We start from the raw sequence: 72,089 nt of genomic DNA, 5'->3' as shown, positions 1-72,089 counted from the left end.
CTTTTCCTTGGCCAGCTTGGAAGATCTTAAAGAGAGTTTGTGGTCAAGTGACGGCTGGAATCACCACTTTTTATAAAGCAGAACTTGACAAAAGAATTAATTTATCCAGGCCAGGCTGAAATTTAGGGAGGGCTGAGCACTTTTTCTGTAGAGATGGTGGGGAGCTAAACACTGTTTGAATCAGAACAGTCACAGCCCAAGACCATGACAGCCTGAGACAGCACAGACAGGGCACTGTGGTATTAGGAAGAACTGTGATGGGTCATAATCCACTCTGGAGTTTGTAAGTGTGAGTAGTGGGCAATCGGCGCAGATAATGAAGGCAATAATAGTGAGTTTGGTTGGACAACATTTTCCATCCTCATGGTGAAGAGCATGCTGGGGGAAGAGCTCAGACTGAGTGAGCCCTGTTGCCCGTGTAACCTCTGCCACAGCCATGCAAAACCAGGCTGCTGTTTCCACCCAGGAAGGGCTCAGGGATGAGGTGGTAGCAGCTGTGGCTGGAGAGGAAGTGGGACTGTCACTATCAGTTGGTCTGGGAATGACATTATTCAATCCCCAGGATTCTGCATGCAGGAACCCAGTTCCAGCCCACCCCATCCTCTCTTCCCTCTGTGTGGCAAACTGGGCCACCTCTGCCTTTCTCTTCTTATCCCAGGAGAAGAAAACAGGGTTTTTCTACACAGGTGAGAAGCCTCAAGCTGAACGTTTACTCATGGGTGGAAAGAGGGCACCAAAGAGCAGTGCTGGTGTGCAGTCTTCAGCTCAAGGACAGTGCCTACATGTTTTAGGATCAAACAGCTCTTTAGACTCACACTGTGCACATACATGTCCCAGCGATGTCCCCAGCCCACGTCACATCAGGATCTTGCTGTGCATGGAGCTGCAATGGGCCCTGGGATGGAGACCTGAGGACACATAGTGTTTCTGCCAGGAGACAGCACTGGCTGATGGCTAGAGAAGGGAGAGATAGGGAGCTGGAGTTTGAGGATGTTTGTAATGAGTGCCCCTCTGGTACTCATACAGAAGAGGAGACTATCAAAAGTGTTGGTCTTAAGGTAACACCAAACTACACAATTTTCTCCAAAATTCTTCTTCAAACCCTATTTTGTCTAGTGAAAATAATTGCTAGACATGTTACTGGTGAATAATGCCAGTGGAATTTGTACCACGTAATGGTGAGTACCTGAAGAACACAATGTAACATCTCTGGTATTGAAATTTTGCGGAAATCCTTGACTTTACCCTCTCTGTGCTTACTTCACCATGATAAAACCAAAGACAATACTCTTCCTCTTTGTCTTGCCTGGGAAATTTTTATTTGCATTCTAAGCTCAGGAAAGTAGTGAAAAGAGCAAAAGAAAAAGAAGAAAAATCAAAATAAGCAAACAGAATTAGATTTTTTTTTCCTTAAAAACTTTGAACATTTTAAAACCCAAACATTTTTCACAAAAAAAAAAGAAAAAAAAAAGAATAAGCTCACATCTGTTACTTATAAAATTCCATTTTATTTATTTTTTTTTTACTGGCTCCCACTCAGATGACAAAAAAGCAAATTAGACACAAGAATTACATGTTGTACCAGTAAGTGCTAGAGTCCCTGAAAGAATATAGCAGTGATTACCTTTTTTCTAAAGATTTGGCAAGGGAGGTATGATTGGAAGAGGGATAGAAGGAGCAGAGGTAGCTTGAGAACAAAGAGAAGGGTGATTAATAGAATACAACTCTCTTTATCTTCCCTGTTTCAAGATACCAAAAATATTCAGGTGAGTAACGAAAAAGGCAAGTATGTGTTACATCCCTGATGAGAGCCTCAGTCAAATGAAACAAACTTCCAGATAAATCCATTTTCTTCTTCAGATTAATATATTCAAAAAAGCACAAGCTTGTCAGCTTGGGCACTAGACTTATTTTTAAACATTTATCTAGTCAGCATGCCAAGCTCCTTGATATGCTCACAAGCAAAATTCTTAAGCCCAGTGCTTTATAGCTGCAGAAGGGCACTGCTGCCTTCCTTGGGAAGCGCATTATTTCGGCTGAGTCTGCACACAGGAGCTGTGTCTCTTCCTCCACTCAGGCACAAGAGCACAAACACAGCCATTCCCCCCTGCCCCATATCGTGGCTGCCATTATACCAACATAAAGACCCCATACCGATGTTGTTATTCTTCACCAGGAAAAGGAATGAATGGCAAGCACCTTCCTGCCACTGTAAGTGCATTGATACCAGGAGCTGTAGATGAAGTTAAAAGACCCCCCTTGTGCTTCCCCCTCTCCAGGTCTCTCACACAACTGACACAGTTATATTTGTACAAAATCTAGCAATAGAGCAAGCTTTCATGGACCAGGAGTCTTTGCTCTTTTTTAATCCACTTAGACTAACAGCAGTGTACTGCTAATTCACATGGTGAAGGGCAAAGGGCTTTTTGCAAAGAACAACTTTTCCTTGTAGCAAAAATAGATGAACCCACTTTCCTCCAAAGAATTGATTACTGGATGCCTTTGTGGATTTTGTACAGCAATCTGCTCATGTGAACTAGGTGTAGCTTGGTTGATGCAGAGGCTTAACCCCCCTTCCTCCAACCAAATGTGGGAAAGGAAGAAATTGATGCATAAGTTGAGGATTGCAAAAAACAATGCAATATCTCTATTTATTTTTTTACACATAACATGTTTGGCTTTACATGTAATACCAAACATTTAAAAATAATAGCAATAAAGAGCCTTCTGATGTTTTCCTAAAATGCCTGTAATGCTAAGAATCTCAGTCTCCATTAATTTGGCAACACATATTAATGGAAAACAAATTCATAAATTTGTTAAGAGCTAATTTCATCCTGTTAACCCTGCTGCTAGTTCAAAGAGCCTTGGTCCATAAAGAAGTTTCTTATGAAATGGACAACTAAATTTTATGGATTTATTAAATATTAAAGGATTATGTACACTTTAGTGCACTTTACATACATACTTGTTTAGATTGGGTTTTAAGCCACTCAGGATTTTCAATAGAAATCAAGCATTCCAGAATCCAGGCTATTGCTGCTGCCTCAGTTGAGATAAGCTGCTAAAGGAATTTTTAGATATTACATGGTCTCCTATGCACTACTTACCATTCAATTACATCAGTACTGTCTGATCCAATGCAATAAAGATAGGCACTGTGATAATTCTAAGAAAACAGAAATATATATATATATACACACACATATACATACATACACACATATTAGCAGGCACCACCAGAGCAGAAATGATTGTAAACTGGAATGCAGGCATGTGAAGGCAATTTGTACCCATGTTTGTTCAATATTTTAAAATCTCCTTTAAATATTCAGAATTTTCTTTCTGGAAATTTTCCTGAAGTGGTGGGAGATCCCTCAGCAATTAAATGAATATGCAAATATTTTGAAATTTCTAACACTAGTTATACCTATAAAAGCTCAGTGATATTCACATAGTTAAGGTTAGATTTGTGCTTCAGTGCTTTGCTGAAAGAACCAAGCAGATTTTTGCCTGCTCTCTTAGCAAAGAAGTTACATCAATGCTAACAAAAAGACTTTCTGTATGAACTGGTTATTAGTCATGTTCTGTCGGTATGTCAGCTTTGCTTCCTCCTTGCCTGACAGAACATCTACTAAATCTCTATTCACCTGTAGACTAAAGCAAGTAGAATAAACCAGGACTGGATGGTTTTATATACCACTTTTATATAAAGCATTACCAGAAAAATTCAGTCTGCAACAAGTAAACCCCAACCTTGTGGATTAGTAGAGATTAAAACTATAGAAAGTTATTTTCTTCCACTATGCAGTCACGTTTGAAGGTAGCCTTACATCTGCACTCACTTGCACTTACCATTCTTTAAAAATTTTCCACTGAAAATTGAGATTTCATTTTCTCAACAGTAAAATGTCAGCAGCAGCTAAAGCGAGGCTTTTCTTGCAGGTTTGTGACAGATGAAAATTGCAGAGCCCTCCTCTTCCTCTTCCCTTCTTTGGGGTCAGTTTCTTATGCTGTGATAAATGGCACCTAGATCCAGGCAGATCCTGCCGTAGCACCAGCACGGCTTCCTTAGGCATAGCACTGTGCTCCCTGTACCAGCACGTGGCCGGAGCCTGGGGGAGCGTGGAGCACACACCTCCTGAAATGCAGCGAGGCTATGGGCATAAGCCATCCTTTGTGTGCGTGTCAGATCTGGAAAATAAAAACTGATTTTTGTTTCAATAAGGCACAGAGCCAACAGCATCTCCAATTAGTTAATTGTGATGTTTGTCATTTCTGCTCATAATAATTTCAGACTAATGTATCTGGGAAGTTGCAGTGATGTTATTTCACTTACTAACACACAACTTTTCAGCTCTCATCCTGCAAATTGTATCACACAGTTAGTGCTCCATAGAAAGAAGGCTCCTCTTTAGTGAACCAGATGGCAAGTTTAGGGCTTTTTTAAATCAAAAACTCACCAGAGCAAACAGACTCGGTGATGTTGCATACAGAGACTGCTGAGCACATGAAACAAAGACCCAGTTCCTGCTCACACAAATACACAAGCTGATCACTTGGGTTTTGTGAGGAGGGATTAAATCCTGGTGGCTGTGCCTTGCCTGTGGGACAGTGGTGCTCCATGTTACTGCACCTCAGAGAGGTCACTCTGGCTCCCTGCTAGTCCACAGAAACCCTCTCCTCCCTCCAGACTGGGCAGGGGGCAAAGCACAGGGATCACATTCCCATATTTCACCCCAACACAGAGTCAAGACGTAGCTGAGCCAGACAGCAGAACCCAGGAGCTAAGCAGTACTCAGGGTCAGACTGCATAAACACAGTCAGTATTAAATCTGTATTATTGCTTTCACTGCAGTGCCTTGGGTCTCTGAGAACCTTACTGTGCCAGGCACTGTATGAGTCCAGAACAAACTTACCCCAATATAGAATTTGAATAAGGACAGTATTGAACCGTGACAGATTTAGAACACAGCCTTTAAAGATATCATTAAAAATGTTTTAAACCTCTGTTTTTTTGGAACAACACCATCCCCCACCCCTTTAGAGAGGGACTAAATAAATGTTTACAGAAAGGTGTTTATGACTCTACATTAAATAATAGTTTTAGATGGAACTGTTGACAGAGTCTGAGTGCTAGCAATGCTTCTCAGAATCTCGATGCATCTGGGAATTTATTTCCTTTTACAGCCTATGATAAAAAAAGGGAATAGCTTATCCATGTTTTAAAATCTCACATCCAGGGCCAATGAAAATGATCTGTAATTCCTGAAAACAGGAATTTCTACTGGAAACAGGAACAGAACCTCTACTGTAGATTTTTCAGGAGGAAAAACATTATAAAAATCATCTCCATATGTCGCACAAAATCCTTTTTCTGTTTACAGCTCATTGTTTCAGAAGCTGGGATTTTAAACTATCGCTGTCTTTTCATTTCTCTATTCCCCTTGTTTGTCTTTGTATCTTAAAATGTGTATTTGCTTGAGAAAAGTCTTCTTAATTTTGACCCACTGGTGGCCCAGCTAAGCGCTGAGCTAATATTGACTAATATTTCAAAATAAATTGCTCCCTCTAGTGAGATCACGGCAGTACTGATGTCTAGCAGATGTGCCTGAAAACTGCTTGACCGTGTTTCTCTGTACCACTCGATTAAGAGCTGGGTCATTATGGACTTGATTCTGTGCTTCTTACACAAAACTCCAGGTGATCCCAAGAGGAGACTTGCCTGAGCAAGGAGTGCATGATAAGGCCTTCTGCATTTAAGATAATATTATTTACAAAGGCTTATGCCTCCTACACTATTAAAGTCTTCCCTTAACACACCAATTAACTAGCAGACCTTTCGAGGAGCACACTAGCTTGCCGAATGCTAAAACCTTTGCTATGAATAAGTTTCATACAAATAATACAGTTATCACTATCTTCTTCATTTCTTTCAGCTCCAAGTTGCTTGAAAAAAACCCAAACAAACACCCAATTTAATGTAGACCTCACTTCAAACACGATCTGGATGCTTCAATTTGTTGCCCTGCATCTAGCAGCTTTTAATGTAAAAAAAGAATCATTAATATGGCATATTTTGTGGCATCTTCAAAAGTCTCCTGAGGAAAAAAGAAGATATTTAAAGGAAACAGCATTATCATTCTTTTCATACTCTTTTAGCCTGTTGTCATGATAGTATAGGAAATAAAGTATTTCATAAGGAAAATGTTGCCCTTTCTCACTTTGATAAATTGGGAAACATTTGGGAATAAATCCCAGAGAGGCCAAGGCCAGGGTGCTGGTCTGGATGCTGGGATGCTTCTCTGCTAATTTGTGGGAGGCATTCATTAGCAGCATCACCCTGAACCTGGTCTGCAGTGGCCACGAGTGCTGCAGACAGCAGCCACCCCCCTGAGCATCCATGCCACACGGTCTGGGGAAGTATGTGGCACCTGAGGAGGCTCAGTGTCCCCTCCCAGGACACGCGGACAGCAGCTCCCCGAGCAAACCCACGCTCGCAGGGAAGCAAAACCAGAACTGGTGTCTTGTTGGGAGCCATGGTGCTCTCTGCTCCCTTCTGCCTGCTGGCAGCACGGGGAGCAGCTATGGCGGAGGCCTGGAGGCCGCGCTGCCGGGGCAGCCCTGGGGGCCCTGCGCACAGGGCGCCCAGCGGCACGGCCCACCCGGTGCGGAGAGCAGCAGCGCTGTGAAGCCCTGCTGGCTGCTGCAGGGTGATTTCATTAGCGGCACAGCCTGATTTCGTTAGCGGGGTGATTGGATTAGCTTCCGATGAGTGGCTGTAGGGAGAGCAGCGGCCACCCACCCCTGCCCTCCCGGGTGCCCCAGCGGTGCGGGGGGCTCGACCCGCCCAAGGTTTGGGCGCTGCCCAGGCAGTGTGCGCTGCAGATCATGCGGGATGCTGCCAGGGCCTTTCCTTCTCCCTTCCCTGGCCCTGCCTGCCATGTGGAGACACAAACTCTTGGCAGGCTCCTGGATACCTAAGAGAGATCTATCTCTCCCACAGTGGTGACCTGAGGAGAGCCAGGGACCGGAGATGAAGCCAGAACCCCCCAGGTGCTGGAGGGGTGCAGCTGCCGGGAATGCCAGGCCACAGAACCCCCCCCAGCTGTGCCCCAGTGGCAGGACCTCTCCCGCACTCTCAGGAGAGGCTTTATACTTCAAAACAGTGATCCAGCAGCTCAGCTGGTGTGAGATGAGAGTCTGGAAGAGGCCTCAGCCCCCTCAGACAGCATAAGAGCAAGGCCACCCCGCCACGGAGGTAGGTGTGAGGGGAGGCAGCAGACATGCCTGAAGAACACCTGATGTTCAAACCCTTGTGCCTGCCAGGGTGAGCATTTTCCCACCACTTGGTGCAAGCTTTTGTTCTCCATAGCCCATGGGAAGCCAGCCATGAGAAGGAGCTCATCCCTCTGGCAGCTTCTCCTTCCAGCCTGCCTGCCTGGCTGGCTGGGGGACAGGGGCTTGCACTGCTTGTGCCAGGTGCTGCCCTGTGGTGCTGAGAGAACAGGTGCCTGATGCCTTGCTGCCGTCCTGCCTGGGACAACATTCCTGAACTCTCTCTGGCTCTCCAGCCTCCCTTTGTAATGCTGCAAAAGTGTTGCTGAAATGCTGAGGCTACAGATGCTATCATGACTGTAAACCTGGGTTCATTTTCTATAAGCAAAGCTTAACTGACTGTAGCAATTCTCCTGAGTTCTGGGCAGAGCCATGTCTGCAAGAGAGCAGCCGCTACAGGCAGTGGTGTATGAGTCCTGCTTCTGTAAATGAAGAAATGACTTAAAGGCAGGTGTTCAGGCCTCTTAAACAAATATTTCCTAACTTCTTTTCAGTGAGGAATAAAAGAACATACGACTCCCCAAAGCAATGGATTAAAAAAAACAAACATAAGCCTGTTTTGGAAATGCTAAGGGCATTGTTGTGGGCTACTGGCAGAATTGTGAGGGGACACTGCCTGGCTTTGCCATTCCCAGCCACACCTCAGGCAGCCAGAGCTTGTTTGGGTCCTGCCATGACCCCTCAGCATTTTGTTGAGCATGGGCACCCCGCACAATCACAGGTGTGTTTCCACAGTCCCTCAAACACAAGTGTTTGTACGTCCAAAAAGAAAGACAAGTTTGCAAGAAGATGAAATATCTTCTTAATGTCTCAGTTGCTATCAGTAGAAAAATGCTAAAATCAGAATGATATTAGGGAGTTTATGGGCATTTATGATTGTTGCAAATTACACATGCCTGGTTTTGCTAGGAAGCTTTTTTTTAGTTGCAAACAACGGCTGGAGGTAAAATAGTCATCATGCCAGAATCCAGCACACCTTTTGTATACAGATGTGTATGCAAGCTCATTGTGGCTGTCTTGTGTTCTGAGTGTTTGGCCTTTTGATTCATCATGGCAGTGCCCACTGCTTTTTGAAACATAACTTGCATTTTCACTCATTTCTAATGATGAGTGGCATTTCTCAGAGGTTGGTAGTGGGAGCAGTGCTGTTTAACATCTTTGTCAGCAACATGGACAGTGGGATTGAGTGCACTCTCAGGCAGTTTGCCAGTAACACTAAGCTGTGTGCTGTGCTTAACACGCTGGAGGGAAGGGATGCCATGCAGTGGGACCTTGAAAGGCTTGAGAGGTGGTTGTGGGTGAACATCATAAAGTTCAGCAAGGACAAGTGCCACGGTCCTGCACCTGGGTCAGGGCAATCCCAAGCACAAACACAGGCTGAACAGAGAATGGATCAAGAGTGGCCCTGAGGAGATGGACTTGGGGATGTTGGTGGATGAGAAGCTAAACATGACCAAGGAATGTGCATTTGCAGCCCAGAAAGCCAAACTGTGTTCTGGGCTGCATCCAAAGCAGTGTGGCCAGCAGGGAGAGGGAAGGGGTTCTCCCCTTCTACTCTGCTCTCAGGAGACCCCACCAGGAACACTGTGTTCAGCTCTGGGCCCCCTGTATAAGAAGGGCATGTTGAACCAAAACTGGTGTAGGGTCACAAAGATGTCAGAGGACGGGAGCTCCTCTCCTGTAAAGACAGATTGAAAGAGTTGGGGTTTTCAGCTTGCAGAAGGCTCTGGAGAGATCTTACAGCAGCCTTCCAGTAGGGATGCTCTCAGGGGAGCCTACAAGAGAGATGGAGAGGAACACTATGCAAGGGTATGTAGGGATAGGACAAGGGGGAATAGCTTTAAGTAGAAGGAGGGTAGTTTTGAATTGGATGTTAGGAAGAAATTATTGCAAGGGTGGTGAGGCACTGGCACAGGCTGCCTAGAGAAGCTGTGAGTGTCCCATCCCTGCAAGTGTTTTAGGACCTTTGAGCAACCTGGCCTAGTGGAAGGTCTCTGCCTGCAGCAAGGGGTTTGAACTAGATGATCTTTAAGGCCCCTTTGAACCCAGGCCGTGTTATGATTAAAACATAGCATAGAATTAAATAAAATTAAAAAGTGGCATATAAGCTTATTATACACGTTGGATTTTTTTTTATATACCTATAAATTTTAGCCTTTATGATTACCATTTATTCTAGGTTAAGTAGTTTTATGCAATGTTACTTAGAAGCTCTTGTGTGCCTAGTGACTGGTTTCTAAGACCAGATTGGGGCTGTTTTGTTTATTTTTTTTAAGATTTATTATAAATAGTTAAGGAGGTGTTTGTGCGAGCTTTAGCACGCTGTGTTAAAGCCAGTGTACTTAAATGTAATGGCCACCAACTGCCACTAGAGGCTGCTCTTAATACACTGTGAAGAAATAAAAATAGGGAGAAATTCACTACACGTCCTCTATCTCCCATAAAGTAGGCTTTTTTCTTTCTTTAACAAGAGGAAAAGAAATTCATCACCATGATGCATCTTCATGATTATCCTATTTATTTCCTTTTATATCTTCCTATTTATATCTTGCTAAAGATTTGTTTAACCATAAAATCACTCTAGCTATTACAATCCAATGCAAGGACAAACCATATTTCCCAGACCACCAATTCTCATTGTTTTTCTAGTGAACACAGCAAATAGATCAATTTTTTTGTATTGCATTTTAAGAAATATTTGAGCAATAACTCCTAAAATTATAGTCAAAAATTTATGTTTTGCTTTAACATATGTTTTTGGGATAATATATTTCCCATAGTAAAAACTTAATGATACTTCACTGATATGTTTTCTGACGCTTGCTTTTTCTCCTGTCCCTAATCTTCCCCATCTGATTTGTTTTGGACAGATTGCATTAATCTCTTATGCAAGGAGTCCCAACTAAAGAATAAAAATACCTTCAATATTTTGCAAAGGACTCCTAAATATTTTCTGCAGAACTGTTAGCCCCTAAGCCAAGAGTGTCTAAATAAACAAAACACAAGCTCTGTGTGTCTCACTAGGACACGCATGTCAACTCGCTGTGGTAACCTTAACTGCCTCTCTGTTTCCCTATCCTGCATGTTTCCATGTTTCCATGTTCACCTTGGCAGCCTGGCAGGCACCCCAAAAATGTCTTTTTCCTGAGTAAACCCAGCCATCCATTAGAGCGGAATGAGCAGTTTTGGCTAAATGAGTTGTTCTCCAGTCATTCAAAATTCAAAGATGGCCAAACCCTTCTTACTCTGCCCGTTTTTTTCCTAGCTGTGCATCTGCAGCTTGAGTAGGGGACATGAGGCGGGGTCTGTCCGGGGTGCAGCACAGAAGGCACCATTTTGGTGTGTTAGTGTGGCACCTTGCTTGCATGAATACCATCCTTTGGCCTAGCCCTGGCTTTCTGACGGGGCCAGGCTAGTGCCAGCTAAGGTGTGCCCTTTGGTGTTGTACCTGATTTCCCCCTCCTACAATCTGATTTTAGCCATGGCTGACCTTGCCCTTGGTTGTGGCATTTCAGTGTTAATCATGTGTTGGCTCTGCTGCTGGCTGTTCTTTTTTGTAACACTTGTTGACTGACTCTTTGTTCATTAAAACCAGCCCCAGCTTGCATCAGCCCTTCTCAAATTGTTCAATTGTGTGCTTCTGTTTTGTGGCTAAGGTGATATCTGAGGGGGTAGTTTGCTCTGGTTAACCACCTAGTTTGCACTGGTTGTCTTTCCTGCCTGGAGCTCCTCTTTCCTCTGTTGCAGTTGGGCCAGCAGCTGAACAACATGTCTGTGGAGCCAACAGAGGGGCACTGAGTGGAGGAGCACATTTTTGTTTGCTTTTCTCCTGAACTAAGGAGAAGGAGCGTGTTTCTATACAGCTTGAAGGAAGCTTTGTTTTCTGCTGAAGAAATGAAAACCTGAAGTCTTGTCTCATCTGACATAGAAATATTCCCTTGCACAGGACTGAGCATTTTGGCTTGGAGTCCTTGAGGTGGTAGGGTAAAATAAGGGCTTCATTTGCAAGAGCATTGGAGGAGGGGAATGGCTCTTACATGCAGTGGTTGGAGATCCTGTGTGGGAAGTGGACTTCATGAATTATTGTTTCTGCTGGAGAGAATTTTAAACCACATGTCTACCCCTTCAGGCTATTACTCAGACCACTGTACTATGGAATGGTGCTCCTCTACATTTCTAATTACTTAGGACCAACTGATACAGATCTGAGCTTATTAGCAGCCTCTGTTGAAGGTATCCATCTTTATTTAAAGTAATGATAAAAATACTCTGTAATGAAATACTAGTAAAAATGCCTGTGTTCTCAGGTGCTCATGTGAAGCAGCAAACTAGGAAGTTACTAATTACTCTTGATTCTGGCTATTCTTTAAGGGAAAATTTGAAGACCAGGCCCACTCATGTGGAAGAGTTCATGTGCATTTCTTTGGAGGAGGCAGAACTGAGCCTTGATCTGTTTGCTTTCTTTGCAAGTGCTCCAGCCCAAGAAAAAGTGGGGCTGATTACTTTTCATCAGGGTTTATGTAACTTTGGGTCCATAGTGTTTTCTCCAGCTGAATTTGCTTAAGGAACCTGGGTGGGCCATAATTTCAGTTTGCTGAAAGTGACTATTTGCTAAAATAAATGAATCCAATCAGTTTTTGGCTGCCCACCAGACACCTGGAAAATCTTCCTCTTAGGTTGCCACAGTAACTCTTTTGGCTTATGAGAACTTGACCTACAGTTTAACGCCTTTTTTGGCATGAGGTACCTCAACTTTTGCTCTGGCTAATAGCTGTGTTAGCAGCCCTCCAAAATGCATCTGCAGTTTTTTGGTTTCAGGATTCCTCTTTGAGAAAGACATAAAAACCAGCCCTAAGTTGCAGAGCTGCTACAGATGTGAGCTCTGTAGCTCAGGAGTTTGTAGTCCCTGGTTTTAGAGGCTTTCTTGCTGACCTGTGGTGTAAAAATGCATTTGACAGTAGGCAAAACAGAATGGGAGCTCTGGAATGGCAGAATCTCATCACCCACATCTGGCCTTGCACTCCTTGGAAGAAATCATATCAGTGACCAGTCCCTCTGTTCACTGCCAACAGTTAAAGAAAATATTGGCAAGGATATTTAGAAATCAGCTGGCCATCTCATCCATCTCCAAAGGAAAATGAACCTTGATGATTTAAGCTGGGTGAAGGTTGTGTGGTGGATATAGCACTTATAACTGCAACGTCTATTTCACATTAACTTTTGTTTTTTACCAAAATACTGACCATGTACGTCCAGCCTTCCTTTTGAAGAGTTAGACTCCAGTCCTCTCTCATCCCTGGATATCTTCCTTTGCCTGGCTACCTGGTTTTTGGTACCATCCATGCATATTGTTTCAGCATTATTAAACCACCAGCAAGCAGATGTCAGGTTGGTAGCAGTCTCTGGATATCAGTTTGTGAAGGTTAGAGGGTTGATATGGAAAGGTTTTCTGCAAGTGATGGATTACTGAAACTAGTGAGTGCTACTTACTAATGGTATTTTTTAGATTTTAGGTGTTGTTACAAGCACATTGCTGCAGCAACAGAAGTCATGTCATTTTCTTTCACACTACACTGTGGTCATATTTTCCAGGATTTGCTCTTTCCTCATGACTCTTTGGAATGGACACTGGGAAGCCAGAAACTCTCAGACTTACCTGAACCATATATGTTTCAGATGCTTTATAAATATATCTGTAGGGTTTTTTTCTTTTTTTTCCAAAGCACGTATTGGAAAAATTCAGGTATCTGGGCAGCCTTGTGAACCACTGTAGTCCCTGTGAGCTAGAGAATATTTCCTTAGTCTCATATACCTATCTTACTGTACCAGTTTTCCACATACAGGCATACATTCAACTGTCATAGGTGTTGATGTGAAGTCAAAATACCTCCAGGACAACCAACTTCTAATGGAATACTGGATTCTGTGTAAACACTTGGGAAAGCAAACTCAACCTTGTTTGACTAATTTTCGTAACTGGATACATAAAACACAAGACAAAGCTTTAATCTGGCAGTATGGTATAGTTGTTGTTAGCAACAGGATAAGTTCCTATCCTTCAGACCCAGCACAGGCTGGCTTTTTCCCTCACCTTGAGTCCCAAAAGCTGCTGGAAGATGCCATCACACAAAATGCTAAGAAATGATACTGGTTATTGTGGGAAGACTAGAGGGATACTTCTCAGTCACATTCTATTTCAACAGACATACCATGTGCTTAAGGTGGGGGTCTTTTTTATGTCTGCATACTCCCAGTGATCTTAACTGCTGGTTTAGAAACTGGCTGAGTTGGGGAGTTGTAGACGCCTCAGTGTTCCCATTGGTACTATTCATTTTTTTTGCTCTATGCAGTAATACAATGTCTTCAGTTGTTCCTTTACCTGAATTATCAAGATAAAGCATTTTCATGTTCCTATCAGGCTTACAGACTCCTGGGGCCCATGGGCTCAGGCTCTATAGGACGCACAGCTGTAGCTGATATGAGACAGATTTGCAGAGCTGGTGTAAGGCAACACTGCAGAAGTGGTAAGTGGCCCCTCTTTAACTCCACCACATTGCACTTCGATTACTCAAGATGTTTCTCTGCCTCACTGCCTGCAATAACTTTTGGTGTGGTACAATAGGAACAGCAGAGTCTCAAAAAGCTGTGTGGATCTAAGGGGCCAGCTGGTTCTGCACTCCCTCACTCAGCTTTATCAGCAGAAATTCCTTCCTTGCTGATCGAATGACCGAGGGAAAATTATCTCTTTTTAAAACAGTTCACATTTCTTTGGATTCAGTTTCAAATTGGCATTCTTAAGCTTATCACAGACCATTTATAAATGCACCAGTTCCTGACTGAAAGATTTAGCATGTACCAGATTTGTTATCCATTTCGGACAAACAGTCTGAAAGAGGCACATGCCATGCAGTACATTCTCCATGAGCCATTTAAAGGTAGCAAGAGCGCAGCATAATCTAGAGAACATTATTTAAAATTGACAGAAACTTTGCCCTTTCCTAAAAACAGCTGCCTTCTGGGGCTTTTGGACTTTCTTCCATCTTCCTTGACCCGCTTAAGATCAGTGTAGAAATCTAGCTAACCTTTCTGTAACATCAAAAGTATTCAAACACTAGTTAAAACTTTCTGTAATCCAGTGTGTCTCAGGCACAAAAGCTACTGAATGGAATGAGAATCAAATGACAGGTGGCAACTGCTTGGTTCACATTTTAAATCTCCTTCTCCATTCACCCAGGACCATGAGCTCAGTAGTTGTTCAGGCTTGTCCTTGGCTTCTCTTTCTCTCTGTGCTTCAGTGATATGTTTCTGTTCTCTCTAACATTTTTTATTCTTTCTACCACTTGATGCACAATATGCACAATATGTGTCTTGTCTGAAACAGCGTGTGACTTGGATGCAGGCTGCTTTTGCTGTAGCTTTCCAGCATCACAGAAAATCTTCATTACTTCCTATGTTTTCCTTGATGAAAGCCTACTACTGTAGATGACAAAGTTGGCCAGCCTGGTCCCACTTGGTGGTAGTAGAGGCTATATGTAACAAGGGAAAAAATATCTTAAAGTAACTTCTTAATCTTGTACCAATCCCGTAATAGTCATACTTCTCTTTCTACAGTAGCCTGTGGCAGAAATGTATGAATAATAAAATCAGCTCTTTTTGCCAAAATTTCATTAAATCATCTCTGAAAGGGAAAATGACTGAGCTGTGTGCTTGGATATCTTTATATTGGTTTTGCAATGTTCCACATCATGGCCAGCTGAAATTAAAAACCTTCAATCAAAACATACTGTACACAGAAAAATTTTCAGAGACAATCGTACTGTTGATAGTCACAGTGATACAATGCACCAATGGCATTACTGTGTGATGCCACCAAACCTGTTTGTGACCTTGACACCAACAGAGTTTTTGTTTGGCTTCCACTCCTTCAGTTCATCAAAAGCATAAAATAGTGAAGGTGAGTTGTTGTATGTTGTACTGAGCTGGCAGCTGCCCAAGGACAATCTGCTCCCTCTCTGCTGCTGGTAGTTTTGGGTGTGTGCAGCTGCTTCACTTTCACTGTTCTCTGTGTGTGAATCTGAGCAACAAGAAAAAACTGGAAGAAATTGCCTGGCCCTTTGCCACCTCCTCACCTTGAAGAGCAGCTGGTGTCCCTAGCAAGTTGTAACCACTCTTAGTCAAAATCCTGCCATGTTTTGTTTGCAGGAGGCAAATGACTGACATTTTCTTTTGACAGGTCTTGTGTTTTAACCCCAGCTGGCATCTCAGCCTCACACAGCCACTCGCTCACTCCTTCTTGGTGGGATGGGGAAGAGAATTGAGCAAATAAAACCAAGAAAACTAATGTGTTGAGATGAAGATAGTTTAATAATTAAAAAGCTAATTAAAACAAAAGCTGTGGATGCAAGTAAAGCAAAGCAAGGAATTCCTTCACCACTTCCCATGAGCTGGCAGGTGTTCAGCCATCTCTATGAAAGCAGAACTCCATCACACATAATGGCTACTTGGGAGCACAAACACCATCACTCTGAATGTCCGTCCCTTCCTTGTTCTCCCCTCCATCTCTGTATGCTGGGCACGAATATGCTGTGGTATGGAATATCCTGTGGGTGAGTTGGGATTAGCTGTCTCAGCTGTGTCCCCTCCCACTTCATGCACATTCAGTCTCCTTGTTGGTGGGGTGGTGTGAGAGGTAGAAAAGGCCCTGACACTGTGAGCACTGCTCAGCAGTAATGAAAACATCTCTGTTTTATCAACACTGTTTCCAGTACAAATGAAAAACATAGCCCACACTATGCCTACTGTGAAGAAAATTAACTCTATCTCAGCCAAAACCAGCTCAACAGGACAACTGACTTTGTCACCACATTTGTCTGGGCTTGTCACAGCTATTTGGGTGTCTAGAGAGAGGCATAAAACCATACCAGCCTTGAGTGAAATGTGGAAGTGGAGTAAAGTGTTTCCATCTGGGACTATATAAGTTGTTCTGGAGTCCTCTGTGCTGTTCCAAGGCCCAGAGGCAAGCACGTAGCCTGTACCGAAACTTCTGTACCTTACAGTCATCTCCCCTTCCCTTTCAATAGGGATTCCCTAGAATTGCAGAATCAAGGTAAGCAAAGTGCTTTTCCATGCTTCTGTCCTCTGATCCAACTGCAGAGTTTCCTGACAGCTGTGCATGAAATCTCCCTGGGCTACCTACTATGAGGTGCTCTGTGATCCTGCTCCCAGGACATCTGGACAGACATTGGCTCTAGCTGGTTGTGGTCTCTGCTCTGGAGACCAGGGAGAAGGCAAGGAGGTGCTCACATTTGCTGCTTGTCCAGTGTTAGGACACAGCACATGGAAATATGGGAGCTCCAAAGCCCCTCAGCTTCCAGCTTGGGAGAGAAAGACAGAGTAGCCCTGATGCTTTCTCCAGCATCACAAGGGCAGAGGGACTTGGGATTGAGAATTCTTTCTTTGCTGTCTGTAGTCCTGCAATAGACTCAGCTGCAGCAGTGTGATTCATCTGATCCCTCTGGGTGCATTTCCCATTTTTTCTGTGTTTTCTCAGAGGAGTTAATAGATTTCTCCCCCCTCAGAAGTCACTGAAGCTATTATGTACAGCACAGCTGAACTATGTAACAGCTGTTCTTCTATAACCCATAAAGTTTCATCATTTCATTAGAAAGAGACTGAGATTTCATGTAGATTTTTAAATTTTATTTTTCTATAAGAAAACAAACAGTAAGTAAAGCACGTCTTGTTTGCAATATCGGCTGCCACAAGTTTTTTTTTTTAAAAGATTTAGAAATAAGACAAAAGTAACCAAGACAACCCTTACCCTAAGCTACAGAATCCCAAGTAATAACATTGAAAAAGAAGCTGATAGTATTGATCCCTTGCGTAGTAATAGTTAAACTTCAAAAATCAGTTGAGAGGAAAGCTTAACTGGCCTTTCTGTAGCACCAGAAAGCAAACCTAAATTCCAGACGTAGAAATTTTACAGCTATGAATATAGGGAATGATTTTCAGACAATGTCAAAACTACTGCTTAATTCCCCTTCCTTCAGGAGAAAGCTCCTATGAGGTGCATTTGGAAAGGAATCCCTGAGTATACTAGACATACTTCTGTGCAAACCAAGAAGTAGTTTTGCAGTGTGGTGTGCATAAAGAGTGAGACCAGAGTGATCAGCAAGGACAACAGTTCTGCCATCACTTCTGCTTTAAATGACTTTAAATCTTTGTCTGTTTGCTCAGGCAAATTCAGCTCTCAACATATGAAGCTATTCCTGCTAAGCAACTACACCAACATTGCTCTGGCAGTGGTCTCCTGAGTGTTTGTAGAAAAAAATATTAAATCTTAGTCCTCTAAGATACCTGGGTGAGAAATCCACATTGCTAAACATCTTTGAAGTTCTGAGTGCCTGATCTTTTTCACGAAGCAAGACTTTGAAGCCTTACTGTGTTTTCCAGCCATGATTGTATTTCCTCCTTATTTTCTTTTAGCCATTCGATGTTGCTCTTCACTTGCTCCAGTGTCTGACTCCTGGGCATTTCTCCTGCCCCAGCATTAGGGTATTTTTCAAAGAAATTTTCCATCTGGAAAAGAGAAAAGGAATTGATGTGGAGTAAATAACGCTGCTATTGGGCAAGTGGCTTTTTACAAAGTCACAGTCAGGGGTAATTCTGACTGGGAGAGAGCTATAAGCTCATGCTAGTAGCACTGGAATAGTCTTACAGTTTACTCCTGCTGCTTTAAGCATTTAGAGAACAAAAAAAAAGTTTCTTGTCCAGAAGATAGTTAAATATATTGACTTAAATTCAAGAGAATTGATGTCATCATACCTGCCAAAGCTGGAGCTCAGTGTTGAAGTTTTGGGCAATAGTTACTATTCGACCAAGGTTTCTGTCATTTATAGTGAATCTAGAAAAACAATTTAATAAATTATGTTTGATATAAAATCATAATTATCTGATGCTTAAACTTAAACTGTGTTACAATAAAGCAGGTACACTAATTGCAGCATTTTTTGAAATAGTTGAAAAATAGCACTCCTACATAATATCTGAGCTGTTCTTAAATATGTTTACTAATGGAGTCATCTGTTATGGTGGAATAATTTTTTTAAAGTAATTACTGCTTGTCTTAGGCTGGAAGTTAGGAATATTGTGCTCTGCAATACAAAAACTGTCCAGATCACAGCTCTAGGCTTGCAAGTGTGCTTTCCTTCTGTGCCTTCACCAAGCACTTAGAAAGGAGATGGAAGGAGAAATAAGTCACTCAAATATTGAAGAGAAAAGCTAAAAGGTTTGTGATTGCTTCCACTGCTCATCTGTCTGTCTGCCACTTGCTGTTACCATTAGAATAAAATTTTAAAACCCCCCATTTTATACTGTCTTCTTGGTATGAAATCAGTCACAAGAGTGAGACTTGATTCACTAATTTCCACACAATAATCAGATTTCTGTAGCCTTGGTAAAACTTTCTCTCCTTGATCACCATTTACTGGTAGTGATCATTTAAGGAAACAATGGTTTTCAAGTTAGCAACAAAGTAGTTTTCCCACAGCAAATTAATATAATTGTGTTGAATAAGCTTTCAGTTTTAATTTTGCAAAAGTCAGTGGTTATAAGTGTACAATGAAAACAAAGAAACACGTGGCATGTAACAAGATTTACAGGTGGATGTAGTTTCCCATGAGTTCATCGAGTACCTGTCAACTAAGTACTGCCAGTTCAGTCGTATCCAGTCCCAGGCCATTGTTTTCCCATAGGTGTTATATGAGATGTATCTCAGGACCGTGAACACATCTTGGCTTTTGATGAAGCTGGTGTTGTAAACATATTTCAGATATCTAAGGGAAATGCCATAGGAATCTATGAGAACCATTTCCGAACAGGAATATTATTTTTTTTTCTACAGCATTTTAAAGGTAAAGTACACAGAACTAAAATGTAACTTGTGTCAAGAGATAATTGTATTGAAAGAAATCTTAGTTAGGAATCTCTTTAGCAAAGTAGGTAGAGTTTATGTCTCTACTTGAAAATAGCCAAAACCCATTATTATTCCTATATTTTACTGCAATAGAGAAAACATTACTGGATCAGTTAGTAGTTCAGCCTGTTAAGCCAAGCACCAAAAAAAGTAGTAGTCCAGACTTTAAAGATCTTACAGAGACCATGAATACACGCACAGGTGGCTTGCTCACATTGACATCTGTGCTGTTTGTTTGGAAACTTTTATGCATACAAAATTAAAATTCATTTGGGCAGAGCATGCCTGCAAGTGCTGCAGCTATACTTCCAGTTATGGCACAGATATATGATTTTGACTGATGGGGTGAAGCATACATGTTTGCAGGGAGATGAGTAGCATGGTCATGGATTCACAGCAGCAGCTGCAGAACACCCTTTCAAGCTGTTGTGTGTTGGGATTCAGGATTGTCTTCTTTTTCCCTATATGTAATGGACAATTTTCTTCAATCTGTTTGCTCTTCCCTCCTTGTTTGTTATTTTAACAGTAAATTGAGAGACAATATTTCCCTGCTTTAAGAGGGATTTTTTATTTTCTGCAAATATAGTCTGATATAGCTAATTAATTAATGTCTTAATCATGTCAACCATTAGCTATTTAATGGTTTTAGACTATGGCTGTTGAGGTCACAAGAATTTAGGAATGCAGCTGCTTCCTACCATTATTTCAATTACTCTAAATCTTATATTTACTCTTTCTGAATATATTTGAATCTTCTATACTTCCTTATTTCACCTCCTTTAAACTTGGAACTCTTTCAAGCAGAGGCTGCTCCATGTTATTTATATTTAGGTAGGGCTCCATCCAATACAGTGGTGAATGGCCCTGGTGTAGATGTTTGCTTGCATGAGTGCTACATGATACAACAACATGCAAAGTTATCAGATAAGCCTAAGTTACCAGACTAAGCCAATGTGCCTAATCAGGGCGACAGCCTGGTGAGATACTTGCCAAGTTGGACAGTCTGCTGGACCACTCTGGGGCAGTATCCAGGCTCCTCATCATTGCCATGGCTACATGAATTCAACATTTTTGGTTCTAGCTTGAGCACTTCTGCACAGCACCTCAGGGAGCATTGCAAGTTCACGTGGATGCCTTCATAGAACTGTTAATAACAATTGCTCAAGGCTGTTTGCCTAATTTTAGCTAGTTAGAAAGTAGACATCTAGGTTAAGCAAACTGGAGCTAATGGAGGGTGACTGACAACACCCAAAAGCAATTATTTCCATTGATTTTAAGCCCCTTTCCTAGTCTGGGATAAGCAGTGCTTTTTAGGTCTAGCCTCTCTTCACTGATTAAAGAGGAAATGGGTGACTAATTTACTCCTGATAATTAACTATTAAGCAACTAAAATTGCACAGGATGAACACACTGTTGGAAGAGCTGAAGGTTGTTGATTGTGTGCAGCAACTACAATGTCTTCAATATCTTTCTACTAAAAGAACAAGGCTTTTTTCCTGCCACAGTACAATCTCAGAGGGGCATGTTAGATAACTGGTCTTGAAAATGTATTGCATTCCTCATGCTGTAATCTGACCAAAATAACAGCACAGAAGAGAGGAAGAGGGGAATGAGGGGAATGAGAGGAATTGACCAGTTGCTTCTGTATAAAAAGAGAAATCTGTGTGTGTTTAAATCACCTGTCCAAAAGGGTGATGTTCCTCACTGATGCCAGGCCATATAGCAGCTTTTCTTTTTCTTGGGCTAATGAAGTTTCTTGGTATTTGTCGAACATGTAATTCCATGATGTCTCATTCCCCGAGTTCTGCATCCCATAGCGATATACTATGAGTCGGAGATTTGCAGGAATACTAAAATAAAGAAACAGTACTTAAATATTCTTCCCCCTTTCCTACTTGAGATCAGTGGTACCCAGTCACATGCTGTGTTCTTCACAAAAGATGTGAGAACTCACGTTTCTCCTTGTAACCACCTATCGAAGAGCTGAGAGGCATTGCCCAAAGATTCTGGGTCATTCATACTGCAGGCAAAGTCTAGAACAGATGCACGAAGAAGCCTTGGAAAGAGAGAGAGAGAGGGATATTTTCCTACTGCTAACTATTGTTTGAGTGCATCAATAACATGAGAAGGAAAAATTATTGTCCCACCTCTGCAAATGGTCTCCAGAATCCTCCCACCGCAGTTTATCCACAGTTGGTTTTACCAGTTTGCGAAAATATTTCTGAAGTAGAAAAAGGGTGTTGGTTACATGTGTAGATTTCTTTAAATAATAATATATTTAATTTCATAGTTTGTTCTCCTTCATTTTTTCTCAGAACTAGGATCTCCTGAACAAAAGTAACATGAACAGGCATACACACAATCTTTCCAGATATCCCCACGGCATGCCAAGTCTGTATGCTTGCAATACTGATGTGCAGATAGGACAAAGCCAACCTGCTTCTTTCCAAGCTTGTCAGTGCTCCCAGATGAAGGCTGGGGTACAGCAAGGACACACTGCCACAACTGCTTTCCAGAGATGATAGTTCAGGACATACCTACTTTAGTGACCATTAAATCATGTTCAGTATTTTAGGTCAATTAACAAACCTACTCACTGCCACATAGAGGTATAACCATCCTTTGTGCTGAGGACAGGTGTTTGAGATTTTGCTGCCCTATACATACTTCTTTATTGAATGCAGGACAGCCTTGACTAATAAATACCTGTATCATGCCATATGGTGACAGGTTATAAGAATAATTAGGCATAATGTCTTTTCTCCAAGTACATGGTCTTGAATGCCAAATCCAGGTAATTCAGAAACCACTACAAAGCAGTGTTTAAAGGGTTTTTTCAAGAGAATAGCAATGAAAAGTAAATGCTAATAGTTCAGCAACACTGAAAATCACTTGAACTTCAGTTACAAACACATTACGAACTTTAGTATTACGAACATATACATTATTCTTGTGAGATATTCTGAATTGTCAGATTCAGTGGTCCCAAGCCGGATTGGCTTTTATTTTGCTTCATCACCTGAAACAGGGGATAGAGATTTTTGTCATCTTCGAGCATGTTTGCAAGGTAAGTTACAGCTGATATAGCTCTATTCCAAGGTAAATAGTCTGTTTCGTTTTCTAGGTATTTTGTGAGTTCCAGGGGAACAAAGTAATTCACAAGTCCAGGTCTGTGGAAGGAGAAAACATAACTTCTGTTATTTAATGAATTTGAAGAACTTGCTTCTCCAAAGATATTAGATTTACTATTTACTTTAGAAGGCCTGAAATTGTAAAGTTTGTGAGGGAGAAGGTAGTCTGGAATGTAACTTGGAAGGTGTTTTCCAAAGAGATAACCGAGAATCACTATTGATCAATGCCTAGCTGTAGGAGTTGTGAGAAGACTGCTAGCATTGTGCAGCAGCCCAGTGCGCCCAGAAGTGGGCAGTCCTTAACTGACTGATATTAATATCACAAAAAAAATAAAGGAATTGCTGGTTGGCAATATCCTGAAAGCTGAGGAGACTTGGACTTAGAGGCTGTTACAGATTGCCTAAAATTTATGTGTCAGCATGGCTGGGCACAAAATCTAGAAGTTTCCAATCAAGTTCCTAAACAATCTACTAGCTGAGGTGGTAGTTAAATGCCTTCATATGCACTGTAGGCATGCCTCTGCTTTTCTGGATACCTAACCTCTTCTGGAGTGCTTCTATTATTATTAATTATATGGAGAAAACACCCCTTTCTAAGACCTGTGCAATTAAAGCCTGCTTTTTTATTGCCACGGTACTGAAAGAGAGCATTTCTCCTGATTGCAATGGTAATGCAAGTTGACAATTCATACTTAAATGCACCCCTTTTGGAGGACAAGATAAAACAACAAAGAATTAAAGCTCATATACCAAAGTCAGAACATTTCTTTCAAACACCTGGGTTCCATGAATTCCAATTATTAGGCAACAGAAAGTGAAAAACTTGTGTTGAAATCTGTAGAGAATTAGTTTACCTTGCTAAAGAAAAAGCGTCATCCAAAATCCCTGCACGACCAGCAGGTGAAAACCTCTGTGTGAAAAGAAGAAAAGAGGGATCAAGAATATACAGAATATTTGCAGAAAACCCCAGCCTCTACAGACCTCTTATAAGAGACCCACCAGACAGGTTAGACATTACAACACTCACTGTGTGGTTTTGGAGCAGAAGACTGCTTAAGCTGGACCAGTTTTGGCTATCATAATTCACCCGAAAGAATCCAATGTGGTCTGGATTAACGTTCACAAATATATCAGGAGAAGCTGATATTCTAATTCCTACAAAACAAACAGTCATCAGTTTGTGCACCTTATATGATGCAGATCTCACTGGAGATTCCTTGACTCCAAAAGTATTATTTGGTTTTAATAGGTCCAAAATAAGGTCCAACCACTAATTTAATTTATTTCTTTATTTATTCTTTATTTATTTCTAAATGGCTCTGAATAAAGATGAGCAATTACGGATTTTGATGAATGCCAGCACTCATCTTAGAAAAATGAATTGCAGTAATTACTTGGGGTAGCTAGTTTCTTAAATTTGAAATGGAGGTCATTGTGAGTAGGGTGAGGATGGTGAGATTTAGTGTCGTAAGAAGTAAAAAAATACAAGGAAGCAGTTCTTGCAAATATATATTTTAAACATTTTTCATCCTCATGTGCACTATTAAAGTTCTCATATTTTATCCTCCATTAGTTTCATTTTTCAGTTTGTTTCAACTAACTTTAACTTTTCTTTCCTGTACTCTTCTTTGATTCTATTTTTGTAGCTGTTGATAAAAGATTTACAAAATAGGCTGAGACTTCATGTAAGCACTCATGTTTAAGGATTTTCCCATTTAAAATGAATACTTGAAAATGTTTCTTTCTCAGAAGCTTGTTCTGGTCCAGTTGGTGATGCTACTTATGAAAATTTTTCTGTTTCCCATTGAAAACAGTGGTCTTGAATCTCTGTTTTGAGGGTGGCTGTAGTAAAAAGCATGTTTCTGTTTGGATGTTGCATACAAAATATTTCTAAAGGGATTTTTCCGTACAGTTGCCTTGCAAGACAGACATTTTGTGAAGGTAGAAGTAAGCACCTAATCAAGACTTTGCATGATTTGTGAAGTTAATATCCCCTTGCAGCCCTCAGATCATGTGGAAATCAGAGAAAGAAAATTTCTTTGTGCTAACTTCTGACTTGTACCATGGCATAAGGTATTTTTTTGTTTGCTTTTGCGTGGATACTTAAGCAACCAGGTTAAAAAAAAAGCCACCCCAGACCAAAAGACAAATTGCATTTCAAAAAAGTTACAAACAAGTACAAGAAAAGATGAGCCAATTGTAATATTTTTGAAATTCAATGGGATGTAATTTAAAATCTGAAAAAAGCCAGTAATTTTCCCCCACAATTTTGTCCACTGGAGGTGTAGGAGAAGAAATTCAGATTTGACTGCATAAAGAACAATGATCAAAAAGAACAATGTAGGAATTTTCTCAGTTCTTAAATCAGCATAAGAAAAGGTGATTAATCATTTTTCTTTAATTGAACTCAAGTTGCCAGTTTACCATGCCACACAAGCATTCATCAGCTTTCCATTTCTCCTCTTTTCTTGGACTGGACAATGGCCATATCTAAGCCAAATTGATTTTAGTGCATTATAATTAAGACTATGCATGGATGTTTCCTTGAATAGGACTGTATTTAAACAGATGAGCCTAAATTGACATCATGTTTGTACAGGGGAAATAGTAATCTTATCACTGAAATTACTAGTAACTGCAGAACAACCAAGTTGTGTGCTAGCTCCCAAACCTGAAAACTGGGAAGTATGAAAGTTCATTCTGTGCTCTGTTTTTTGTAAATGATATGGAAAAGTTTCATCCATTCATTATCCTTAAAAGAGAAGACATTTACCTGTAGAATCTGATGCATTGTAGAAAGTATATTCTGATGAATTATCAGTCTCAAATTTGACTGGTATATTCCATTTGTAACTGAAATTATTGAATGGGAAAGAAAATCAAATTACATTTGAAGCCAAATGGTAAAAAAACCCCTTCAATATGTCTTTGTTTGTTTATTTTAATGCTTACATCTTGATTTTTGAAGCTGACTTGTGCTTATGAACATATACATTTACTAAATAATGTCAGGCAATATTCTAGCAGGATACAAAGCAACAGATTTAGTAAAAGATGATTATATGTCAATAATTGGTGTAAAGGTTAATATGGTGTGTCTAGGGCTTTGTGCAGACACTAGTTAATCTTTGCAATGCTGACTTGAAATAAATGGTTAAGTATTACAAAAGCTTTTTTACAGATGGAAAAATGAAGGAGTTTAAGCAACCACTGTGATACAGTTAATAGGGCTTCTTGCCTTTTCCAGCCTATTTTTCTTCTCCAAGACAACCCTAATTCCTTCATTAAAAAGCACTGGGAGGCAAATGAGACCTTACTTCTTGCTCCTCAGCTCCTTGTATACCTTTATTGGGTAGGTGCAGATTCCTAACTCCAGGGCATGCCCAGGACAAAGATGAGAAATTTGGGCAGGAATGGAGCCACAGCATAGCCTGACCAAGACTGACCAGGCAATCAGGGATGTGGGACAGCAGAGCATGCTGTGAGTGTAACATCAGCCACCTGCATAGGGCTGCTAAAATTATCAAGCCCCTTTGAGCAGTCAGCTGCTCTTCCATATTCGTATGTTATACTTCATCCCAGGGAGATTTCCCCTTGGTGACAAATGCTATAGGAATTATATATTATCTTTATAACCTTGGGTTAAGTAAATGGTCACTAGCTTCCAGAAAATAAGAAAAGAAAAAGAAAAGGTTATAATATCTCCTCCTACCTCCAGGAAGAGAGATTTATTGTTTTGTATCTCCTAAACAAAATATCTTACCAGATTTTTACACTTCTAGTTTTACTAGTCCTTTCATGGAGCTTACTAGAATGGAATTTAGAGAGATATTGTGTTTCCCAAGAGAAAACCCATATAGGTTTTTGGGGTTTGTTTTGTTTATTTGTGGATGGTTTTGTATTTTTTTTTGTTTGTTTTGTTTTGTTTTGTTCATTTGGGTGTTTTTCGTTTGGTTTGGTTTATTTAACTTGTTTTTGTAAATGCATTTAATGAGGTACATTTTAGTTAGTTTCTACCTGGTTTGAATCGACATTTGCAGTAGGAACTTACCCAAGATCAGAAGGAGGATAAGAAGCATTTGCACTAGGATCCAAAAGAAAACGTTTCTGTGTGAATATTGAATTATCTCCCATCTGCAAAACAGGGTAGCCCATCTGCCTAGTCCATGTGTCCATGACTTCCTTCACAGGTTTATTACTTGCCTGTGAATGATGGAAGAAGGTTGCAGTGAAAATGGAAAATCAGTCCTAAAAGGAAAGAAAGTCTCTGGTATTAAGAAAAAGAAGAGCAGAAATGCAGAGGAAAGAGCATGTTCAGGACAAAACAATTCTCCATTAAATCTTTTTATGGTTTCTGTCATTGAAGAAAGAAATTATTTGGAAACTTGAACACCCACAGAAGAAATGAGAAATGTGTAGTCAGGAGACTGGCCAGTAACATGGACGAGAAATACTAAGGAACCTTGCATGCTCAAAGATCTCTCCATTCTTTTCTGACAGAAAACCTGAACAGGACAAACAGGATACAGTGGGATTTTTAAAGCCAGAAGCCTCCTTGCAGTGTGTCCTGTTTTGAGTGTGAGGGAAGAGCCAGTATTAACCACCAGCAGCTGCACCAATGTAAAATTTGATTCATTCTGTGAACCCTGAACATCTGTCCTAGGAGCTGGAGAAAGCTATCACTACCTCCCGAGGATGCCACCTGGGAGAGAAGTGAGCTAGGGTCACTTCTAGTGTTTCCTTCTCCAGATGAGGTAGATGATGTGAAGATGCAAAGCCCTCAAGAGAGAAAGCAGGAAGTTCTGCTGAATTGGAAAAAGTCTGGGACCAAGGAGAAGACTGGAACTAAACAGCAAAAGCACAATTTAGTCTGTGTACATGCCCACAGGGTTGGAAGAAAAGGAAATAATATCAGGGAAGAATCTGGAAGTATGCCAGCATAATGGGGAGTAATAAGATAGATGGAAAAAAATAGTCCAGCTTCAAGGAACATGAAAGATCAGAAAATGGTGGCACAGATGATGACCCAACTGGGACTCAGAAGCTAGAGAGGGATATAAACACCAAAATTACTTGGGAATTGATACTACTGAGAGCTTTCAAACACCTGAATCTGGAGGGAGAAAAGAGACAATGTTTCAGTAGCAGGATGTTTGTGAGCAAGGCCTCCTTTCTTGGTTCTTATTCCATTCCCACAGCGTTATGAAAAAAAAAAAATATATATATACTGGGAGGCTGCCTAGCTTTTGATCTCTCACTGACAGAAGAGCTACAGAATATTAAAAGTTTGAGAAACTGAAATCCGTGGGTGAGATATGAAACATTTATTAGCAAGGGTTTGGGTGGATGCAAACTTACCTCTTCCAAAGCTTCCCAAAATTGTTCTGTCTTGGCATTCTGGAAATGGTATTTCTTCAAATATGCCTAGAGAGAGATGGAAGACCATGAAAATACTACCAGTGTTTCTTGTTTGCCTATGAAAACAATACACATATTCAGTTGTACGGGGATACAGAGAGTACCTCTCAGTTGCACACACGGGTGGTAGTACTGTGAGTGGGAGATTAAATGGATCAGTATTCAGCTGACGAAATTCCTTTGCTGTCCAATGCATCACATAACACCAAAAGTCAGCGTTTTCCAGAGTGACTTGTTAGTAAAAAATAAATTTGAAGATTTCTTTGTGTTTTGTTTAAATGGACACCACTATACCCTGTTGCAAATTTCTGACTAATGTAAGAGGCTGTTTAGCAGGAGGAAGATATTTAATGAAATTTTGCTACCTGTGAGCTCCGAGTGGAAGTAGGAAATTCTAGTCACCTCTAAGTTTTGATCAAAACGATTGTTATAAGGAGTAATGGTGTCCAGCAAAGAGTTTGCAATGCCTAAACCTTATTCCCATCCTGTGTCTTCCCAGCTGCTTGGCGGGCGTTTTCCTACCCTGTCACCCGCTCCTGGTGGTGTTCAGTCAGTAGATGGTGCTGTTTGTTTCGCTGATGGCCACAGCTGCCTACCTTGGTGCTCCTGAAGGCTCTGAGCAGAAGGGAAGCGTTAGGCTCTACCTAACAGAGACAAGGTGGCTGTATTTTCCCATCTTGGGTAACTATTCCGATTGAATAAGTGAAAGGGGAAGTACAGCAAAATACAACAATCTTGTAGCAGCCCATAAATGTGCACTTCATGAGAGAGGGAAGTAAGAACAAATGTGGTAAGCGTGCACTGTAATGCTTGTTACCAATATCTGTTCAGAATAAAGGACAAACAAGCTTTCTCCTTCTGGGATGGCTCCTTTCTCCCATTTTGTCATTTTGCAGCACCACGTTTTCCTCCACAAGAAAGGACTGTGAACTGTGCAATGTATCTTGTTTCTTCTCCCTATTACCTTGATTTTCTAGGGCTGGGTCCCTGCATCCCTGGGCACGGATGAACTTATGCCTCTAAGAGTGTCCCTACACATCAGCCTTGTGCTTGTTGGAGGATCCTGGCTATAGGAAGCCACAGGCACACTTTACAGCAGAATGAGGGGATCCCAGTTGACAACAGGATAACAGTGAGGTAGAGGAGGTTTTTCCATTAAAAGCTGTCAGGAATTTAGGTCTCCACTGTCTGACTATCAAATCTTTATGCAGTTCACATTCCTGCTTCTGTGGGAGCATGGAACTTCTTCCCTTCCATGTTGTCCACTCAGTACTGAAATTCACTAAGTACTTTTGCTACCATTACCAGGATCTCTAATATTCACTTTTTGAATAATGGCTTTGCTTCTGTCACATGAAGATAGGCAGTATGTCTGGCAGGTTTTGGTGCCACCTTTACCTGACAGCCTTTCTGGAAGAGCTCTGGTGTAATCCAGTCTTGAATCATTCTGAGGATCGATGCACCCTGAGGACAAAGGGAAAGGGGAGAAGGTCAGTCCACACTGCTCTAACATGCTTTTCATTCATCTAAAAGGCAACACGGGAATGAGTATTTTATAAGGCAAAAATAGAAATCATCCATCAGACTAAGGAAGTGGTTTTTCTACTTCCTTTGTGGGATAGCATGCCTACCTGGTAGAGCTTAAATCTGGATGTGAGAATCAGTCTTTAGTTGTCATCAGACACTTGTTCCTGTGTTCAATTCCTGAGCCCTTCTGCTGCAGCTTACTGTCCTGCCACTCCACCAGTTTGTGTGAGCAGGGCTCCCTGTTTTGTGTGGAGTAGGACAGGGGTGAGGGCATCTGGGGATTACCCCCTTCAGGAGAAAAGCCTTAGAGAGGCAGTTACTTCAGATGAGTACATAAAAGGAAGGGAGCTCTAAAAATGCTGCAAGTCTGGGGCTTTACAGGTTTGGTATGCCATCTGAAGATAAGAAATGAGATTTGCTGAAGACTAGTGTAAGAGCCTCTGAAGCAGGATAGAATTGGGATCAGAGGAGTTACTAACTTGGATGTCTCCGAAAAAAACCAAACAACTACGACCTTGAAAGAAGCAGGAAACAAAAGGAAGACAGGAGAGAGAAGCAGAAGAGCCATGTGGAACAAACAACAGAGTGTACACAAAATGATGAAGAAAAAAAAAGGAGTGCAAACTCCTTCTAAGATGCAAAGTACAATTTTAGGATTAGCATGTTTTCATTTTCTGAGCTAAATCAAGGGGCAGCTGAGAGCCTAATGCTATGAATGATTTAAAAATCCAGTTGTCCCATGAAAATAAGAACATTATCTGAATTCTCAGTAAATCCTGTTTCCTCTATTTATGTGTCTGAGAATAACGACTGGATGAGTCATGGCAGAGGGACTGTTTGAACAGATATGCCTCAAACTGCTTTCCAGGCTATTGCTGGAGAGTCAAGGTGGCCAGCAGATGACTGTTTTCTGATACAGAAATCTGATGTGTTTGCCATGGAATATGTTCAAAACCAATTCAGTAACATTTAGAACAGATATCCATTAGTGATAATCCTAAAGCTGCTTAATGATCAATGGTAATCATAAGGCCATGAGTATGCACTAGGGAATCTCAGTTCCTCAGCTTTGTCTCTCAGCCACTTCTTATCTGATATCACCTCTCAGAAACCATCCCCTCCCTTTTATATTAAAAGCCAAAGTACAAATACACACTTATACATGCATTTTGTAACAGTAGAGACTTCTTTTGCTTTAAATTTTAATGCATAGTTAGTCATTTGCACCTTCTGCTATTATTTTTCAGTCTCTTCCCCCCCATCTTGTAATTCCTCTGTAGTTCATGATTGAGTGTGTTTGACAAAAACTCATCCTAATAAAAATCACTACCAGTATTTTAATAACTTCCCTTTCTTACAACTATTTGGGGAGGCTCAGGAAAGTGACCTTAATTTGACTAGCTGACATTCTCTGATGGGGGTATAGGGGGAGTCTTTTATCAACACCCACATAATTTCATAGTAATTGCCAAGTACGTGACAAGATTTGTTTGTGGCAGAAATGTGGAAGATTATTCCTAAACTTCTGTAGCTGGGAAGTTCCAAAAGTGTGCGGGTCCAAGAGCAAGTTTCTAACAGAAATTTAATTTTGTCTTAAATAAGACAAAACCCATCACTACTACTTTAATAAAACCTTTCAAAGTAAGAGAGAGGATTAAACTGGGAAAGAGATGAGATGCAAATACTTTTTAAAAGCAGATTAAAACAATTATGTCCATTAATTGTTTACTCACCAGCTCTACTCTAGTAGAGCTTTCCTAGGCATATAATGACCTATCAATCCTAGAGCAGTTAGAGGATCTTGTACAGAATATGCTGCAATGACTCCATAGACCCTTAGGCAATTCATTAGGGCTTTAGGATTGAATAAGCTTTCTGGTTGTTCTGGTAAGACTAACAGAGAGCATTCCAAATTATGCTTTATTTGTTTAGTGATTAATATTATCATGAGAAGATGGTTTTAAAAAGAAAAATACAAAAGAGAAGACAAAATAAAGCCAAAAAGAAACAAGCTAATTTTGTCACGCATTTATATATAAATACCAACAGTAATTTGAGCTAAATCTACGCAAAGACTTTCTCTTTCAAGCCAAATTATATCCCAAGCCAAATTATATCCCAAGCAAACTGTTCCCAAACAATGCACAAGTCCTCAAGTGTTTTTGCTTAAAAAAAAATGAGTACATGTAGTAATTATCTAGGCACAAAGAGATGAGTAAAAGCTAGGCTTTTTTTCTCCATTGCTTTTATAGACCCTGAAAAAGTATGTCTCTTGCTTAGCTCACCACTAAAATACATTTTGATCCAGAGTATTTGATTTAGCTCTGTATATTTCATGACTTTTTTTAGTTTGATTTTAAAACACTGTTACACAGTGCAGGTTTTTACATGGTTTATGGTTTGACTGTGAGGCATTTATGATGCAATAAATACTGGTTGTATTGTTGGATAGAGGATTTAACAATTGAAAACAGAAAACTGATGAAAATGGATGGATCCAGTCTAGCTAATAAAAGTAATATCTATAGTTACAGACTGTAGCACAGCTAAAGCTAAAGTCAATGCAATATATACTTTATGTTTAGTTGATAATGGAGCTTGGAGGGAAAGCAACAAGCAGTATTTAATAATGCTGGATTTTGCGTGTTCTGTGGAAGTGTGGTACAGCATCAGATAGGGAACACTGACAGAGTCATATAAGAAGCTGCCAATAAAAATATGGTGTAGCAGGTTCAGAAGCAGCTGGTTGAGGAGAAGAGTGACAGGGGTGTTTTCTCCTGTGTTTCTTTGGGTTTGTCCCTTGATGCCCTGCTGAAAACAACTGGAAGGAAAAGTGTTGTTGGGGCCCTTGAGTCAAGAGACTCCCTGGTTAGATATGGGGCAACACCTGCTTTGTTCCGTGTCTAAGGCTTGTCTATGGACAAAGTGGCTTTGGCTACATCTGATATGGAGGGAGACAAGCTGGTCTCAGCCCCCTAGGCTGGGTCTTCAATGTGATGATCCTCAGCATGACTGCTAGTGTCCCTCACAGCACTTTCCCACAAGTGCTGGGCCTGTGGACCTCACAGCACTTTCCCACAAGCGCTGATCTCCAGGCTGCTGCCCCACATGTCAAGTACTACTAGAGACCATGCGCTCCCAAAGGTCTCTGTGTGCCCTGGTCACAACTGTGGTTGGATGACTCCAGCATTCCAGTGTCTCTCTGCTCAGACAGACCCAAGGTATCTTTCCAGATAGCTCCTTAGGGAGTCTTTATAGACACAGGTCCTCACTGCCACACTCTGGGATGGGATAAGCAAAAATCTTATCAAATGCTTAATGGAGTGTCTGCTACCACCTCCTGGGCTACTAGACTATTGTACTCCAATGCACTCCTGAGCTCCACAACTTTCAGTGAAATGTAGAACTAACTTATCTCCCAATTTAAGCCAATGCCAGTAGAGGCTGGTGTAGCCCATCTTTGCTAAGGTTTTTTAGGTGGCTGGGATACTGTGCGCAACTTGAGATAAAAAGTCACTTTCCTGCTTTCACTGCTTGGTCCCCTGCCTTGTTTCCTCAAAACAGAAGTTATGCTGGCCTGCAGGTATGATGGAGAAATGACAGAAAGGATACCTGGAGATCTGCCCTTGCCTCCTCTGCCCTTGTGTTAGATTATGAGCCTTGACATAGCTGGGCTGCATCAGCACGAGGTGATGGGAGAGGGATGTGATTAGTACCTGGTTTAGTTTAACTTCAAACCCAGCACTCTAGTGGCAGGGGCTGGTGACACTGTGCTTTGCTGCATCACTGTATGCTGTGAGCAGGCCTGCATGGTGCGCAGTGGCTGCTGGGGCTCTGACTGCTCTGCTCCTCTCACAGCTGCTTTTTACTGACAGCAGTTGGGAACATCCCAGCAAAGATCTGCACAGACCCAGCTCAAGTGAGTTGGCAGTCCTGATTATAAGACCCTATATGCTCTCCAAAGTTGCCCCTTCCTTTGCATTCAAAGTCACAACAGAAGGATATCCTACCTTACTGTAGGATATTCCATCAAACACAGAGGTGATTTCAGCTGGAGATGACACATTGGATACAATTGGGTGGGAAGACAGCAAAGAGTCATCCTTCAGTACAGGAAGCACATCCTCAATTAAAACCTGTTCAGGCTGAGAAAGAGAAGACATTAGAATAGAAACAAAGGCAGGAGTATATGCTTACTTCTCAAATAAGTAGCTTGACCTTCAACTTCACTAGGTACTTTGAAATAGAACGAAATTTCATGCCTCTAAAGAAGGACTTGCAAACTCTTGTTTTACATCTGAGAGGGGAGTGATACAATTTCTCCTTAACTAAGATAAATTGTCTTTTTCAGATCCTGTTTTCCTGTGTGTATCATAACACAGACACACCCATCCCACCCTCTCTTGCCCCTGGTAGGGCAAAAAGAGTATCTTGTATTACCAGTTTCACAAGTGTGACAATATTCACAAAGCATTACAGTCTCCTCTTGCAGAAGAAGAGCTGGGTAGAAAGAGAGGGAGGGAAGAAGGAGGCAGTGTTCCCCATCACAAGGCTTATAATGTTTTTTAAAATTGATTTGAATTTTTTAAAAAGGATTAAGTAGCCAGCAGTTAAAATCCCTTTATTTTCTAATCAATATTGACCCAAAAAAGGCTAAAATTCAATTTAGTTTTCCTCTTCTAATACTTGCTAGGATAACACTGAAATGTCTTAAGATCTTAGATTAACATAGTATTTTATATTTTAAACTCAGTAATTATAATTTTTCTTACGTAGTTAGGACCACAGATCTTCTGCTTTAAAGTGTAAAAGTGACCCAGGGAATTATTTTGTTTTTAGCCTCTCTGCAGGGAGAGAGGTAGGGAAAGCAGCAAGTAGGCACTGCCTGCGTCTAAAGTCACTAGGTCAGGAGATAGTAGATGTCAACAGGTTCAACCTACGCAAAACCTGTTGTGCTCCCTTCCACTGGCATAAGTTGTGTATGTCTTAGCACCCAGAACCTCATTACACCTGGACAGCTGGGGAAAATATGTATGCTCTGTGCTGTCACATCTGTTTGGGAGGGGAGGAAGGAAGGAGTAAGAAAACTCCCTTTATTCACAGAATATACTGCCTATTTAAGGCTAACTTCTTTGCAACACCCTTAGAGCGTCTGGAGCTGGCACAGTTAGCACTTTGGCTATCCACTGTCACTACCTATTTTTGCACAGAATAGAGATTGTCTGAGTTGGAACATTTGAAAGGACACTTACAATGCTGGCAGGAGCTGAATGGGAGTCCACTATTTTCCTTGATAATAGTCTAAGCTGTAGAGACAGGCCCAGGTTCCCAGCCCTTACCAGATCAGATAGCAATCCTAAGTCTCATGAAGAGAGTACAGCCAACTAAATAAATACAGGAAAATCTCCATCATTCAGAGCTAGACCTTTAAGCAACTCTGCAAAACTGTTAAGGCTCTGTCCAGAACCCACCTAGGTGTTATTTGTCGTAATAACCAAACACTTGATTCACTTGTTAAATGACTCTTCCCTGCAGACTGAAACTTCACAAAGTTTACTTTGACTAGCTTCAGACCATAACATAGGTAGGTGAAAAACTTAGACCAACTTCTTCTTTATTTTGCACCACACTATGTTAGTTTTCTATAAATATACTTTAAGTCTTCATCATCCTTGTCTAAATTTTACTCCCTTCCAAAATGTTCCTCCCGGCCCTGCCAACCCTCCACAAGGCAAAAATAATTACCATATTCCAATCTGGTTCTGTTGCATTTGCTCCCAGGAACTCAAAATAACTGGCAAATCCTTCATTTAGCCACAAGTCATCCCACCAGTCCATGGTTACAATATTTCCAAACCACTACAATTATAAACATAAAGATATAGGTTTCAATAAATAGTACATGTACATTTCAGTATCTCATATCTGCATATAGAACATTGATTTTCTTACTTTTCTTTCTGCTTCCAGATGAAAATTATCATAATTCTGGGGTTTAAATAGGAATGAAGGCCTTGCCTTGTGTTAAAACATCACTTTTATTACAAAATTACATATTTCTCAGGAGATTACTAATGAATCATGTGCCACTGAAAATATTTTTAGTTTCTTCCTTTTGATTTGATGATTTATGCTTTTAAGGATATGTTTTCAGACAGCCTCCACAGTGTGTAACTGTTCTTGTTTGCCTGCCCAAAAGAGACATCTGCACACATAAATTAGTTTCTCTAAGACATTTTAGACAGATTTTCATAAACTGGCTGACAATCTGGGCCCAAGCATCTAACTTCCTGAGAAAAATTCCAAGGCAGTAGTCATGGTATTTTAAAGCTCTAACAGGGATCTGTTTTAACATGATATTTTGCAATCAGATTTTGAGCACATGTAGAAGGTCCTGAGATTACTTAATGACAGTATTTTCAAGATTAAAATATTGTGACTATATATTTGAAACACTGTAAAAGTGACTCATGTCCTAAAATATACCTGATGAACCAGCTCGTGGGCTATCACAGTAGCTACTCTCTGTTTGTTGGATGTGGCTGACTCCTTAGGATCATACAGCAGGTTTGTTTCTCGGTATGTGATCAGCCCCCAGTTCTCCATAGCACCTGTCCCAAAATCTGGAATAGCTATTTTATCTGCATTAAAAGAAAGAGACAACGATTACCACTGTATCCTTTAAATCAATTCGCTTTTCCTCTCTCTGTGTATTTACAGCCTGTTTTGCTGACCATTTGTGTTTCTGGCTTACTACTGTGGACTTTAGGCTACGATCTGTACAACATGATCTGTTCAAGAAGAGAACTGGCCTAAAGCAAGTGCCCTGGATCTGCTGGGACTAACAGAGGTACGATCAGTTGCACTTGCTGAGGATCTGTCCTGGGAGGTGATGCTATGCCATCTCCTGGGAATCTACATATCATACATTACTTAATTGTGGCTCCAGAAATTAATACTATTGTCTGGGGATGTGCTGTAGGCAGTAAACCTCCTGAAACTATTTGTAGAATAATGAGACATGACATTGTTTGTCACGCTGTTGTATTAAAAATATTTATTGACGTGTTAACTGAAGTAAATCCCCCATGCAGTGAACAACATCTGCTTCTATGCCTGGCAATTTGTGGGGGTCACTCATTCATGGTCAGTAATCAATACAGGTTTAAATGAGAATTGCAGACTCAACTGAACTGGCATTTTCTTCTGCAAATACTGACCACAGGCTTTCTATGTGGGTTAGTGAAAAAGTACAGATGGATTTAAAACTGAATAGAATGAAAACCCCTCACTCCACTCCAACAGAAGATAGGAATTACTTATTTTAAATTAAACAACTTGATTACAGAATAAAGCTGATAGTTTGGCAAGGGCTTCAATGACAGTCAAAAAGAGGATACAAGGAGAAAGGTAATGACAGAAGCCATAAATCAATGTGAAATACAATATTTAAATAAATCATTATGCAGAAACATATCTGATTCATCAGGTTTGACCTGGATAACTTATAATAATGAAGGAACAACATGGCAAGTCAAGGTTAGGGATCCAACAAATAGACATTCTGGGAAAAACTGTATAGAATCTACAAAAGTATCTATCCTGTGACACTGCTGACCTGAAGATACCAGTCCATCCTGTCGCACACACAGGCCTTTATCCAGATGCTGCCATGGCAAAGTCATCAGGCTTTCATGACAATGAAAGTTTGAATATAAAGCACAGGTGAGATATAGTACCTATTATTACTGGGGACCAATGTGTGAAAGAACAACACATTGTACTGGTTTCCCTAATTCAGTTGCCATTGAAATGCAAACATATTTACGGTAAACTCAGGTGCTGTTTTGAAAGGAGAAGGTAAAAGTCTTTCATTAAAGTAACAGAGGTTAGCCTGATAGGTACAGGTACAAATAGCCAACAAAAGGTTTGCATTTTATTATTTTAGCATTACTAATTGTCTTCAAAGTTTTGGGGACTTCCCCCCCCCCCCTGTATTGTCTTGACTTGTTTGCAGCTAGTATTTTTCCATCCTTTTAGGTTCATGAACTAACTGAATTACCTTTTTGAAGGTAAGGAGGGAGGGAGAATTTCCAAAACTCTAATTGCATTCCCAGCTTGATTATTGTGCATGTTAAATTGAGTGAATCAGATGCAGAGTCCAAATATCCCAAGCTAAAGGATGCCCACTACCTTTTCTTTGCTTGTTTCGTAACCATGGGCAAAATTTGAGAGCGTGACTGCTCTTATTTAGTCCCAGATCTTTATTTAGCCCAGCAGTAGAAACTACAAATTAGATGCTGGACAACATTCATCTTTCTAAGAAGTGGATACACACCCACTTTGCACTAAGATTAATAAATAATATGACATACTCTCTGGCAGTTTACATCTTCACTTATCTCACTGCTGACTTTTGTCCAGAGGTTTATATGGAAGTGGTACATATTTTTCTGAAACTTCTGGCTCTGTTTTAACTCATGATGGTCCTTTCCTGATGACACCAATGCTTGCCTTGATTTTCCACAAGATGCTTTAAAATAAACATGCCAGGACCAGTTCTTCAGTTCAGCAAACTGAACTGTGAGAACTGGCAATAAAACAGTGACTGAGACCATCTCATCCATCATGACATTTAGAAACATCTTGAACTGCATTGGTACAGTTTTAAAACATCCTAACATAATACCAGCATTTAGCAACCAAATGCTTTCATGCTGTTTTCCACCAAAGCACAGAGATCTGTAGGAGCAACATAATCATGACACTGAATTAACAAAATGAAAAATAGAAATGTTAATAGTTACCCAGTTTTGGAAGAGAGTAGCTCAAATTAAAGTACTCTTCAAAGAAGTCGAATACAGTTTTTGTTACATTTGCTGCATATTCTGCTGTGTGTATTTGCTGTGGCTGGGCATAAACTCTCAGCTGTAAAATACAGAGAGACAATTAGAAAAGTTTTCAGTTAAAAGGAAACAGGTGTCTAACATTGAAAAGACATTTAGCATACATATCAATACCACTGCAGGTTTTCTCTGAGACTGGTCTGAACACTGACTCCTGTTCCCTATCACATTTATTCACAAAGTTTTTCAAGTGTTGTAGATAAGTGATACCAAGCCAACATGTGCACACTTTCCACTGTTTGTCTGAAATGTAAAATTGGCAAGCCCATGTCCAGAAGCTTACAGTGGCCAAGCCTCAAGCAGGGCCTGGTTACATACCAGCCCCTACTTTCCCATGGAGGAAACCTGAGCAAGCACAGTCAAAGGGGATCCACTTGTTCTGGGCAGTTCACTGATCTTGACTGATCCCATCAGATCAATCTTCAGGAGCACATCCATATTGAAATGTGTCAGAAGCCCATAGCATCTTATTTTATTGAACTTCTTTGTGCCTTTCCTACAAACTGTTGTCATGGTTTCCTCTTGTCCTTGTATGTTTGAAGATCTTAAACCCACTGCAGACCATGCATTTACTAGATTGGTGACCCTTCCCAGATATGCTGTCCCACGCAGGTTGAGTGGCTGTTTGATCAGGACCTTGGGCCACACAGCCACTCAGTCACAGCTTTTGTGCCTTCTGGGCTGTTGCACCCCAGGAAATCATAGGCAAACATCAGTTCTCTCTTTTATGACCCACTGAGTCTGGGAAAATTGGCATGTTTGGTAGCTCTGGCGTGTTTGGTGTGATGAGGGACCATTTCTGTGCTCCTCCTGTATATATGAATGCAAAAAAATGGTGTGTTGAATGTTGACCTTTCTATCCCTGAAGGCTGGTGCCAAGCACCAGTTTGACTATGGCTGTCAAGCAGTAGTAAACAAGCTCTGGAGGACTAGAATCTTTATGGCACCCATGCCTATGATGTGGAGGCCTATAACTAGAAAAATCCTTTTGAGAAGTTATCTTCACGTTGTGAAGACAAAGTTTGAGTTTAGAATTCAAGGAGCCTTTTAGGGATCTTTCCCTCAATCTCTTTGCCCCAAAGCCTGTTGGAGCTGTATGTAGTCTGTTCTCTTCCCTGCCCCTGAAAATCTCCAGTGTGGATAAGAGATTTCTATATGTAGTGAAGTTTCTGGTTTTAGGAAAACTGATCTATCTCATTTGGCCAGCTCCATGACTCTTATGAATGGGACATATTCATCTGCTACACTGGTGTGGCTTGTTTACTCCTTCAGTGCTGTCTTACAGCCAGGAGTTTAGGGCCCAAGCTGAGCAAAGGAGCTGGTCTATTCCAGGAACTCTTTTGGAGTCTGAAAACACATTGATATCAATACTATAAATTACACGTCCTCCAATGAGAGGGGAGGATGGGAAAATGTTCAGAAATAAAGCTGGAACAAAAACAAAACAAAAAAACCCGCCCAAAACTAAACCAAAAACAGCTTATGAAATTCAGTCAGGAATACATTCCAGCCAGGGGATTTCCCCCAGGGTCAGTTTGCAATTACAATGTGCAATTTCCACTTCCGTAAGCTCTTTACCCAATTTAGCAGTCTTCCCCTAGCTGATCCATATTAATGGTTTCCAAAACCTTCGACCTGCACTAGAACTGACTTTGGGTTTCATTTGTATAATTTCCTCTGTGATTTTTCCAAACCAGACATTTGGTACCTGACAGGTAGTCAGCTCAGGAGCATTGTTTCCAGCTGTGGCCACATTTCTCACCATTCATTTCATTATGTCTTCATGAGGGCTTTCAGAGTGAATGGCAGAGTTTTTAAATCATTTATGTCATGTGAGCTGTATGCTCTTGCTGTTGTTTATGAAAGTAATCTATAGATCAAGTAGATACTTTCTGCTGAATGAGGGATTTATTGTTAGAAATTTACACAGCAAACTATGGAATGTTCTTTTCAGTAGGTGGTGAATCTGAAGATTCCAGCTGGTCTTCAAAGTTCTTGGACAGGATGCCTTGGAAAGGCTAAAAAGAATAATTTTCTATACATATGATTAAAAACCCTAAAGATAGTCTTGTTTCCCTGGGGAAAAGAGAATTTTTAGTGATGGATCTTACACATGTATTTTATATTGGTAAAACTATGTCCATGTTAAAAGAAAGGAAAGTTATGATTTTAACCTCACTTAAACCCCAAGTTTTCTAGTGCAGGCAAGTCCTCAGACACTGTTTAGTGAACAGCATTAATAAAATATGTAGTAACATAGGCCTGAATTAGAAGATGTTTCTTCAGGCAACCTCTGTACTGACACGAATACCCCTGCTTCTACACACACACACTTTAATTATCCTGTTTCAGTGAACACTCCCTTCTATTTAGAAAAGCTACAACCAGTATGAACATTGTGGGCTGTACTGTTTTGCTTGTGAAAAAAAAAAATAAAATAGTGACCTCAGGGCTATACTCTGGAGCATGGCATGGACAAGTAGTAAATGTTTAACTTCTGCATGTAGAAAACAGTGTTATACACTTCTTCAGTACATTTTTTCCCTTCTGTACTATGTTCTGCACAAAAATTTAGAAAAATGTTGATTTTTAAAGGAACTGAACTATAGAGTATATCTCATGAGACCAAGTAGTCAAGGTCCTGTCCCTGATAATGAGTGGACCAGCTATGCTGAAGAACAGTTGTTTAACAAAATTGTGTGACTGGGTGGCCTAAAAATGTACTGTGAATTACTTAGCCAAACAGCAGAGAATTAAAAGTATTACATCTGTATCTCAAACCAGGCTCCATTTGCTTGTCTAAGTGTAATTTAGATTTAGTTATTTGTCATGTTATACAAGCATACAGCATGATGCTAGCAAGGGCACAGAGGAGGCCTCAGTACAGTCCTGTGACAGGAAGTCTTTGCTAAGAGCTGAATTAGAACTTTGGAGATTTCTACGAGACAGATTTTAACATCAGCCAACAGCTGTCAGTAGGGAAGGATTTGATGACCTTTTTTGGTTAAAGCAACTGAGGAAGAGCTAACTTGCTAAAGGAACAGTAGAATGGCTGGGGTTTTATTCTAGATTCCCTGTCCATTTGTGACATTGTCTCCAGAAATCAAGGAAACTACTGCCAGCTCATGTGAATGACAAGACCCTGTGTTGTGTAACAGGAAAGGAAGGGGAAGAAGCAAGGGCATACAGCCCTAGTGATCACTCTCTGTATCAGATGAGAGAAAGATCTAAACCAATAAACAAATAACAGCAGGTTGAGTATCCCAAAATGGGTTTAGGCTGAATGAGGAGTTTCTGTTGAAGGACAAGTTCTATTTTGGATTTCAGTTTGTGATGCAATGTAATGTCTTGTGATCTCTTATGTCTGATCAGCTACACCTTCAGGAGATTTGAATCTAAGCAAGAAATGGATTGGCCTGACTACTGCATCTAAATGAAGGAGCTATTTTAATTTAATAGATTCAGATTCAAACCTATTTGTTTGATTAGGGGATCTACCAAATAGCCACCTGTTTAGGCAGACACTATCACTCCTATAATTATTTTTACAGAACTTACATTGGGCAGTTGCCTGTTGCCACTGTGGTAAAATAAAGCAAGCCAGTACATAATGGCACATAGCACTGTAGTCCTATGTCTCAACAGCTCTAATAATATCAAGTGCAGTTTTAACTCACAGAAAACTATAAAGTATTTGTATTCATGGACTGTGACTCTCCTGTACCCCCTAACTTGTACACTACTTCAGTCACTGGGCTTCAAGTCAGGGATGAGTTTGGAAAGAGTGTTCCTTCCTCACGTGTTTGCTCATATGGGAGGTACTGACTGGGATCTCACAAAGATGGGAGACAGGGAAGGACTGCAAAACACTGTATGTAGTCAAGGTCAGAGGGACCACTGTGAACACCTAATCTGATGAAACAGGCTGCATAAAATAAGCTACAGGAAAAGGAAAAATATGCCCTGCTTGTATAAAAAGAAGTTTTTAAATAAAAAATGCAAATCAAGGCACATCTGTCACCTGAACCATGTTCAGGCTGCAGGACTTACAGGTTTTCCACTTGCGGATGTTCTCTCTACCCAGGTAAACTGGTGCACTGCAAAGCATACCAAGTACGTGCTCATGGGGACTGACTTCTCAAAAGTTGTTCGATTCCAGCCATCACCAAGCGGTACTGTTTCCTGCAGAAATGCAAAAATAATCAAATTGATTCTTGAAATTGCAAACACATGCGTAAGAGTACAATATTTATATGTTGTATGAAGACTGCAACTGCATAGGAGCAACAAATTACCTCTCCAGGTTCACCTCTTCTGGCATTTCATTGCTGAAGGCATGAGTACAGAAAAGGTATTTTTCTTCTGCAATACATGAAATGGTACTTTGCTTTTTTGGCACTAAAGAGGTTTACTCTGCTCTAATTTTCATCAGGGATTTGAAGTCGTTCACATGAACAGAAATTTTGCCAACAGGAGTTTTCTGGTGTTTGTTGTGTTTTGTTCTTGCAACAGTTGCATAAAATAACATTACTTTGGACAGAGAAGGGAAGAGACTCAATTCTCCCCTCTCTTAATACATGCATCACGTATTTAAGTCATGATGCAGGGATGCTACCTGGGATATAGACCAGTCTAATGAATTTATCCTGTAGTAATTAAAATACAAATGAATGGTGGGTTAGGTTATTAGGTGGGTTGCCTAAATATACATAAAATTTCATGCTGATCATAGTTTTTATTTTCCAAATCAATTAAGAAATTACTGATTTTCTTAGATGGTTTTTCCTCTAAGTTTGCTGACAATACTAAATAGGAAGGGATAAACACTGATCTCTTCTTTCCCATGACCAGTGACAGAACTCAAGGAAAGGGCATGAAGTTGAGTCAGAAGAGGTTTAGGTTCGATTTTAGGAAAAGGTTTTTCACTCAGAGGGAGAACACTGGAACAGAGTCCCCAGGAAAGCTGTCGCAACACCAAACCTGACAAAGTCCCAAAAGCATTTGGAAAATGCTCTCAGGGACAGGGTATGACTCTTGGGGTGTCCTGTACAGGGCCAGGAGTTGGACTTGATGATCTTGATGGGTCCCTTACAACTCAGCTTATTCTATGGTTCTATTTGAAACATATATTTCTTCTATTCCTTTTCTGCTACAGTCTGAAAATCTTTGTGGTTCTAACTGGATGACTAACTTAAATAGAACAAAAGCTAAAAGCATATAAAAGACATATAAAGCCTTCTAGAGATACAGTGGTTCATGAGATTTGTTTGTTATAAACACAATATAAAGAAAGCACAGACATTTAATGTTATAGGTAATACGATTCCATGAACAAAAACACCTATTCACAGACATATTCATAAGCCTTTTTGAAAAAGGTATTCACAATCTAATTTTCCATTATTTTACCCATTTTGACTCTATTTTGAGATCTTTTGTTATTTCAACAAAGTCAGGACTTAAGTGGAAAAAAATTGAAGAATCTCTAGTGAAAAATGCAAATGAAATGTACAAGATTCTGATTTTGCTGATCTGACTTTGCTGTGCTCATTATAAAACTCCACAGCACTCAAACGACAGGACACCTAACATACAGCATGCCCTGCCTTTACAAACTCTTATATTTCCATCTGTGGAAAAGATCTTTCCCAAAGTTCCTCCACTACTAAGACCAGAGCCACTGAGCTTGACCAGATAAAAAAGTGCCCTGCTATAATCCATTAGTCAAACCTCAATATGAATTCAGCATAATCTACATTTTCTTATTGGTATTTATTTCTTAGCAAATCAATTAAGAAGCAGTAGTTAGCCCTTTGCAAGCCTATTATTGTAGGTCCATAATAGAGGTAAGGTTGACATGTCAAGGTGTAAAGTAAATCTCAAAACACAATAAATCTTGATAACATATGTTGTTATCCCCTTACTTCCTTGCTCGAATTCTCACTTATCTGAGAGCTGTGAGGAAAGGTACAGCAATCTCCTTTCATGTGTTGTTCATCAAAGTGCCTGGTGGTCTTCTAGGTATCATAGAAATAGTTTTAATAACAATGGGTCAGAGCTTTAAATGTGCAAAGGGTATGGATGCATTTGTGTCAGCCTGGTAATAGATATCTCAGCTTCATTGCTACGAGAATAAGTTTGGAGGACTTTAAATAAAAGCAGACCTTTGTTTTCTGGGTGGAAAAATGCAAATGCCAACAGCCTGGAGGCTGGAAGCTCTTTTTTCTTTCTTTCTTTCTTTTTTTTTTTTTTTTTTTTTACTTGGCACACTTTATCTCCCACTTCAGAACTTATTAGTAGAAATTATACAATAGACTACACATTCAGTTGAACTATTCAGTAGAAACTCTCTCATCTGAAAGCCATTCAGCCTTCTCCAGAAGGCTAAGAGGTAGATAATTGATGCCATTGAATTTCATGCAAAATTTGGAATTTGACAGTAGGTCTAGAAATGGATTATTTAGGAAATTATAGACATGGTGGAATGACAAATATCCACACCCATGAGCTGACAGATGCGGTTTCAGATCCTCCATTATGAAAAAGAATAATCCTAGTCTTTCTGGCTAGCAGGATTCTTTGCCATTATATTGTGATCAGCAGACCCTTGTTCTGGACCATTATGCAGTTTTAGTGATTATTTTAGATTTTCCATCTGGGAAGCAGCTGTCTTTCAGAGTACTCATCCTCTGAGCCTACCCAGTTTGACTGAAGGACCTGCCAATATCTATTTATAGTAAGCAGGGGATGCTCACCTAGAATATCTGAACAGAGGGTCAGCTGGCTACCAAAAGAAGAGGTGTTTCATTTTTGCTTTGGATTTGACCTGTGCTGCCATGTTGTATGCTGGTGGACCACTTTGAGTCCTACCCAGCCAACCAGTTCTGTTCATGGAATGTTTATTAAGCGTGAGTTTTCCAGTGCCTGAGTGGTAGATTCTGTGAACATGCCAAAACCTGGTGACCCACATTACCTTTCAGTGACTCTACAGAACTGTTCCACTTAGACAGCAGTTGGGAAATACATACCTGTACCGGCATGTTGGAAAGCGCTTGGTATGCATCTGGATGGATGATGGATATGGTGTAAGTTGCCTTTTTGTTTGGCTCGTCAAAGCAGGGAAATGATTTCCGTGCATCTGTTGGCTCATGATCAGTAGCTGCAATGCTCCTGAAACAAACAATGTATTGGCAAGACTTCATTATATGGCTTTGAAATCTTGTCTGCATTTTCTAGGTATTTTTAAGTGATTTCACAAACAAAATTCAACTACAAATATTTGTGCATATTTATCCATTCATAAAAGCAGGTGACATCAAAAATGCATGAGCTGACATTGCATAGTCAGTTTGTCATCAACATCTTCTAGGTTTCAGAGCAAAAGCCAATGCAAATCGCTTATCATGAAATATTTTTAGGAGCCAGGCAATAAGAGAGGCATGATCTCTCATGCACAGTGAAAACTTTGCTCTCCCTCCAGCTGAGCTTTCCCATTGATTTATACACCTAAAATAAAGAACTGATGATATCACCTAAAAGGAATAAGTCACTCCAAGACTTGTTTACCCACTACAGCATATGTTGAGATTAGGGTCTTGAACATCTCCCGAAGCGACACTTTGAAACTGTGAAAATGCCAATAAACCTCATCCTGCTTGTGTGTTCCTTTTTCTGCATTTATCACATAGTTTTCTCCTGCTGCTCTTATGCTTCCCTGACTCCATTAGTGAAACTGCTGGAGAAAGCATGGATAGTTCAGCTGAACATCCTAGTACATAACTCATGCTATGCAAGCTGTGTTGAGGGGTCAGAAAGTCATCTCAGTTATGCACAACCAGCTGGAGGAGCTAGACAATAGGGGTCATGTAAAAACATAAGGTGAAGGTTGTGAGTGTTCATATTGTGCTTGCTTCTCTCAGTGACATTGGGCTCCCCTATTAATGACCCACACCAGTGGCAGAGCATATTCTCCAGTGATTTATGGTGGAAGGGATCACAGATGCTCCTTCAATTAATCTGGAATGTTGAGCATTTTCTGACAGCACTTCTACAGCTGCTCCAACTATATTAAGGTAGTTTTTCTTTCCAAAAAGTAATTAAAAGTGTACGTCATAAATTACAGATCTGCAGCAATCCTACAAGCTCACTTGACAACCAATTTTTCAATGTTTCTGTTGCCCTTGGCATTTCCCTGTGACGGTTAAATACTAAACTGGTCATTAGGAACTTGTAGCAGCAAGGGTCATTTACAAGCCTGACAGAGGTAATATGTCTGGGCTCTCTCCATTCATGTTCCTTGGAATAGCAGCTCAAAGGTTCATGGGCAGAAAGCGTAATGAACATTCACTTTAACATCATTTCAGACTCAACAGAGTTCCTTTTGCTTGGTGCATTCTTTGCTGTCACTCTCTACTTTTCATAGGATTTGAGAGCTATTTCACAATTAAGTTAACTCCAAGCCTCCAGGGCAATGCTTCACTGCTATTGGTTAAAAACTTGGCTATATATTTTGACACATTTATGTCTTGTTCCTACAGACTGATAACATTGTGGTACATCTGTTGATTTATAAGGTGATAATCCATCTATCCTCATATGTTTGCAGAGGCAGACAGACATTAGGAGTGAAAAACTTCAGCACTACCCTTCATATAGGCTAGATGATGAGAACTCCAGACTATGGCATGCACAGAAGTGGCAATAGAAACATGAAATGTTGTAATTCACTTTCAAATAACATAATGTAGTTTTTAGATAAGATTTTCTTCACTGCTTGGTGGCTTCTGCTCTTGATGTCCAGACCTTTAAATATGAACTAGAGTTGACAGTTGTAAACATCTTAGTAATAAGAAGTGAAGATCTGGCTGAGACTGCACCCAGCTGTTCTCAAAATAAAACAGCAATGCATTCAGAACCATGATGAGTTTTCCTTTTTTTCCCTCTCCCCTGAAGTACAAGTTGTTTGTGTCAAATGACTTCCTTCCTCCCTGAACTAATTAAAGCATTTTTCTCCTAGTCTTCCTTAAAATTCCAACTCGCTGCTTCTTCTGAGAAAATTTTCTCCTTCAGGAAGAAAATAAGAAGTGTGAAGTGTTGCTTTTGTACACAGAAGAAAATTCTTCCCTTTTCTATTCAGTAAAATCCCAAATACATCCCTGTTAGACATGTGCCAGCTTCTTGTTCTCTTACAGACAACAGAGGGAATTCCTAAAAAAGGGAAGCCATACCTCATCACTAATAGTAGTGCAAAATCAAAGCCAGCTGCTGTGACATGTTGGTGATATTTTTAATATTAAGAAAAAAATACAAGGGGGCTTTAGCACATTCTTTGAGAGAAGCTAATGACCTGAATAACCCAATACAACAGCCAAGGACTCTTCTTTTGCTCCTCTTCATAAGATCTGAATACAATACAAGTATAATGTAGCTATGCTCACAGCACCATGCAAAGTAGGGAAGGACTGCTATTCCTTTTTAATCAATGGGGAAATGAAATGTGCAGACAGAGGAACAGTTTTACCAACGGACATAAGTGCTTATAGCTAGATTTGGGAACCCACAGAAGCATCTAGACAGGTCTGTGTCCAAAATCTACATTTCCAAAGTTTCTCCTTTCCTGCTCCCTACCTCCATGTGCACATCCATTTAAATAGTCATGATTCCAAGGTGTCTCACAATCTGCTTCAGGGCATGTCCAAAAGCACCTTCTTCCTGATGGGGATTGTGTGATCTGTTTGAATAGGATCCCCAAATGAGGTGTTCTTCTCCCTAAGCCTCTCAAAGATCCCAGACTTAGAGGTGTGTTCAGCACATCTTCTCTACCTGTTTTCCACAAACTGTGCTGGGAGATTTAAATCTAAGCAACAGCAGAGCCTGGACATGTGCCCAGTTTGTAAACCAAAGGCCTTATAGCAATGCTTTGGCAAAAAACCTTTGCCTTCACAGATAAACATCTGGGGAGCAGCTCAGCCCTAGGAGTTGACTTTCTGTGTTATTAAGTCTCTCTAAAGGTGCCACTGCTTCTAACACTGCACAGAAGGGATAATAAAGTTGGTTATAATTATATATTGGATCTCCTTCTCACCTCAGCCCCCTTCTCTTTAACATCCACTACTAACAGACTTGTTTGATCGCTGCTGTTACCTGATCTGATTTGTATTTACTTGCAACATGACAACAACAGAACTACTTGGGTTGAAATTTTCCAAGAGTGGTGCGTAACTCAGGCAAAGGCAATATAAAAATGCTAATTCCAGTCAGCATTGTTTTAAGTAGAAAGCTGGAGGAAAATACTTTTTAGTAAGTAATAAAACCCTTCCCTCACTGTCCTTCCTCACCCCATCCTATCCCCTACCCTCTGCTGCAAAGCAACAACTTGGCTGTCGGTTGCTTTACTTTCAAAGCTGTACTTACCACTATTATGTACATCACCTCTGCCACCCCCACAAGCAATCTGCCCAAACTAAATCACATGAAAAATATTTCAGAATTTACCATTCACTTGTCCTTATTAAAGCCCTTCTCAAGCCTAACACACTCTCACCCACAAGCTCCTTTCTGCATTGAGTTTTCAGACTCCTGGCCAGGATCACTCTTGCAATTGTAGTTTCCAGCATTCAATTCAAGAAGTAGGAACAGTCAAAGTGAGCTCACATTTTATTTATTTTTTTTTTTTTAGTTTTAGAGTTCTCCTTTCTTCCTGGTATCAGATGCTTGGCCCTTGTCTACTTATACTGTCTGGATTTGAGGCACAGGCACTCACCTCTCCTGCTCAGCAACTCAGAACACCTGTGTTCTGGTCCTGCTGTTCTGGGGTTGTGACAGACTCGGGGCTATAAATTTAATATCTAGATATCCTTCACCAATGAAAAGCAACACACCTCAACTTAGAAGGATGCTAGGAGGTTGCACTTTAAAACTTCTGTGGAGATGTCAGATGCTCAAAGTATGAAACCAAAGCTGCTCAAACTATAAAACCAAAGCACCTTCTAAGTCAGAGCAATGTTGAGGTCATATATGGAGGAAAACAAGAAGAAAAGAGCTGCCTGGTGTTCGAGCTGTTCTCTGCATGACTTCTCCACAGGAAAAATCAATGCTTGCTTTATCCTCTACCTCTTGGTTCCCTGCTGCTGGTGCCTGTCACTGCTGCTACTCCTGTCAGTGGCTGAATGGAGCTGATGAGACTCTCATTCACAACACCATTGTCCTGGGAGGGCAAAGAAATGCCATGAAAACACATCAGTGTTTGTCTCCATGTTCTTGCTACAGGGCCTTGTAAAAGTCCAGCTAATTTTATTTCCCAGCTATAAAGGCTGGAATAAATCACTTCGGAAATGTAAATATCAGAAAATGGGTGAGTGTCCTCTCCATACACTAACTGTGAAGAGAAGCCTTTGAGCAGTGGGCAATGGCTTTTTCAAGCTTCCACTTGAAGCAGTATAAACTTGGCAAGTGGTATAGGTTAGCTGAACTGGTAGAGGCTTTGTAATCTTTCAATAACTGTTGATATATTAATAAGGAAGAGATGGAGTGCAAAAAAAAATGTAAAAGATGACCCTAATTGTTTAGACTTTTCTACATATAATTTAAACCAGCTGCAAGAGAAAGAGGGAAGTTCTGGTTTGAATATTCCTCAGGCTTACAACATCAAGGAGGTATGCTATCAGGAAAACTATCAGAAGAACATTTGGTAACACCAAAACTGTTACCTTGGGGATAACAGGAGAGAGTGGTGATAGTTGTATGCTATTTGTTGTACTAGAGAGGTAAAAACAGGCCCTGATCCCTCCAGCTCCTTGAGGGAGCCATTCAGTTCAAAGGTAAGCTCAGACCAGTAGAGTTTGAAAAGGTTTTTCAGAATAACAATAATAACAACAAACCCCTCATCTGTCCAGCCCACATTCACTAGTCAGAAGCCAAAGGGCTTTGAAAATGAAGCATCTTCCTTAGAGGAATGAGAAAACTAAAGAACAGCCCAGAAATGTCAGTAAATTGGTGAGAGACAAGACTGAAAAGCTGAAACAGGAATAGAGCAGGCCTAAGCAAGTAAAAATAGAGAAGAAAGCTTAATAAATAAAACTGCTTTACTTGATCTGTCCATTCTCAGTATAGGTGGTCCTATAAAACCCAACCAGCGAACCATTCAGCCAGCCTTGAAACTTCATGGTGAGCACATAGGGATCACTTTCATCAGTGACAGGGAGCTCTGCTGCTGCCTTCATGACAATGTATTCCTGTGGCTTGTACTCAAAGCAGTCATTCACAGCAATCTGCTGTCCTGAAGATTTCCGGAGTGTGGGTATTTCTGTAACCTTGGTGTCTCGCAGGTGAAGCCACAGGGAGCTGGTTGGTTTTTCCAAAGCAATAGATATACTGACTGTCCCAGTGTAAGTGTCTTGCTCCATTTCAGGCTTGATTTCCAGATCATAGTGGACAGGTTTGACGTAAGTGGGCAGCCTAAAATCTCTCCACTCTCCAGTGTCATCATTCTTGGCAGGACAGGGACCCAGATCCACTGGGGGAGGAGGCTGTTCCGTTGTTGTCGTCTGATCTGTTGTTGGTTGCTTTGTTGCCTCTGGAGCTTTAGGTCTGCTCAATCCCACACCAAGCCCCACAGCAAGTCCTACAACAACCACGACTCCACAGATGATAGCCACATGCGTTTTCTTCATGCAGTACCTCTTGGACTTCTCATCCTCAAAATCCATGCCCTCCATCTCTGCTCCTAGATCTGTTCTCTGAGCAAAACATTAACCATAAAAAAGCTTATTAGTCACTTCAGCACTTGCATTCAGTAAACTCAGCAGTCTTGGTTTGTATTTTAATTGTGTAGCTATAGCTGTTCTCTGCCTGTCTCCCTCACCTCGCTTTCCACGAGACACTCAATTAATTAAAGACAACATGCATTTGGAGGAAACGTGAATGATCAAAGTGCAGCTGGGCTGGGAGACGGAGGGAACTGACATAGAAGAACATTGTTTCTGCCGTGCTCCCCTTATAAGCAGTGCAACCCCACCCCCCAGCCCCTCCTGTTCTGGCCTGAGTTAAATATAAAACAGTGCTATGTTAATCAGCAGTCAGGAGATGATCAGATGCCAAAGCTCTGTCAGCAGCTTTCAGAAGGAGTTTGCAGATGGAGGCAAACCCTCAACCTTCACCACTACCTTTTTTAACTCTGCTGTGTCTTGTTTAGGTTTTTGAGGTTTGGGCTGGGTTTTTTTTCTTCCTCTTACTAACAAAGATTTCCTTGAATTTCCACCCTATAGTTTGTGAAATGACATCTCAAAACTTGCAAAAATCACATATATCTTTCAGCTGTTTCCCCTCTATTCTGGGCTCATTTACCTTTGCCGAGTAACTCAAGGCAGTCACAGACAGATGAATTCACAGTGGAACAATAAATTTTGATTACTGCTTCAAACTTTAAAAGTTGTCTAACTCCTCTCCCCCTCACAGGGCCAGTTTTCCAGGAGATTGACCATGACCATGCATGAAAGCTGGTAGCCTGGGACAGCATTGCTTTGTCAGTCAGCACAATTACAGTGCTGCCTGTGAACTCTTGCTGTGAGGGACACTTCTAAGTATGATTTATGCACTAAAGATCTAATTTACCATTTATTGCTTGTCATCACAATGTGGCACTTCATTGAAGCAAATTAATTGAATAGAGTCTGATTCTGCTTGAGGGAACTTATTGTAAGGCCTTGGTAAGCCTGCAAGCAAGATGTTGCTAATGCAGTATGAAAATGAGCACAGTGGTAGTCTTGACCTTGTTTGAAACTGGACTAAAGGAAAATAGTGTAGAATACAAATTCCAGTCTCTGCATCTCTTAACCTTATTTCTCCACTTGTGTAGTCCACTTGAGTAGATTTTTTAAATCAGGCACATCAGTTTGGTTTTATGCCTCCTGATTTGGTTTATTAGGAGACATAATATTAGGATTTTTATAACTTTTATTAATATTAGTATTATTTTATTAATATTAGGATTATTACATGAACATTAATATTATCATATTAGAATTATTATAACTTTTTACATCAGTTACAACTCTCTGACTACTTAGCCTTCCCTTCCCTTCCCTTCCCTTCCCTTCCCTTCCCTTCCCTTCCCTTCCCTTCCCTTCCCTTCCCTTCCCTTCCCTTCCCTTCCCTTCCCTTCCCTTCCCTTCCCTTCCCTTCCCTTCCCTTCCCTTCCCTTCCCTTCCCTTCCCTTCCCTTCCCTTCCCTTCCCTTCCCTTCCCTTCCCTTCCCTTCCCTTCCCTTCCCTTCCCTTCCCTTCCCTTCCCTTCCCTTCCCTTCCCTCCCCTCCCCTCCCCTCCCCTCCCCTCCCCTCCCCTCCCCTCCCCTCCCCTCCCCTCCCCTCCCCTCCCCTCCCCTCCCCTTCCCTTCCCTTCCCTTCCCTTCCCTTCCCTTCCCTTCCCTTCCCTTCCCTTCCCTTCCCTTCCCTTCCCTTCCCTTCCCTTCCCTTCCCTTCCCTTCCCTTCCCTTCCCTTCCCTTCCCTTCCCTTCCCTTCCCTTCCCTTCCCTTCCCTTCCCTTCCCTTCCCTTCCCTTCCCTTCCCTTCCCTTCCCTTCCCTTCCCTTCCCTTTTCTTTTTTTAAATGGATGAAGTTTCACCTAAATGAATTGACATAGGTTTCAGAATTAGTTAACACATGCTTCAAGTGAGATGCACTAAGCTGGGGAATTTCACCCAGTCTGTTTAGAAATTGATCTGTTTATAAGCCACACTTCTAAATACTGTCAGTCACTACAGGGAACTTTAGCCACCCGCTTTGCATCAGCACACTGCTATTTCTATATAATCTTGTTTTAAAGGCAAGGGTTTCCTACAGGAACAGAGAAATAACATGGTTTGGGGTTTTGGCTTTTTTTTGGTGGTTTTTTTTGGTGTTTTTTTTTTTTTTTTTTTTCAGATCATCACATTAACTCTTATGTATTTTCAAAAGTGAGAGACTGATGCAAAAAAAAAAAAAGAAGCAGAAAGCTAAAATCTGTTTCACATTATGCCTGTTTTTATTGTTTCCCATTTCTTTGCTGTGATCAAAACTAGATATGACATGGGAAACCAATGCCCTTTAATGGATTGAGTAAGAATTCAACTTTTAGCAGCAGGGCCAGCACTGAAGATCATAGTCTTAACATTTAAAACAATTTCATCTTTTCTTTTGTTCTGATTGGGCAGGGCAAGGAAAAAGAGTTACAACAGATTTTAAAGAAGACATCTTTAACCAGAGCAGGCTATAAGTGATAAGAAAACAAATTGTCTTAATTTCAGATATGGCTTTTACATCACTCCCATTTTCATTTTCCTAAGCCACGAGCTTTTCTGTTACATTTTTAACCTGAAGATGAAAAATGCTGCTTGAACTTACAGACTGCAGAGCAAGCTATTAGCGTAGTTTTGAAGACACTTGAAGATTTCTTCACTGGTAACAAATACCTCTTTTAGGAAGAGCTAGAAAACAAATGTGGATGAGCTAGTCCTAAACAGCAAATATATATGTATTTCTTATCCTAAGCCTTGAAGATAATACTAGTACTAAAGTCCATTACAAGCTGTCAGCCAAGAGCAGTAGTGTAGCTATACACAAATTGTAGCATTGATCTTCTCGTTGTAATAACTGAGATTCCAACCTAGTTGAAGCCAACACTAGATATATTTCTGCTGTGGGTGGCTATGAGCAGGCTTACTCCTCCCATATCCCAAACGTGCTTTGTCACTGACGCTGCTGCAGGCAGCAGCAGTGCTACGAGCTCCCTGCTGCCAGTGACCCAATACATGTGCCCAAGGATGAACAGGGCACAAAGTGTTCATTCCTCTACACCGGAGCAATGCAGGAGGGCAGAGCTCCCAAAAGCACTGCCAGCATTCCCCCTGTTTGGCTGTGTCCAGGCAGAAAGGGGCAGAGAGGAGGGTCTATCTCCCCAGAGAGGAGAGCACCGTGGCCATCATGGGCAAGGTATAGATACTTTGTCTACCCTCTCTCCACCCACGTAAGATGGTGGATTCCCACCTGAAAAGTCAGAGAAAGCTCCCCCCAAACTCCTCTAACACAAGCTACAAGCACAACTGCAGGCAAGTGTTGGCCAGGCTTGGATTGCTTAGATTGCTTTAGTTTAACTTCTGGAAATGAGATTTAAACAGTCTTTGCAGTTACCTGGGCAATGCTAACACCTGTTATAATTTGTTTGGTGTTGATTTTTTATCCAATCAATTTCACTTCAAGCTAGGATGTAGTTCCCATCTTGCACCATAATTGCCACAACTAGTTTAATGCTGCCCCTTTGGATACCTAAAATGCAGATACCTACCTCTGCCATGACATTGCTGGTGTGAACATGTAGATGCTTGTAGGAACAATACCCAGATAACTTTGCAGACAACCAAGAATGTAATGAATGCTAATTTTTATCCACAAATTGTCAGCCATTCATTTCCAATACATTTTCCAATTTTAAATATGGAAAGTGGAATAAAATTGCTGCAAGTGAGAGCCAGGATCAACACTAGGAAAGGTCTCTCCAGGCCTGCAGGGAGATGTCAGATACTCCCAGGATATCCTTAATTGAAGCTGACAATGAGAAAAGAGCTGCTCTGGAAAGCATCAAAGACATGAAAATAAATTAAATATATTAAAAAAAAAAAAAAAAGGAAAAAACCCACTGCAACTCACAACAAATGAAACTGCTCTGAGCCAAGTCATCCTAGGAATAACATGAAACACTTACTGGGCCAATGCCAAGGAGCTCTTTGTCTCCCTGTGTCCAGGGACTTAAAGGCAACATGAGGGCAGCAGAGTCTAAGGACCTCTGATTCCCATCTGCTCTCTGAGGTGCCCTTACTGCAAAATTTTGGAATAATAAATGGATCCTTTCTGCCTCCAGCAGAAGGAATTTATGCTAAAATAACACTACTTCGATTTTTCATTGCAAAATAAGAAGACATGAAGCAATCTGCTGTTGTGACTGCTTTCTGGCACAGCTGCACTTGTAGATTTCTCCCCTGTGGCCCCCTACCAAAAAAAATCTTTAGGAAATTAATTTGAGAAATATGAAACTGGTTAGAGTGTTGTTCCACCAGGTCAGAAACAAATATTGTCAGAAATTATTCCCTTGTCCAGTGTTTTCCTGTGTCTGTAATGACTGATTTTGTCTCTATCTTTTGGCTTTGAATCCTCTAGCAATCATTAATCCCCTAGAGGTCACAAGTCTTAGTAATTACTGGCTTGCAGTGAGACTTGTTCCACTCACAATCTTTTCTATGACAGTTTTAAACTCCAAAACAAGTTCTTTTGGTTTTCTGTTGTTTCAAAGTGCAAATGTTTTGAACTGACTTGAGAAAGTCAGGATTTGTTTAGCCATAATTGTTTTCCCATTCAGATCTTTAAAATCTGGACTCAGTTTGTGGGATACTGTTGGATCCTTGGGAGGACTGCATTATTTCTTGCTGCAGACTGGCAAGTTCTGTCTGTAACACACCAGCTGAAGTGCAGTGCAGCCCCACAGCTTTTTTTGGGTTCTGCTGCATTTCCCCAGCAGGTCAGTGCTAGAAGTATTTATCACTAGGGTTGAGGCTTAGGGGAGTTACCTCAAAGCCTGTTCTCAGTGAAGTACTGTGAGTTACCATTAGCAGAGGCTTTGTTTCCTTCCTCTCCTTTTTTCATGTTTCAAGTTCCTGGATGTGGATTCTGTGCCTTGAAATGTGAATGCCATCTCTTATACTATTTACATAAATAAAGCAAGTCAAACTGCATTCATTTGGTTAGCTCTATCATATGTTCATGATAAGATATTATATCATGTATCTTACCAAATGAACACTTACCATAAAATTATAGAATAGCTTGGGTTAGAAGGGACTTTAAGGATTAATCCCAACCCTCCTGCCATGACCAGGGACATTTTCCACTGTTTCAGGTTGCTCAAAGCCCCATCCAACCTGGCCTTGAACACTCCCAGGGACAGGGTGTGTCTCGCCAACCTCACAGTGAAGAGTTTCTGATACCTAATCTCAGCCTACCCAGCCAATTTAAAGTCATTACCTCTTATCCTATCTCTACATGCCCTTGTAAGAAGTTTCTCTACAACTAAATCATGTTGATATGGTTTGATATGGTATCCTATCATATTCTATTACATAACTTCATCTTCCACTGCATTGTTATCAAGATGAGATGACTTGTGTTCTTCCATTCTAATCATTAGCCTTTAATACAAAACCAGAATAGGCTGGATGTGGTGAGTATAGTTCCAACTTTCCAATTCTACCATGTTTTATGATTTCTACAATTCTGTACCCTCTTTCTTGTCAACATTGGCCATTAAAATAGTTATAGTTTATGGCTATGCACTCTTCACTTTCCAATGTCATTAAAAACATGCCTGAGGAGAATTCTACTGTATCAACAAAATAGGATTTAATTCATGCAGACAACTTTTCCAAATCACTCAACAAGTATCTTGTTTAACAAATTTCAAAACAAAAGTGAGAAACAAGCCATTACAGTGTAACTTCCCGGATATGTTGGCATACCAGCAGATCCATGGAAAAATGAAACACTGCATTTTAGAAATTCTGTGTGAAATTCCTTGATGAACTTTTGGACACATTTTATCCTGTAGAATAAAAAACCTGCTTTCCACTCTCTTCACTTTGTTTTTTGGGGGAGCGTGATGTCTTACAAGATCTTCTCTCTCCACTTGTAATTTAAGAAGCTACTTTTAATCTACCTGCTATGAGCTGCAGTTCCCTGAGGTGCCACCTCTGCTTTCAAGCATGGCTGTGTCACTCAGTATGCACTTGTATTGATCCATTTCTATGTCTAGAAATCAGAGCAGAAGAAGGAAAACATTTTGATGGAGGAGACGTGTAAGATTTCCTTCCTATCTCAACTGGCCCCAGCCTGAAACTGTTAACCTTCAGGGCAAGCTTATTTGTACTTGCTTTCTCCTTTGAAAGTCAGGGGAAGTTCAGAGGCCAAAGGAGTGAAAATGAATCATCAGTCAGCCCAGTATTGGTGCCTACTTAGCATAGAACAGTCAGTATTAAATCCAAGTGTGATACTGGCTTCATTGAGCAGGTAATGGAGATTACTGTGGAAAACAGTATTTTCAGTTGCACGCATGTTTTCACTTACAGAAAATTGTGGGTTTCTCATCTTACTAGAAAAGGGGAAGTGAAAGAAATCATCAACTAACTGACAAGGCAGAATAGAAAAATCAATCATTCTTTTAATCACCAAAAGAGATTAAGAGAGTGAAACTTGCACTCTTACAACTGTTTGCACTGGGTGCAATTCCTTCACAGTCAATAGCAAACTATTTGAGGATCTGAAAAAGAGCAATAGTATATGATAACAGTGTAAAAATAATGTGTAGTTTATGTTAAGATTGCTTGACTATGCCATCATATAATAGCAAGGAAACTTATAGGACTTTGAAAGATAGTAAAATTGGCACAAATTAGAAGGAAACCTTTCATATTATTCTCATATATATCTCATTCATGGTAACATTCATAGTGAAGGGCCGTAGATGCTGTTATGAAGCATCTTATGCCAGCCACTGAGAAGCAGAACAACAGACTGAGAAGTTTTCTTATCTCTTCTGCTGTATAAATTCATGTGATCCTTTGCTGCCAAAGCTACACCAGAAGTTATTCCACGTTGCAGATAAATAATTGCTCGTGTGATTTCGAGGGCTAGGAAAGTCTCTTAAATGAAACCAATTTAGTGAAAGAGGATACAACAGTAAGATTTTTGCTTGGTTGCAGATGTAATCTCAGGGCGATTGTCTGCCAACATGTATTTAGGTTACTTCCAAATCTGTTACCTGTTTCATTTTCTTGGCCAGGGTGGTGAAGCTGATGAAAAAGAAAACAATTGCAGTTACATAAGCTGTTTCATTTACTATTATATTAAAAAATCCTCTTTTTGCCCCTTTGCAAACAGGATTGTGGTTGTATTAAGGCATTTCAAAATGAATGAAGAGATTGGAAGATTAAAGAAAGTCAGCAGTTAGAGATATGGCTCTCTTCCCTTCCTCCCTCCCAGTTGAATCACTTTGTATGCAAAATGCAAATAGAACAAGCTATGTCTGAGACATCCACCACATTTGCTTCATCTGTTTTGCGCTGCATACAATATGTCTCCCTGTCTCAGACTAGCTCTATTTTCATCATTCCTTCCTCCCCACACCCACCAGCAGCAGGTGCTGCAGTGGTTGGGTAGAGTAGGAGATAGTTCCTAAAGTTCCTAAATCACTCCTCACACACACTTTCACAAACAGAGGTGTATGTGGGGGCTGGTGAGGTGTATGCACTGTGAGTTCCAGATAGCATGTTTGCCTGAAAGAGGTGTCACATAAGGAGGAGGGCTCTAAATGAACAATATTTGAAGTCATTTGGGAGTCACGTCCTTCACTGCTGCCCGAGCAGATACCATTACTAGGCTGACTACTGCTTCAGTTTCATTCTTTTGCCCCTGAACTTTCCTCTGTTTTTAAAGGAAAAAGCAGTCCTTCAGAGCAAGAACCAGCCAAATGCTTCCACACAGAAAGAATATTATTCTTTTCCATTTTAGCAAAACCGAGCTGATCATTGTTTTGGCCAACAGTCAGTCCTCATATTGAAATTAACTTTTATTATGACCAGCAGCATTTAAAATAGGTGCTCCCACACAAAGATAAGGACACCTTTACTCTTCAGGTATAAAACTGATTATTTTGAGCTTGTGTGCAGCAGAAAAGGTTGCCAAGGACATAAATAAACAGACCAGCAAACATTAGCACTTGATAGAGATTGCACTGAAGAAAAAAGAGGCACAAGCAAAATCAAAGAAACACAGGAATTTGAGATCTTACAGACAATGAGTATTTGGTCTTCTTTCTAAAACCAAATAAGGAGTTTCATCCTCTGCATCCAAAATGAAATGAATCAAAGGAGGGTTACCATTGAGGAAATAACCTGTTAGTGTCTTGGGCTATGTGGATTCTACTTGAGGTGTTAACTTCTTGTACAAGACTTTCTCCATGATAATCAGATACCAAATGAGATTGGATCATATGCACCAATTCACTTTTAATTTTGTAGGATTGCTGCCTCTGCTGTCCATGGAGAAATTTAAATACTGGTGTTTTACAGGATAAACTACAGGATGTACAGACAGGTATTTCCTGCAGAACCTTCTTTCCTTTCTTACTAAAATTTACATTTTTATTTTCCTTTTACTCAAATGCCAAAGATGGACTTTAATAGGAACCTACCTTTACTTCCTTCCAAGATATTCTGGCAATACAAACCACAAAAAAATACCAAGAAACAGAAATTATACATAAAAATAATAGAAATTATGGATACATGTCTATAATTTAGATCCATGATATATGTGAATAAAAATGCCATTTTTCAGCCTCTGTCCTAATGTCTTTCACAAACACATAACACAGTTTGTATATGCTGGTTTTAGGCTGTTTCTGGTTCTTCCTGAAGTTGAGAATATAATTTCTATTCATTGCAGAGAAACCAAGAAGTGGAGCAGAGAATTGCAGGCCTCCATTTATTACTAGATCCAAGGGCAATGTTTATACATAGAATGTTTGATGCTTCTTCCTCACAGAAATTTTTCCTATTTATGTACATACATTCAACAGCAGCCTAATGGTTTTAGACAGAGCAGAGGCTTGGTCCTTGCCCAGAGACTTTATCTGCTGGTTTTAGATACAAGAGAAAAGTAGGGCACTAAAAAATGAAAGAGGGAGTATGAAGTGAAGTGTAAGGACACTTATGTCAGCATAGCTATGTGGGCATGTAGGTGTGTGCTATTCGTTGTGATTATTTGTAATCCAATATGTGATTTGGATTACACATAATTCATATTACTTGACAGGCTCTCATTCTGTTGGCTTCCTCCTCATAATGACACAACTTCAAATGAAGTTCTTTTAAATTAAATAATTCCATTAAAATGTCTGCTCTGTTGAGAAGAGCGTTTCTTGGACTCTCAGACAAAGCAATCGCCAACTGTATTTTCAGAACTCATGTCTATGCAGTCAACAATGTTTTTCAATATTGAAGAATCAGTCTAAAGATTAAAAAGTCAAAGAACAAACTGTTCAGCATAGTTTTACAATGACCATATCTTACTTTTCCAAGATTAGAAGATTGTGCCTGAAGCATTTACTTAGGATAACAATAAAGCAAAGTGCAATCTTTTGAAATTCTTCTCACACCTTTAAGTTCAACATGACTTTTAGAATCAAAATAAGTTTTTTTGAGGAAGATACACTAATACAGTGGTACATGTCAACAAAAATCTATCACAGAGACAAAACTGTAATAATTTTCTTAATTTTATATAAAAATCTGTACATCAAGTTGACTATAAGAGCATCTTTCTACAAGGTCTGAGTCTGTCTACTCCAGCTGGAAGGTCAGCTGTTTTCTTCCTAAAGCTATGCCACCCTCTTTCTTTCATGTATTTTGGTCCGTAATATCTCTGTTACTGACAAAGATGTTCAAATCTTCACACATGGACCATAGGAGAGAAAAATAGGAGAAGATAAAGCTAATTCCAAGTTATGGAGTGGCTCAAAACAAAACTGTCTTTGTACTGCCTTTGTAACAAAGGTGTTAATAGAAAAGAACAGTGAAGTTTATTTCCATCCCCTGGTCCTTCCTTCTTAATTTTCCAATTGTCCATTGTCCCAGTGCATCTGAATTGCTGATATTCTGGGAATATTTCCTAGGTTGCAAAGGAATGCTTCTGACTATGTGGAACATTTTAATAGTGCTGTTTTATCTATACCAGGTAAAAACCTCTCAATGTTCTAGATGGAGAAATAGAAAGGCCATTTTCTGCTTTACCAAGATGGAGTTTGGTTTTCTTATCTTCCTCTAGCAGACAGCTACACATTTATTACTGCAGAGAAAGCAGAGCCTTGCCTTCAGGCAGACTCCCTGAAGTTTAACATGCTGCACAAGCTGTTCCCTATTGTCCTGTGGCAGTTTTGGCACACACTCACCTGAGACTCCCAGATTCACATGAACCATTTTAACAAGCAACTCTGTTTTTCAAGTGCTTCCTAGTGAATTCAAGCATCCAATTCAGCACTGAATCTCCAGAAAAAAAAATTAAATAATACACCCCCCCCCAAGAAAAAAACCCCAAAAACAAACAAACGAACCAAAAAAACCCCCAAAAAACAGCCAAAACTTCAAACCACCAAAACAATAAAATTGTAATTTAATTGACAAGAAAATATAAGTAGTAGAAAGAAAAATCAGTGCATGCTGATTTCAGTGCATGAATTTCAGGGTTATCCTGAAAGCCTGCATGTATTAGATGCTTCAGCTTCACACTCCTGGAATCCTATAAAACACAGTGTTGCTCCCTTGACTAGATCTAGTCTTGCAGGCTTGCAGCCTCATTTTAACAGAAATATTCTGGTTATGCTTCTCTGATCATTTGGATTACTGCCATTGCCACATTTAGCTAGGTGTCTGCATTCACCTTGTGCCAGCCCTTTCCTGCAGTATAGTAAGGCTTAGGACTTTTTGTCTCCTGAGATATACTGAAAAAGTCCTGAAGAAAAGGGGAGTTGTGATGTTGCTTCAGGTCATGCACATGACCAGCAGTGATGTCCAAGCAAATTCTCTCTATGCCAGTGTGCGTTTTATCTGATGATTGTAAATGCAGGGCTCCATCATTCCTCTAGAAAATAAAATTTATCACTAATCCCACAGCCTCACCCAGGGCAAAATCATCCAGTGTAGCAGGGATTAGAGCAGTTCTTCTGAGTGATGCTGATCCCACATTCAGCCCTATATCCCAGGCCCTCTGATTAGCCAAATGGGGTACTGTCTGTCCCAGTAAGGGATACTATCTGGTCATACTCTTTGCTAATCAAGTGCTTGGGAACTAGCTCAATTCAGACAGGCCATTGTTTCTACTATCTCTGATTTCTTTCTGCAAAACTAAATAGAATCTTGAAGCATTCACATTCCTCTTTTGCAGTCAGTAAAGCCCCTCACATATCAGTGCCTTTTATTAGGGAAAAAAATTATAAAATTCACCCTCTCAGGTGTTTTCCAGCACAGATTCACTGCTTTAGTAGTGTCAGAAATCACTGTAGCAAGGGAAAGAAAGTGCTTTTATTCAGCAAATCACTAAAGCCCCCTTCTGCCTAAGAACAGCATGAACTAGTCTCTTAAATACAGTTCTAAATCCCTTGATCTGCTAGGATTTAGAGAAAGAAAGAGGTGAAGTCAGGCAATGACCAGGGAGCAGAGGAAATGGCCTCAACTGCTCTGAATAAAAGTGCTGGGAAGAGAGTGGTCAAAGGAGATGATGGCTAAAGGAACTTCCTTTCTAAGGTGAGGTCTGATCACTAAGATTTCTATATATATGCAGTGGAGGACGGATATATGTAAAAATATTTCCCTGGTTGGGCAGTTAAAGAAGAAATCTGGTTGGTTTTGGTTAGTTTATTCTTGGCACCTGCATGACTAAATGACAGATGTGTAACACTTCCGGTTCAATTTCCTCTTCCACATGCAGCCTCTCGTATCCATCTCCCATCAATGTAAGAGCAGCCAGGACCAGACCTGTGTCTACGCCTGTCCCCAGAGCTGTGTGATTATTTCTACACCTTATATAATCGAATTCCAAAAGGTGTGAGTTAAGTTACCCCAGCAGTGTTGGAAATATTGCTCTGAGGGATTTTCATATCAGATTATGATTTACCTTCCTGTTCCAGAATGTGGAATTCCATGCTGCTTTTGTGAGCTGCCTATCTTGTAAAGGTACTTTTGGTGTTCTCATGAGGACAAGCGTCCATTGTCTTACTCTGTGGCAGCTTCATTGCTCATTTATAAATAGGAACAGATGTTTCACATGCCAATGAAGAACAGGTGTGGAGAACAAAATTATTTCCTCCTGATTTAGTATAATTTCTCTTTCTTCACACTAGCGTCACTGTGAAGGTAATCTGCTCCACTGTTGGCTAGTCACTCTGACTGGAGTGGAAAAGCCAGGCTGTGCTCCTCCCATCCATGCTGCCCTGGGAACAAATGGATTTAACTCTCCTGTTCTCTTCTTCTGCCCAGAAGTATGGAATAAATAAGTTTGCAGCTGTATGAAGGTGGCAGTGAGGGAACTCTAATCAATGTGTCTAGTTATGCAAATTATGTCAAGGTACTGTCCTGTTTTAGACTTGGGCTGATAGATTTGCCATATTTTGCTGGCTCTAAGTGCAACACATTGCTTAAATGGAAACTCTGTATTCATTTTCAAGGGGGTGTCTGTACTATAATATTGCAATTAGTCTTCCAGATAAAAAGGTTAATAGTTTACTCAGGATTCAGCAGTACATTTTGAAATGTTAGAAATGGTTCTATCTTATTACATCTAGTTGGACTTTATTCTTTCATCAGGAGTGGCTTTAATGGTTGTTAAATTGCACAGAAAGAGCATTAGGGTTCTCACATGTGGAAAAGGGTGCTAGTATAAGAAATAGACAGATATAAATGTTTATTACCACAGAAAGATTTGGAAAAGTGACCTTCAGCTAAATAACCTCAAAGTTGTAGGAATGAGGCCCCAAGTTTCAAATGCTGTTTTGTTTGGGAGATTGCCCAGCATGTGCCTGATAACTTCTGTGGGTTTAGGTACATCCTTCAGTGGTTTTTTTTTCTTTAAAAAAAACCCAACAGGCTAAAAGGACAGGATCTTAATACACCTATGTGACCTCTCGTGTAAACTGTGTTCTCATATGAACAGAAGAATGATGTTTCCCTGCCATCCCATTCTGAATTTAGATGTTTAATGGTGCTAATACTTAAGGTGCACTCAGTAATTCTGGCTCCCAAATGTACTTTTGCATGAATTGATCTATGGTACTTCTTTTTCCTAGCTGTTTTTAGAGCCAGACTCCAACATTTCATTACTACATAACTTGAACTGTGCCACTGCTTGTGCCTGATATCTGTAAGTTACTTCTCTGAAATGAAAAAGGACCCTAGTCTATTATTCTCAAAAACCTGGTGTACACGGGGATAGTTTACAAGACTATATGTAGGCTCCCAAACTTTAGCTGTTCAGGGCCTCAGTACTTATTCTGGTGCTATCTAAGAGAAGTGCTGCACTATCTAGCACAGGACTGTGAGGTTCCGTTTCACACTTTGCTGACTCTGCTCATTGCTCTCACTGCAGTGAGGTCTACATTTAGTTGCTTTCTTACATCATCTGAAGCTGTTTTCCTCAATTCTGCTATGCCATTACTGCCTTTTTTCAATCTCTGAGTCCTGGGCAACAATACACCTGTACAGTACTCATTGTCAAAGCCCTAATTTTGTCTTATTTTGTGTGTTAATGCTTCTTGCATGAGCTTCCAGGAGGGAGCACTTGCAGATGCGAGTTGCTTAGTGGAGATGCTTAGAAGCACTTGTCCATGCCTAGGGCTAAAGTATTGTCTTTAGTGGCAGTTTCTGACTGGTGGGCAGTACAATGATTAAACTCATTCATTAGTGAGCCGTTAATAGGAAGAGCCTGCAGTCTTTTTTAATCAGACAACACATAAGGTAGTATAGTTTGCCCTGTCATGAAATGCTGGGCTCCAAGCATGCTGTTCCTCTGGGTTAGCAAATCAGAAATATCTTAAGAAGATTAATATTCTGCTGTGAGGAGAAGGATTTCAAATCAAGAAAGACTCATGTTCCAACTGACCAGCTAATTGGATACTGAATGAGAGTACAGCCTGAGCAATGAGCAGAAGGAAAGAGTACCATGAATAATGGCAATGTGCATTCTATAGAAGCAACATGTCTTGTACTGCTTTAAAGAAGTAATGAAATTACTTGACATGCCATTTTTTTTCTAAATTCATGATAATGGTAGTTAGAACAGTGCTTATTTTTCATATTCTTGAAGTTTCAGTGCAAAAAGAATCAGTTTGCTGTTTGTTGACAGTTATTAGAAAAACATTCACAATTCAGGAGACCTGGATATTGTAACCTCTTAAAAAATATTAAATTCAGTGCTTCCATAAGATATTTTCCTATTATTACTATGCCTGGATGCAAGACAGATGTTACAAGGCTTCATTTTCCATGACCAGGAAGTTACTGGATTAGGATTTAACCTCATCCCAATATCTTTCACTGGATAACTCTCTGTCAAAAAGAAGGGTGTAAGAGCTCCCATTAACATTAAGAACACAGGAGTCAACATCCTTTGAGCCATTTGTAAAACTGGAGCAGCGATGTGACTTTTGATTTACTATCCCTTTCCATGGTATTTATGTGGCAGCATCATGAGATATCACACTATTACTGGCATCTTACAGCTCAGAATATGAAAGCTTGTGCTGAGATTAGATACTTTTATGCATGGTACTTAAAAACAAGCAAGCCAATGAGAGCTCCAAGTTCTTAAGTAGTGTCTACTGAAGACAAAGCATTAAAATGTTATATTGTGCAATAAAACAGAGCATAGCCTTGGAGTTTGACTACGTGCTAAGTATTCCTGGAAATATTTCTTCATCCTGGAAGCATCTTAGATTTAAGATTGAAATCTTGGTCCCTACTCCGTCTCTAATGGAAAGTTTGCAAAACTTTGTTGTGGCCACAGAACAGATATTTAGCACACTTCAGGACTAGCAGTTTTTCCCCAAACCCTAATTATTTCCTTTGCTACAGTTTTAGATTTCAGAGTAGGCTGGTTTTGATGTCAAGGAAGAAGCTGTCATTCCTCAAAGGGAAAGTCGTAGACTTCCCGGTTATGGGACCAAAAACTTATCATCCCTTGAGGAAAGTCCCCACCCTTAAGAGGGAGACTTGTGAGGGAGCACCAGAATACCACCTGGGTGCTAACAGTGGTGAGGCAGGGCTAAGGTCTAGCTGGGAAGTCCATCCAGAGTTTGAGAGTCTTTGCCCAGGCACAGGCTGTGACAGAGCTTTGGAAGGGAATAAGGGAAAAGCCCAACCTGACCCTAAACAGGGCCCCCATAGGTAGGGATGTGAATGAGGATCTGAGGTGAGGCTAGTCAGGGCCTCAAAGGCCAGGTAGAACACTCTTTTCACAGAGGTAAAAAAAGGGCTTTTGCTTCTTGCAGAGTATTGAAATGGCTATGTGTGTTGTACCATGGCGTGGCAATGCAGGTGAGATTCAACATTTCTAACACTGCTAAGAGGTCTTGAACGAGGACTGCATTTGAAGAGCAATAAAAAGAGAAGCTTTGCTAAAATGCTGATTACTATGATCAGCAGCAATAATTTCAAAACAAGGACAGTAAAAATGAAGTTTCAAATAGAAATATGCTTAGCAAGAAATTCCCGTAAGAAACTCAATGTACCTTTAGCCTGGCAGCACCTGCGGAGATCTAAATTACAGATGAGACACGCACTAAAGATAAGAAAAAGCAAGGATGGTGAAAGACATGATACGCAAATTACTTTGATAACTGTTTGAAAAATATATGATAGTTATAGTATGGTTATTGCATATATGGAACAGCATAGCAAAAGGATTCAACTCCTTACCAATACCATAACTTGGGAACCAGCACTCCCACTTTAGAGATAATTTGTGGTGGATTGGACACAGCTGCACAGGGATACTCAGATTGGTTCTGAATAATGTGGTGGTCAGATTCACTTAACTTATTATAATTATCATTATCATTACCATATAGTTGGAATTTGTTAAAACATTGATATGTTTCAAATTAACTACTTGATCATGGCATAACAGTGCAGGCAGGAGAGATCTGTCAGAGTGAGAATAAGAATTCAGAATTCCTTCTTTGTAGCCTTGTGATCTTTCTAGATCTAGAAATCACCCTGGCTTTGATTCTGTAGGAAAGTACAAAGAGTTGGATACGGCAGCTGAGAAACTGACTTCCCAGCTTTGGTACCCAACTCTGCTTTTCCTATCAGTGAAGCTGAAAGAGTGTGTGAATTCACAGTGCAGTTTCTGTTGGGCTGCAGAAGTGGCTGGATTGGCTCATAGGAATAGCTGCTCATCAGGGAGCCTTGGAAGTTGCGAGGATGTTGAAAGCATGTGGAAGACATAGCTACTGCAGAGCTGCTGTGAGTGCACCACATAACTAGAGACATCTGTTCTGGGGAGGAAAACACTTTTTCATCTCTAGGGCATGTTAAGACCTCAGGGCCACAGGAAGAAAAGCTGCACAGATGCAGTAGGACCTGTTGAATTCTATGTGTGGGGGACACCTTTGGGGGAACTGCACTGCACACCCTGTATTAGCAACATGACTTGGAGAAGAAGGAATTATTCAGCTCTTGGTATGTGCAGGAAGAAAGCACTTTACGGATCATTTCTTTCAAAGGAGCTCTCTGGGGGCTGTGATTCTGGCACCCAAACGTAGTAGCTGAAGGAAGAAGAGGAAAACAGATCCTGCATGATCCTAAGGGTATTTATTTGCCCGTCTGCTCCCTGCCTAAGAGTTGAATTCACTGAAAATCTGAGCAGCAGAAGATGGGTGCTGAGTTTGTTTGTGGGGCTGAGGAGATTCTTTGCTGGTGCAGGTCACTATCCAAATGGGAGGATGATCTCTGAACAGAGGTGAGTGCCACAGAAGTACAGGGGATTTTTGCTTCTTGCCAGCAAAACTCAGCTGCTGATTATTTAGTATGGCTGTGGAGTAGCACTGAATGTGCTCCTTTGGAAAAGGTGAAACAGGGGCTCCCTCAAGAGATCAGAATAACCATTGCCCTTGTCCGTACGTTGTGTTCCTCTTGAACACTACCCTCTCTTACATTAGACCAGCTGAAGGAAATGTTAACTCTGAATCCAAATGGGCAGCAAGAAAATCTTCTAGAGGCAGAGCTTTGAATTTGTACAGTTGTTACCATACTAAGGCTTATTGTTAGATTCTTTAGGTGCAGCACAATAAATACAGAGATATTTATTAGGAGGTTAGATACATACTCATGGCATCAAGTGAATTTTTCTGTATTGTCTAAACCAAGATGGGCTCTAGGCTGAAAGGATGCTGTGATGTTTGATTCTGCCAGCATATGTCCTGTTTCTTAAATATTGTGTTAAAGATCATTATTATTGGTAATAGAGATTAGTTTTACAAAATTTAAATGCAGTTATAACAACTCTAACAGAAGTGCAGGAAGTTCATCTTAGGAATAGCCTGTACTATTGTAACACTATCAAATAGAGAGGGAATGGTGAGACCAGATGAGAAATTAGAGATTTCATCTGTGATGTAATTTGTTGCTGACATCAGCTGGCAGGGAGACAATCATTAACAGCATGAATGCAGTAAAGATTATACAATTTATATGATATTTCATTGCTCTTCCCCTAGTGTGACAACCTTTGACCAGCTTCACCTGGTGAAAATCAATTTAGATAAAAGAGGATTGCAGGAAACTTTCTGAGGCAAGGGTCTATTCCTTTGTCAATACACTTTCTTCTTTTCAGTCTCTGATTTTGCAGCCTAAGGGCTTGCACAAATTTCATTCACATCACTGATTTTGTAGCTACTTTCTATGTGGTCATGGACTGCTGTAGAGGCCAGCCTTTTTCTCATCAGTCCCATCATCAACCCATTAATATGGGTTAATCTAAAAACTTGGAACCCTGATCACATTGGTATGAAAGGTTCTGAAAAGGAATTACAGGTATATTTTTGCTTTTGTTTCCACAAACCTCAATAAAAATTATTCTCCTTATCTTCAGAGGGGTTATTAGCACCTCCTAGGCTTCCACATCTTTAGTAGGTATTCCAGATGGACTCGTGGTGGGATCTCCCTGAAATAGGCAGCACTGTGACCTTGTTAGGAGAGATCCAGGTCCTTTAAATACTGAAGAGGAGCCAACAACTGATGGTGCATTGTCAATAAGCTACTTTTAAAAAGTTGTCCAAATGCCAGGAATCCTTCATTCTGGCAAGGGTCCCTTGTCACAAAGGACTGAGCAGAGTTCTGGTGTATCCCCAGACATTGCCAGCTGAAGACACTGGGTTTCCCAATAGTGCAGAGGCAGAAGTGGTTAATGCTGTGCCCCGTGCCAGTCTAGACCTGGTAGTCATGTAAGATATGAACTTCTAAAAGAGCAAGGCTAAAGGCCTACTGTTACAATATCAAAAATGTTGCAATTCTAATACTGGACTGAGTGGATTTCACCACCCTCCGTAGTGAAACTGTATATAGGCAATTCCCTTGCTGCTAAATCTGCCAGCATAATAAATGAGGTGAGAATTTCCCTGAGAACTCTAAAAGGCCCAGTAAAAGAAAAATGTTTTCATCTCAGATAATGCCTCTTCCTTCAGGTTATGACAGTGGGCATGTCCTAAAGCTACCTCTATGGCATACAGTGGTCAAGACATAGTGGCATGTTCTGGCAGACTACATGGCAGTGCATACTTAGCTGTTGGATCTCCTGTGGGTGGACTACACAGCCATACCCCTGGGGGCAGACTAACAAGAATGATTTGTAATAATTATTGTGACCACAAGTATGTAGGATGGCACTGAGCATTCCTTACTGTTCATGCAGAATAGAGCTGTCATAGTCCTTAGTTGGTCAGTACACTTTGAATATTATGAATCTCCTATAATAACAAATATTCCCACATGAATATTTTAAGAAACTGTTTTCCTTCGGTATTGTATGACATTTGCATAATTATCACTGAAATTTGTGGCAGATTCTAGCTATCAAGCCTATTTACATTTCAGTGGAAAAGTATTTACTGATCCATTCAAATGTTACATTTGCATCTGTAACAGAAAATGCCTACCTCTTCAATTTGTTAATGAGAAGAATTATACGTCTGGTTAAAACTTTGTCAAAGGCAGTACCAGAATTTTCCATATCCCATTAATGTATGGGAACACTTTTTTTTCCCCTTGGAATTTCAGTTAACTCTGAGAACACGTTGTTGAGAAAACTGAGTGGTGCCAGAATTTATATGAAGTATTAAACCCCAGGCTTCCGAGCCGTTGACTTATAATAGTCACGGTCTTATTTGGCTAACAAGTACAGCATTAATACAGGGTTTAAAACTAGAGGAACAAAATAAATGGGACACTGTCCTGTTCTTTAATGAGCTAAATATTTGGAGCCTCAAAAACAGTATCTGAGAGAGGAGGTGCTGAGTACCTGACTGAATTTAGTGCCAGGACACTCAGCTCTCCATTGCAGTTGTTAAACCCGTGACTGATAAATGAGATGCAAACCTGCTCAGAGCAGCTCAGGTCCTGTCAAGCATATTAGCTGGGCCTCAACAGAGATCAAACAAAGCAGCATTGGTGCAAAGCTGGCTTTGAGGGACCATAATCTCAAACCCGGAGGAGCATGGTGGAGCTGTACCCAAAGGGCTCTTCAGAAGTCTGAAAAAGTCCAGATAGATTTGGTATGTCTAGGTTGGAGCTGGCATACCAGCTGTCAGCAGAGAGATTCAGCCTTTGGCTTGTGCTCTTGTGCTAACAGCACAGGAGAAGAAATCAGAGGACTTGGTTCCCTGTCAGTCCAAAGAGAGAAGCAGTAGGACACTGGCTGCAAATGAGTCCTCTGGTCCTGCTGGATGCAGAACGAAAACAATCCATTCTGTAATTACAAAATAAACTGAATTAAGAATTAGCCTGAAGAAGCAAATGTTCAAATATCAGGGTCCAGGTTGCAACCAACATGGGTCTGGCTTAGAAAAGACTAGTATTTTGGGATATGTCAGGTTCTCTTTGTCTTTGGAAACTTCCAGGTGTACTTGAATTTCAGACTCACCCCTTAAACTAGGAAGACTAGAGGTTTCTTTGTCATACAACTGAGCTTGACATTCCTGTTATCAGGAACTGGTGTGCTAAGTAATGCATCAGTATCTAAGAGACTTGAAATAAAACCAACACCACATCCTTCTGAGCTGATAGCCCTGCTTAGTCCAGGACTTCATGCTCTGCTGGTTGCCTTCAAATGTTTATATGATGCCTTTAACTGGATAGGTCAAAGATAGTTATCAAAATGCCCTGCTCAGTTAATAAAAAAAGGTGTGATATAATCAGAAATACTTCTCTGTTATTAAACTACTTCAGAAGACATTCTTGTTTAGGAGTTACGCTACACTGAGATGTTTGATCATTTCACCTTAGCTCACTTAACATTTAAAATTACACCTTAGGTATTTTCCTTAGTGGTTTTCAAAGTAAAAATTAACTCAAAATGTCCAAGAAGTAGATAACTAAACTGTGGAAAATGTCTTTGTAATAATTATGTAGAAGGATGAAGCTACTTATTGGCTCCAAAGACCTAAGAAGTTCCTTCCTTTCATGACTCTTATTTTTTAATAATGCAGCTACATCATTCTAGCCATTCCAGCCAAGTCCAAGTGAAGCATTAGTTCTTTTCTATGCAAGAATATATACTCAAACAGTTCTTTCTGTTACCTGTGAAAAATCCTAAAATTTCATTATTTCTCTCTTGGCTAATAGGGCTTTTAAGTGCTGTTGTCACTTGCACACTATATTTTTATCTTTAAATGGTGCCTATAAAATTGGATATCATTCACAAAAATTAGAATCATAGGGTCTGGGTTGTAAGGGATGTTAAAGATTATCTAGTTCCCAGCCCCCTGCCAAGGGCAGGTAACATTTCACTAGAATCAGGTTACTCAGAGTCCCAAGCTCCAGCCTTTTCCTGAAATAGATGATTCCTGGGTCCAAGTTTTCATCTCTTTCATGTCCCAGATAAGCATCTTGAGCACCTGAGACAGATCAGTATTTCTATACATGTCCAAAGATGGCTATGTGATAGCTGTGACTTGA

General features: G+C 40.4%; 1 protein-coding gene across 2 annotated transcripts; it reads right to left on the bottom strand.

Annotated features, from left to right (window-relative positions):
• Nucleotides 1-17,015: 17,015 nt before the first annotated feature.
• On the bottom strand, nt 17,016-51,299 carry ENPEP (glutamyl aminopeptidase). Of its 2 annotated transcripts, XM_064417215.1 has the most exons (21): nt 51,157-51,299; nt 50,382-51,031; nt 45,323-45,464; nt 42,345-42,476; nt 38,196-38,316; nt 35,875-36,029; nt 35,134-35,247; nt 33,399-33,533; nt 29,260-29,325; nt 27,802-27,867; nt 26,495-26,646; nt 25,217-25,296; nt 23,471-23,598; nt 23,298-23,353; nt 22,332-22,482; nt 21,460-21,533; nt 21,267-21,368; nt 20,992-21,162; nt 19,032-19,172; nt 18,163-18,241; nt 17,016-17,916 (listed from the first exon to the last, which is right to left on the bottom strand). In XM_064417215.1, exons 2-21 carry the CDS (start codon nt 51,008-51,010, stop codon nt 17,752-17,754), a joined length of 2,859 nt encoding a protein of 952 aa, XP_064273285.1. In that variant the 5' UTR covers nt 51,011-51,031; nt 51,157-51,299; the 3' UTR covers nt 17,016-17,751. The 2 variants fall into 2 exon arrangements, with proteins under 2 accessions (XP_064273285.1, XP_064273284.1); XM_064417214.1 differs by having other exon boundaries at nt 50,382-51,282.
• Between the last annotated feature and the right edge of the window lie 20,790 nt (nt 51,300-72,089).

Source organism: Passer domesticus, chromosome 4 (genome assembly GCF_036417665.1).
Source record: "Passer domesticus isolate bPasDom1 chromosome 4, bPasDom1.hap1, whole genome shotgun sequence".
Lineage (NCBI taxonomy): Eukaryota > Metazoa > Chordata > Aves > Passeriformes > Passeridae > Passer > Passer domesticus.
This window is presented reverse-complemented; position numbering and strand designations above follow the sequence as displayed.

Excerpts from the sequence above, each read along its gene's own strand:
- ENPEP (XM_064417215.1), bottom strand. The coding sequence starts at position 51,010 with ATGGAGGGCATGGATTTTGAGGATGAGAAGTCCAAGAGGTACTGCATG. Across the intron at positions 21,534-22,331 it reads ATCTCTATCCCCTGTTTCAG|AAATATTTTCGCAAACTGGT; the intron begins GTGATGAAGCAA and ends TTTCTACTTCAG. Across the intron at positions 19,173-20,991 it reads AACATCACCCTTTTGGACAG|ATATCTGAAATATGTTTACA; the intron begins GTGATTTAAACA and ends CATTTCCCTTAG.